Source organism: Nothoprocta perdicaria, unplaced genomic scaffold, assembly GCF_003342845.1.
Source record: "Nothoprocta perdicaria isolate Ctin4 unplaced genomic scaffold, notPer1 scaffold_30, whole genome shotgun sequence".
In the NCBI taxonomy this organism is placed as follows: Eukaryota; Metazoa; Chordata; class Aves; order Tinamiformes; family Tinamidae; genus Nothoprocta; species Nothoprocta perdicaria.
The window spans coordinates 1844644-1916732 of NW_020455533.1; the positions used below are offsets into that span (position 1 = coordinate 1844644).

Sequence of the window (72089 nt, forward strand, 5' to 3'; positions counted from 1 at the left end):
AGTCAATCAATGTCTGGTCAATAATTCAGAAGGGAAGAAGATAATGCAGTGCTTTCCAAATTTTGCATAATCAGCTCTTGGATTTATAACTTTCTGCAGTAGATAAATCCCTGAAATGGTTAGAAATTCTTTGTGATAACCAGCTGCATGTTTTCTTTTTTTCTCTTTTGATTAAAAATAAGAAAAGCATCAGCTAGACTTGAGAAAAAATAAATTAGAGGAAAAAAAGCTATGTAATTAACCAGAAAAGATGGCATAGATTCATTTAAATGCTTTTAGCTTTATATTTCAGTAATTATGCTCCTTACAAAATAACATTTCCAGACAGTGAAATAAAGCTTTCAAATTACTACATATAATTTCCCCAGGCATGTCATATTCATGAATCAGGTGAAAAGTCAAATAGAAGAGTGATCGAATTTAAAGTATTCCTTTAATAATGTTGCCAGATCAAATATTAAAAGAATAGGATAGAGAGAAAGGACCTGCTCTTTCTAAATGACACAAGTGTGATAAACACTGCTTCGATAAGCTGTCTGCACTTGTTCAGACTCAACTTTTAAAAAACAGCACAAGTTCCAGACTGATGCGTCACAGCATGTGTCTCAAAATCTCAGCTGTCAGACTCTGAAAGAACACGTGGAGTTACACTATTAGTGAGCATCACAAGGCCACAGTGTTTTCTTGCTAAAATAAGTCCAAGTATTGATTTACAATTCAGGCTTTCAACCTGTGGTTGGAAGAAACAAGAATGGTAGAGGGTGCATACGTTTGGACTATGGGTGTTCGTAGCCAGCCCTTGTCTGTGTTTATTTTAGAAGAGATCTATAGAAAATAGTTTGTAAAAAACTTATCCCAAGCCTGGGATACCATTTGAACGTAACATATTTCTGGAGAGAGACCTACAGAAGAAGGAAGGGGAATCTGTCTTTCTACTCCTCTTTTCCCTTAGCCCCTTTCAGTAATCTTTTCCTCTACCTCCTTTCTGCTAGCTTGAATGAGAACAGACCCAATTATACAGCTTCCCAGAAAGAGAGAAATCTATGACAGTGAAGCATGCAGCATCAACACAAATCAATAAATACTGCTTTACGCAGAGCAGCAGTAGATGGAATCTATAAAACTGCATCAGATCAGAGGTCACGAAACAGCATCATTAAACTGGAAACCCACAGAAAGCAGTTGAGCAAAACTCTAATACTGGCAACCTTAGGCAGCAGAGGAGAATCAAGCTGTGAACATCTAAATTCAGCATATTAAATGACTATGAGGCAAAGATTCAATCTGAATGTTCAGCAAACAGAGAAGATGCAAATTACTATTGCTATTTCAAGCATTAATGTCATCCAACTATCAAAATGTTGCTAATTCCAAAGTTTTGTTACAACATTTTATTACTTGTAAGTGATAAAAGCAATGAAAATATCACAAGAGAACCCGAACCTACAAAAAAACCCCACTAATTAACTGCAGAATTATAACCACAAAGATACCCACAGCCTGCTGATGGACAAGCATCCAAGGTGTGAATAGCAACTCACAAATCCTCTTAGACAAATTCCCCTACAAGCTGGGGAGCTCTATGCCACACCATGAACAGCAAATTCAAGAGCTCTGATGAAATGCCACACACAGGTTAAGTGCGGTTTCTGACACACATCAAGATCCTTGCGTCTATTTTGAAATACGGCCCAGGTTATTTTTTCCCCCACTATCCCATTTTTTTTCCCCCCACTGTGACACATCACTGGTTTCATAAAGGTTATTTCATTCACACAAGGGCATACACAGGAACACACCAACTTATTGAGTTTATTTTCTTCAGTCAGCTCCATGGGAACACATGTCAAACTTCAGGAGTTTGAGACATGCCTGTAAGGCATCGCTCTACTGACTGACCAGCAAGACTGCCCATCAAGGCTCTACCAGGCATCACAAGTGTCCCCTTCAAAGGTGGAAGGCACCAAACCTAAAGGGGCACTGAAGGAGGAAGGAAGAGGGTTAAACTCCTGCAAATAGAGAAATAATCCCCTGCTTAAGAAAGGGAGCATTTTGTTAAGTTAGTAACACAAGTTCTTAAAAATAAATAAATAAATAAAACTCCTCCAGAATTCTGGAGGATTCCTCTGCTTTGGACAACACTCTGGTGACCTATCGTTTGCATGCAAAGGCGCTGGTTCTGCTTAGAATACTACTAGTGAGGTTTTACTTTCTGCTCCAAGTAGCACCTGTTATATTAAAGAATGTCATGATGTCCCAATTAAAATGTGAAAGTGCAAGTAAGCATGGAAAATACATAACCTTCTCCTCTTTGAAGGGAGCTGGTGAGGCAAAATATCTTTGAGTTCAGCGGAGCACCAGGAACTCCAGCACCAGTGAAAAGCACGGAGAGGCTGCGGCTTCTCAGTGCTATTTACCCAATAAAGCATTTTACAGACAAGCAAGAGACCTTTACTGGCCTAAAGATTTCTATAAATGTCAGGGAAGCTGTTAAGAGGTGATAATTTAATGGGCAAATCCTTTGAGATTCATATACACATACACACCCTGGTGTGCATACACCCACATACAGACTTTATATATTTATATAAATATACAGATAAAATTATATTCCTGCAGATGCAACTGATAGGAACCTTGAGCTTTCCTGCACCTGCTCCAGTTTCTGTGATAAAGACACAGCTTTCTTTCTCCCGAGTTCTTAACTGAATCCAGCATGTCTACAACTTTTATAGTAAATTATAAAATTCGCCCACATGCAATTCCAAAGAATGTTCATCTCCACAAACATTTTGGAAACAGAAAATGTAGACACACATGAGCATAGCTTCTCACAGTGAAAATCCACAAAATATTGCCATCACTACTGACACCCCAAGTACATCTCCTTAAATACAGGATAACAAAAGCGTCCCTGGAGACTCAGATCCAAAGCAGAGTGAATCCTTCAGTCATTCATCCAAAGACCAAAAAGCAACTACACTTACAACACACATGCAATCTATAGGGACAGCAAAGAAGCTTACAAATCTCTTCTGAGCATCATGTTTGCTCAGTGATCTGTCACTAAGTATAGATCCTTTCTTTTATTAATACTGTGCCTTTTGCATCTTGCCTCCAAATTCAATAAGATGCCACAGGTAAAATCTCTACTGAGGACAACAAGATATTTCTCAAGTACCATTCACCTACAGAATAAAAATTAAGAATAAGTAAGGGGCAGTTTTTTTTTTAATCTGGAAATAAAAATGTAATCGCTTTACAATACAACAGCTCATCCTAGCGCAGTGCAGTCCTGGTCTCAGTGACCAAATGCTATATGACATTTACCAGAAAGTTAGATTGCAGGGCGTCCAGAAGCGCTGAAAAACTCTCTCACGATGGTAACCCAAGTCAGGTAGATTTCTGTCACTGCATCGTCTGCAAAGTTGAGACCAAATAACCTGGTAAAATTCAGACAATTGATATTTATCTATCTTAATAGCATCTCCCCAAGAAGTCCTTAGCTTTTACACTTAAACTTCAGTCCTTCTGATCTTCACATCATTCTTCCTTCCCTAGAAGCCCGCAGTGTGACCAACAGGGAAACCTCTGTGTCTGCCTTTGCAGTGCACGAGAAAGAGCCTTTGCAGGCACTGGCTGCTCTCCATCCTTCAGGCCCCTCGAAGGGTCGGGACGCACACTGAAGCTGCGGCTCTCCGGTGATGCAGAGCCTCTCTCCCAGTTTGTGTTGGGTAGTGAGTTTTATTCTCCTATAAGGGAGGAAGCTGGGGAAGCACCACATTTCCTTGTCCCTGAATCTGAATGCGAGGTGGTATAAAACACAAAGGTTCAGTGGAGGGAATAATTGCTGCCGAAGCATGGCCAGTGTGTCACCAAGAGGCACAGAAGGGATGAGCATTTTTTCGCTGAAGCACAAACTGTTAAATGGGGCCAACACAGGAGCTGGCACCTGATCTAACAGAGATGCTTGTCTCTCCAAGGAAGTGAAACAATGCCTGGTTTAATTAAGATAAAACATCATATTAAGTCCCACATAAGAAAAAAATATAGCTTTGTGAAGAAGTAATTTTGATCAAAAAGTTTGTTGAAAAAACTGAGGAATTCCAAATGACACTGCCTCTAGAGGCAAGTGTGTGCCAAGAAGAGACCCTTCTGTAACCGATGCAACTGAAGGCAAAAGCAAAGCTAAATTTCATCAGTCTGCATTTTATAAACATTAACCACCATGGTATTTTACTCTGTTTCCATTAAACTAAATATAAGCAAAAGGTGTTCTCCACAGCTGCAAATCATTGACCTGGGCACCGTGTCAGACCGCACATTCCCCAGCATCTCAAAAGACGGTGCCCTCATGGGAACCCCCAGAGCAGAGGAAGAGACCTGGTATCACACAGAAGAGGCAGAACGACCTTCCAGGGAACAGTTATCACCTCGAACACTCTTAGCAACAAACATGGAATGTAAGGAGCATGCCCAAACAGGGAGCAATACTGTAACAGCCACTTCTTGGCACTTATTTACCTTCCCCTGCAAACACAGAACCGTTTTCAGCAGTGTATTATTTATCTTGAGGCACGCTCTGGCCAGATCTGCTCCCAGACAGGTAATTATTTCATCTACTTTTCACCTTTCTTTCTAGCTTCTCACTAGAACTGCTATTTTGTTATCTTTCCAAGTTTTATTATTATTCTTGCCAAAACTGGGACCTTCCAAACACTAACAACGAAACAGCAATATCAGAGCCTCAACTTCCATTCGAAATAATTACATTGTTGGCTCCAAAGACCTAAGTGCGCGATCCCAATGAATCTATTCGCCTCAAAGAGCAGAAAAGTAGTAATGGGACTTCACTGGTTCTAAGCTCTTGGGCTTAGATTAATGGGACAGCACAAAATAATTGTATTGATTCAGTGAACACTTGCACTGAAATAATACTGAATATTAAGACATGGCAAAAATATTGAGAATACAGAATCAATTTGGATGCCTCGTTGCATGGATAGAGCTTCACTCTTGGAACGAGGATGCTGGTGCTGCAGTAACACAGTGCAGCCCCGCTGCACTTGCGCTCGTGTGTCAGGCACCCCGCGGCCTCCGCACAGTCGCAGCTACAAGAGCGCGTTGGGCTGTTGGGCGACTTGTTGTCTGGTGGTGCCCACGGCTCCTGCCTGGGACACTGGTGGAAACCTGGATTCAAAGACACTGAATTCAACAAGGAGCAGCCAGAGGTGAAGAGACATCAGCCAAATGAAAGGGAAAAAGCACCCAACTCTAGCTACCATGATCTGATAAGAGTGTCGAGCCAAGTATTACACAGCAATGAAGTCACCAGTGTGAGATTTACCTGGTTTCTTACTGAGAAAGTACGTATGTGACGCACACAATGAAACTGAAGTTGTTTCTCCCAGTTTGGCTGAAGCCAATATTCTTCGTATTGCTTTACTGATGCCAAAGAAACATAGCTTTACTGGGGGGGCGGAGGGGGAAGGTGGGAAGAAAATGCTCTAAAAACACCAGGTTGCTTTATACACCACAAAAACTCTATAAATATATTTTAAAAACAGCTGTAGGTCAACTTGGCCAACCTACTTCTCAGCGCATTGCATTCAAAAGAATAAGACATTCTGAAAGCCACGGTAACAGGCCAGGGGAAAGGCCCAGGTGGTGACATCTGTCACTGTGCCCCTCCGGTACCTTACAGAATGTAATCGCTAGCTCTTTTCATTCGGACACCTTTGAATTTCACCAGCCACAGTACATTAGTTAACTAAAAACCTAACAAAGCAATTGCAGAACTGAACTACACATAAAGAAATTTTCTACACATTTTTAGTAACATTCACTGTACTTAGATGGTGTTCATCCTGGTATTTTCTGTGAAATAACATTAAAACAGTTCAGTAATCAGATTTTTTTTTAATTAGCTATGGTAAGATGGAGTAGTATAACCAATTAAGATATTTGTTTTAAATATATTTTCTTCCAGTGTTTTTACACACCGACCTTAAAGTCAAAGCACCGGATGCTGACAGAGCTCCCTTCCTGGGATGTGAATGAAATTCCACCCTGGAATCATGACCACAAAAAACTGTTCTCCTGTTGTCAAACAATTTACATAAATCCTGAGCACAAATAAATGTTTGTGCAGAGATAAATGACTGGAAATGCTGCAACTGTAACTGAAACAAGGAGGGTGCTGGTGCTTAGCCCTCTAGGAAGACGACAATGAGGTCTCTTATACCTAACAGATAGGGGGATTTTTCATGTCCCAAAGCAGTAGCAAGTCACAGTTTGTTCTTATGTGCACAGAGTTTAAGCTCTGCTCATTTACTGGCGTAGCAAAGTCCTGCCTAGTTCTTGTTAGGATGTTGGCTTACAACCTTCATGCCATGACCTCCTGCAACCAGTACTGAGTTCAAATAAACGGTCATGACAGCAACACTGGATTGGGTTCCCACCCAGAAACACGAGCATCTGGAGACTGATTTGCTTTTATGAAGCCCACAGAGTTTCTTTTGTCTTAGGAGGACACCAAACAGCAAGACCCTAACCCGGGGGCTCACTGCACCAAGACATTAACCAGGACTATTATAAAGAGCTGCCTGGAAGCACGGGACAAGCAGTGACCTTACCCTAGGGGCCTCCTCAGCTGGGGACACTACCACTAAGTATAGAAACAACTAATTAACGATAGACTAATATGATAGCATTAAGGTCACATAATCAGTAACAGAATAGATTCCCTAGCTTACTTTAGTTTTATGCTCTTCTATGTCTGGGGTGGGTGTACCTTGTTAACATTTACAGTATTTCCATACATACCTACAATGGATGGAAAAATATATTCATTAACACAAGAATCTTTCAGATCTGTGACAGGGAATTTGAGAGTGGGAAGGAAAAAGCAGTTTGCATGCTAATGAGGTCAAATTAAAATATTTGCATAATTTTATAAAAGTAGCCTGAATCATATTAAGGTATTAATATGTACATATGTTCTTTATATTAATATATGCAGCAAATGCTGTGGCAATTATTTAATCATACAAGGTTTCTGTAGTCCATGAATTGCTATGCAATGTTCTACATGAAAGAAAAACACGTCTAATTTTACTCTGGGGATGAATGATTTGTCATGCAGAAATGTCCATTAGATTAAACCATTACTAAAAAACAGGGTAATAAATCATCATTTCGTATTAAATGAAGAAGCAGCACCTTTCTCAGTTTGGTTGTTCAGACATAATCATGATAAATGGACATTCTAGGACAGGTGAATTTTTACAGGCATCCCAACATACTTAATTAGATTCTGTTTTCTAAAAATGTTCTCCTTTACACTATGAATAGGAAAATAGAGTTTAAAGTAACATAGAATATACAAACACATAAAGTTTCATTTAAAAAAAAATACTAGTTCTTTCAAGGAATCCTACTAAAGCCAATGAGACTTTACAAAAGTGACTTTGGAGAACACAGTGGAATAATTACCACATCTTCCTTTATACTGGTACATCTCTGTCCATGGGCATCCAGGGAAAGAGAACTGAAGGGAACCACCACCAGTGCACAGCACATCATCAGCATAGTAAAACTGTAGCCTCAGCATGGTAAAACTGTAGTCAATAAGCAAATAAAAGTATTCTCAAAAGCAGCTGTCCTACCTTCCAACAGTGGCTTTCCTATATTAGCATCAGCCAGCTTATTGCATACCCAAACTTTTGGGAAGTTATTAAATCCTGAGTCTGTATATATTCTGCTTCCATGTATTTACCAGTGTCATCACAGAACGGGGGAAAGCAAGCTACGGGTGAAATTTCTTAGCATTAAATCCAATTTCTGGCCACAAAGGGAGAGGTTGGACATCAGCTCAAATCAATAAATAAATATCTATGAGTGAGCAAGTCTGCCTATTTGGCCAGGCTGGGTTTCCAGGAGCACAAAAATCAGCATGGTTGGCAACTTAATAAACACAAAGACAGGAAAGTCTGAACAAGTTTGAGGCAAAGGAAGAACAGCTACTGAACGGATATTTTATTTTAAATGCAATAATAAGCAACCATGATGATATCCCAAACGAGATATTCAGAGAAAAAAAGAAAAAAAAAGAAAACCCACCACACATACACACAAGACAACAAAAATCCTTAAAAAGTTACATCTGCCCAGCCTGGATACAATGCGGAAGGGGCCCAGCATCGATATGGGAACGAGCTGATTTGGTTTGTTCGGGCTGTGCTGAAGCAAATTGAAGCAAAGGAGCCCAACGCTCCTCTCTGCGCCCGTCGTCGTGTCAGCACGGGAAGGGCAGCGGCAACCGCTGGCCTTGTGGACAAAATGCTCTGTGTTACAGCAGCAAGGAAGTAAAAACTAATATCGCGCCAGCAAGCGCTCACGGGGCTCAGAAGAGACTATCTTGGAATACTAATTACCCAACAGAAGAACAGAGATTGTCCTATTAAATACAGTGCTATATGCTGAACAAACGTGAACGGAGCTAATTTAGGACTATGCCGAAGGAGCAGGCGAGCAAAAGCCCTCAGGCACTACTGAAGATTAACATGGTCGGCAGAGTCAGAAAATGTCCTGAAAGGAAATGAAATGGAGGAGAAGAAGAAACAGATAAGTTATTAAAGAGTGCTGATGAGGAACTCGCTGTCCCAGGCCATAAGGAAAACCCCAGTTAAGCTTCACTTGTAATGAACATGTGTTTAATCACTAGCACAGCGCAGATACATAATCACCTATTCCAGAACACTGGCCAAGAAAAGCAGGCTGGAAGCTGGCCAGATACTAAAGTTCCTGGAAAGTGCTAAATAGCTTTTATTACACACACAATATAAATATTAAATAAGGGAGAGAGCAAGTCAGACACCATTTACGGAACTTCTCTTTGAAATTCATTTCATACATGAATTACAAAGGCTTTATGAAAACTGCCATAATTTCACTGAGAATCCACATAATTAATATTCCTTAATTAATATTAAAGAAATATAAAAAAGAAAAAAGAAGAGAAAAAGGATTACTGTTGGAACTTCACTTTTGAAAAGGAGCCTGGGGGAACCCCACCTTCTATAGTCACACTGTTGACTAGTTTCAGCCTGAATCTTCGCACAGTTTCAGTCCGAAGCAGCAGGCTGCGCACGCATTTACCTCAGGCCAGGCCGGCGGCGCCGCCGAGCCCGAGCTCGGCTCGCACGAGCCCAACGCCCCATCACAAGAGGCTCAACACATTTTCCACCACTCACGCAACAGTTACTAACGGGAGATTCAGCTGGGCATATAGTCAAGTAGAAAACAAGTTACTGAAGAAACAGGAGTCCTTCCCATTAATAAAAACTTCTGTATTACTAAAATATGCAAACATTAGAATTCATACATGTTAATGACTGACTTGTATCAGAGATACTAATGCTTATCTGATCCATGAAGAACTAAAAAAGATTGGAAAAGCTGAGTTGGAAGATCTTTTTCTTCCTCTTTGGTTTATTTTTCCTAGTACCTATGTGGAAAATGAATTGGAAAAACCTCCAGCTCCAACCAACATTCAAGACCTCACAGTAAATGTAAAAAACCCAAACCAACAAAAAACCCACACCCCCTCCAGATTTGACACTCCTGATGCTAACACTGAACCAAAAAAATATTGTAACAAACCCAAGACAACCAAGAAGGAGATCTGATGTCTTCCCCACCCTCTCCTTTGGGCGGCTAGAGGAAAGGCAAGAGCCCCTGCAACTGCCCTTAACAAGGTTATAGCTCTAGTGCATAAAACCACACAATTCTCTCCTCGCGCAGTTCCAGGGTTCAGAGCTACATGTGCAAAAGTCATGAAAAGGAGAGTTACTCTCGGTACGGTCTAGCATGGCTCAGAAAACTCCCTGTACACAGGGCACTTCTTCCTCTCCTTCAGTTAGCATTACTTTAACAATAACCAATTATGAAAAGTTTGAAGCAAGATTATTAAATGAGAAAAGAGGCCTCACTTCCCCACAGTAGTGCTGCTTTGCTAATTAACAGTACAAATGGATTAGAGACTTCTTCTGAAGAGAATGCTGAGGAATTAGGCGCCTGCAGTTGTCATTATGGTGCTTAACACTATTCTTAACCAAGGACCTGCACATTCACTTTATCTATATTAATTATTAAGTTTATTAAAAAGAAAAAAAAAAACATCTGAAGGCTTATCTCATTTTCCTGTTGATTTAATTTAGTCACAATTCTGCCCCATATTCCTGCTAGTCTGAACCATAAATATGATGCTTACCCCAGCTAAAATATTTTATGGCACTCTTCTCACCTCAATTACCTAGAATTAGTTTGAAAAAAAAAACCCATCAGGATCAAGGTAGTTGGAGGAGGAGAATTAAGGAGGAGAAACTGTGAGAAATTTCAACTAATTATGAAGTGCTTAGGCTACATATTTACGGCAGAGATGTCTTGTAAAATACGGGCTAGACTTTTCACCTCTAACTCCCTCCCATCATAAGGAAAACCTTTTCACCTAAATTAATGATGCTTTAAATCCTGATAACAGCTCAATTGGAGCTTTCAAAAATCCATGGGGTATTTTCATGCAATTCTTTGACTTGCAAAGAGGATCAAGAATAAATATTTCTACCATAATATCCTTCAGAGCCCAGTGGACTGGATTTGCTCTGTAGTTAAGACAGAAAAATGTCCTGAAAATCAAAAATAATAATCTTAAAAATAAAAAAGAGTCTCAGAAGCTAAACACTGAGGGGTTTCCAAACATCTCACTCTTAGAAATAATAAGCAGAAAAGAGGAAAAAAATAATAAACACAGCATTCTCCATTGAAGAGTGCAGATGGATTTTCCTATAAAGCCCATTAGAACACTAACCCAAACTTTCTTTATGATGTGCTTCAAAATACAGTAAAATTTCATAGACTGTTATTTCCACTGAAGATACCAAGTACATTTTTTCCTCCAGACAATCTTTTCTTAAAAAAATAAAAATACATCAAAGCATACTTGTCATTCTACCTTCCTAAATAAAGCCCTCTTGATATTTCACCTTTGCATTTACAAAGTGATGCACACTTTAAAGGATCTGAAAGCCACCAAAAATCTACAGCTTCCAACATCCTAAAGCAAAACAAGCCTTCAAGATATCCCAGGAGATTAAAACTAAGAAAAGACAGCAACAAAACCTAAGAAATCTCATGGTCTTGTCAGTCGACACTGCACCAGACTTGTGCACTTATTCACACACCAGAGGTACACAGAAAGGGCTATTTGCTGATCCCAATCAAGCCACTGTAACCCTGACCATGTACTTGCTTATGACTTACGTTAATGCAAGCACTATCACGCAGGAATAAGGCAATTTGGATCAGGATGTTCACATCATTCAATTATCAGCTAAGAGAAGTACATATATTCATGAAGCTTCCATTATTAATGTTTTAGTATATTTTATACGAATTAGATTAAAAGCCTCTCCTTAAAACCTTCTCAGAATAAATGCCTTCTTTTTCTACGTGACAAGACAAAGTCTTGGATGGAAAAAAAGACCCAGAGTCCACGTTTGCAAGGACAAAGCCTCTCCCCACAGCATTCTGCTATTTGCACTGCAGCCCCTCATACATTCACTTCAGAGTGATTACTACCTAAATAAATCCAAGGGGAGAGGAAAAATAAATAAAAAAGAAACATTACACATTCACTGCAAAGATCAACATAGACGAGTCTTGTTTCACGCCACCATTACAGCTGGCAGCATTAACAATACTTTATGCTCATGTTCTGCTTTAGTGTCACATTGTTGTCCCCCCGCCACACACACACACACACACGCACTGGCAGTCCGCTTGTATTGGCAGTTCAACAACACATGCACAGGTTTCTATAATTGCTGAAGCCGCAAACTACAAACTAGAAACAAATTGATTACTTTGATCACAACAGGAGCATTTGCATGAATCCATTTTTGATCGTAGCATAACTGTTAAGTCAGGTTCCATGAAGCAAAGTAATGGATTAGTCACCACAGCTTCAATTAATGGTTTTGGTTCCCAGTGGCAAATCAATGTCCATCAGCTCTGACTTCCTTGTCAAAAGCAGGCAGGCAACAGCAGCAACTATAGCACTTAATTTACAGACCTTGTAAAATCCAGGAAGCAAGAATTGACAGAAGCATCTGATTTTACCTCAGGACAACATATAAATTATACTCTGCTCTTCTGCTCCATGTTGAGCAGTTTTGGCTAGAAGGGTAAAATAATTCAGTAGCGCTGAAGGCAGATATAAGTTCTGGTTTATCATTACCTTAAATCTTGTTTACTGGCTCTAAAATAACTACATCATCTCTCTCTGATTTCCACTAATGACTGCTAAACAATTTTAGCCCAGTAAAATCAGAACACACACGGACAAAACAATTTGAATGAGAGAAACTGAGGGTTGCAGAATCATTGGATATACTGCCTGCAGTGATTTTAAAGAGCTTCCCAAGCAAAGAGTGCCAGAGAACAAGAAATAAGATGCGATTTACAAGTTTGTGCCTTATTTCCACATTGAGAACAACAAAAATGTAACAAGAATTAGAAGGAGCTATGGGAAAAAAAAATGAATGCTAGACAGGGTGCCTGTCATATCATGAAACCGAGCCGCCTGTTCGATGGTAACAGTTCTTGGTGCGAGTCACTGTGCCAAAGCCTACTTCCACCTAACAGCTCAGGGTGAAGAGCCACAGACTGGCGCGTGAAACAGAATTACGAAGGACTGTTTCCTCACTGGCAGTTGCTTCAGTTTATTTCAAAAATATCCAAAAACCTCAGTACATTCAGTGGAAAGCAAGAGCAACAAAGTTCAATGTAAAAGTGGTGCCCTACAGTCAAGCTAAGGCAGAAACAGGAAGAACTACACAAACAAGGTCATTTTTTTTTTTTTCTTCTGAGTAACATGCAATTTCTTGTTGCATGCAAAAAACATTGCATTCAGTTGGATGCAAAAAATATTGGAAGCATTCTTTACCCAAAAGAAAGCTGGAAGTAATGCTACTAGGAATAAATAAATTTGCAAAGGCAAATAAGGGAAAATATGAGGTTCTCTTTGGTTCTGAAATAAGGCAACAGCAAAGTCAGAATATGCTTTCAGAAGGACTCACTCAATAACACAAATTTCATATTTAAAGCATTTCTACATATAATTTCTCACAAATCCTTGAAATGGCTGAGTTTACAACACAACCTGGAACACCACATCTGCAACAACAAAAACTAAAGTGCAGTCAATTGTTTTTAAGCTCTGCCAGAAAACTTCTAGCCCCAATACTGAAGTAATTTGTATCCCAGTGCTGTAAGACCAATGTCATTCGAGTTGCTCTGCTAGGGGATATGCCTTTTTTTGCCACATCAATACATTTCTCTATGTATGAAATTTCTACTGAACTCAATGTGATACGCACACAAACAATAAAGGGACATCAAAGTTTTCAGAGAGGTGGTCAAACCTGTCTTAGGAAGACTTTTTCATTCAATTCCCTATGTGTTAGCAGCAATTGTAACTGATCTCCTCTTCCATCTTTCCACTTCAGCCTTTAAAGTCCTCTTGGATCCTTCACACAAACAGCTTTTCTTCCTGTTCCCAAAACAACACTAGAATATGTGCCGTAGGCACAGAAACGCTGGAGCTGGCACCGGAGAACAGCAGCTCCAATGGGCTACGGGTGTGCGGGGCTCTCCGAGTCGGAAAAGTCTCCTTGAACTCTGCCCAGACAGACCTTGGCTCAGACACGAGCCTGCAGACGCAGGTGCCCATGGCAGAGGACACCATATTGGCTGCCAGGGTCACCAAAGCAGCAGGAGGACATTCTCCTGGTGCGCTCTTGCTCTAGTGGTTTGTGAGGGATGGAAGGAATGTCTTTTTTTTTTTTTTTTTTTTTTTAATTACTGAAGAGGCCCACACTTGGCAAGAGCACTGCACTGAGTGACACAACACAAAAACTGCTCTCTTCATTGAGCAGCCCTTCTCTTACACTTAGACTCTTAGAGCTCTGGAGTTAGATCACACTGGCACATGCATGCTTTAAGCCAAACAAACCCTATTCTATTTCTTTTGTTTTTTATTTGGCTTTGAAGACCCAAAAGACTCAGGAAGGATGAGAGAACTGTGCAAAGGGAATGAATTTACTGTTACATATAGAAGGGCCGATATTTCACCATGGCCAGTGACCATATCAATAATATGCACTGTATATAATAGTTTTAGAGAGCACATATAACCGTATGAGCTCTAGAATATGACTGCGTTTCTGTGCCATCACCAGACTTCTTATCTCCAGCACTGACACTGTTAATAAATCAAAACAAGTCAAGGTCAGACACGGTCCCCTTTGACCTTAACAAATAAACAAAGCTACAAACGTTTAGAACTGATCTGAGAGGAACTTGTGGTTCATCCAATCTGCTTCTCTTTCTGGAACATGCCAAAGCTGGCAGAGTAGCCTGTGTGGCCAGCACAGACGTGCCCGGGGCTGTCTCCTCATGAGGCAGCAGAGCAGCCTCCCGCAGGGCTCGGCAGCCCGCAGATGCAGCAGCCTGACAAGGGGAAGGCTGGCGGAGGCAGCGTGCCGGGACTCGTGAGCTCCATCCTCCCCAGGGGCAATCCCCCCGCTCTGATGAGATCCACATCCGCGCAGCAGCACCAAAGCTGCCTCTCCTGCAGTGTCCACCACAGTATTTGTGCTGGTATCTTCTTGCAGCCGCAGGAAGAGATCTGTCCCTATGTAAGTATTTATCATAGCAATTAGACACAGTAAATATTTACTAAATACAGTAAATAAAGTAAAAGTACGAGACTAAAATCAGTGGTAGGAAACACAAAAATGGCATGAAGATCTCAGCAAGTCACCCAGTGCAATAAGGTTCCAGCGCAATAAGGGAAGGGGCAGGGGAAGTTCCAGAACACTTAGGCAACCTGACAACTGCTTTTGTAAACTCCCACTAAAAAAAGACTCTCTTGGGGACCTTCTATCAAGCTGATGCTTTTACTTCCACATTATTTCTACAATGGAAAAATATTTTTCAGACATGCATTAAATATTCCTTCCTACAATTAAAGCTGATTAGTTCTTAACCTCCCCACAGAGGATTAAAAAAAATAAATAAGTTACCACAATCATCATCTTCATAGCATCCTTTCCAGATAAGGTATTTGTTTCTGTGGTCTCCGAAGGCTTTTTATTTTTTTATTTTTTAATTAATATCTAGAGTAAAAAAGCCTAATTTCCTCAAGCTTCCATTAGAGGTTGCATTTTCTGAAGCTCTTCTAATTTCTACTGCCTTCATTTCATCTCTCTCTCATTTGAGCACCTCTCTCTTCATCCCACATCCTAGGCGGCATCACCCAACCTTTTTCACCAAGAAAAAAAGAGAGCAGTGACTTCCCTCTATTCAAGTAGGAAGCACTGGTGAGGACACCCCAAACTGAAATTACCTTTTCTTTTTCACAACAGCATTGTACCACTGCCACATATCCTACACATTTGATTTGTGGTGTACTACAACCACTAGAGGTGGCTTTGCTGACCAGCTGCCAGGCCAGATATCCTCCATTATTTGTGGGTTACCATGAAGGTCTTTGCACTTACCCCTGTTCGATGCTTGAGCCCGCTTCTCCATTTCAAGATCGCTTTGGATTCTGACTTTAGCCTCCAAAGTTCTTGCAAAAGAGAATCCCATCCACAGCCCACCAGGAGCCTCTATTTTTAAGTCAACTCTCTATCAACGAAGTCCGAGCTGCAGTAACATAACAGCAAAGCTCAAGACAAACAGAGATAAGGCAGAGAGAGTATGAGCAGCAAGGGAGAACATCAAAAATTTTGCTATGCTTTCCCCCCCCTTTTCATAGAAAATCCTTATTTTTTGCCTTCAGAGTATGAAGCTAAGCCCTGCAGTTACCAGAGAAGCTGACTCCTCAACACTCACCTTTTCCTGCTTAGAGCAGCGGGGGCAGCCCGCAGGTGGTGGGAATTGAGTCCTCGTCAGCCGTGACGGGGGCCACCTGAGCGTCTGCCTCCCAGCGGCCACGAAACATTTTTACTCTCCCTTTCCAAAACACGTAAAAATTAAACCTCATCTCCAAAAAGCTCTCTTGGTTGGTTTCTTGTTAGTGCTCTTCACTCAGGAGAATTGCTGCTGCACAAATAAAGCAAGCTTTTCTGAGATGTACTGATTTCTGTGGGAGTTACATGTATAAGAACAAAGAGCAGCCAACTATGTACAGCTGCTAAATCAAGCAGTTGTGCTAGTGCAGCGTGTATTTTAAAAATGCATATATCACAAAACTTAACATTTTGGTGGCTGGTTATTGTCACGTTGGTTGCATCAGGATGACAGCTGGCTTCCGTGCAGTAATAGATACTGCCCTTGGCAGCTCACACACACTGAAGTTCACTTAAGCCACCAGAAGCCCTGGGGTGGCACCCCCGCGGCTGGATCCTGTTCACCTGCCCCAGGAATGCGCTGGAACCGGACACCCTGTCTCTCCTCACCAGAGGCTACTTCGATTCCCAGTGTCTCTCTCCCTCCTCTTCATTCTTGCGTCCTACGCGAAGGCCTTATGTGAAGAGGACAATACTCTTGGTTGTCTGCTTCTGGAGAGCCCAGCTGAACTTCTATCCCCTGCTTACATGTGCTGCCAATGACCCTTCTGATTTCACTCTTTTTTACAATAAAAAAAGGTCAAAAGATTGCTGATTTGCATGTAGAGCTGTACAGCTACCATCGACTCCCAAACTATCTGCTTATTCCACAGTCAGACAGTTCTTTTGCATAAAAAAGCTCTTTGCATGGGCAGGAAAAGAGACAATTAAGCACATGCAGGCCACAGAGGTATTTACCATGCAGATAATTAGGTTCATTTTGCATGATATAATGTACTTCACTGCTGATGGGCTTACAATACTGTCACGGCTCCTTTGCTTGGTCTCCTTTAGCCTTGGTATTTCTAGATCAAAAGAACCTAATTTCCTCAAGCTTCCCTCAAAAACTACATTTCCTCAAACTCTCCCTTTTATTTTTTTCCTTTCACATTTCTCCCATTCTGTGTATTTGAGTATCATGTATTTTTGTTTAATTCCTTCTCTTGTATGTGATATAAATTCATAGATGTTAGTAGTGAAGACCAACTTCATCATATTTTTTTTCCCAAACTGGAATAACCTACAAAACTCTACACAGCTACAGAAGGGAGACTGCTGGCACTATTAACCCCAAACATAATTAAGAGATTGTTTACCTAAGTATTGAACTACAGGAGTAATTTTACCTGCTAAGAGCTACAAATTTCTCCAACTTAATAGGAACACATTTATTGTATTTCATCTGTTATTCTAATTACCAGCCATATGGCTAAAGAAGAAGCACACTTGGTTAATGACAGAGCTGTAAACAGAAATTATCTATTTCCTACTCCAGAACTTAGATTCCCAGGCCATTCTTAGGGACAAGTGGGAAGCCAAGTATTGCCTGTATATCCCTGCATCCTACTGCTGAAAAGCATCTTGACCTATCATGGCAAACTTTTGATTAGCATGTAGCCCCACATACTACAAAATAATGTTAGTTATAAAAGCGACATTAGTTTTGAAACCAACGTTGCAAAACAGTTCTTGTGATAACACTTCCAATCAAGTTTTATTCTTTCATCAAATGAATTAAGTAAAATCAAATAAATCAAATAAAAATGGGATAGCAAAGAAACTACACTATGCTATACTCATTTAATAGTTCTACTGTGAAAGAAAAACTGGGGTAAAATGTTCATTGCTGTTCCTCACACATCAGATCCCATATTGATCGCATTTAGCAAAAATTCTATTCTCAGATACATGAGGAGAGAGAGAGTGCATGGCCTGAATGTATACCTCTATCAAAAAGAAAATTCAGAGGTTTCTTATTTTGTGCAACATGGGGAACAGCACTCCTATCAGTTATCATTAGAAGAAGAATGTACTTTTAAATATAGCTATTCTGTGCAGCAGCTGATATTAGGAATATCGTGATGAATACTTCAATGGATTTTTATAGAATGTTGTTTCAAAAACAATCTCTCAACAATCTATTTCCAAATTTTTAAAGCTACATAGAAAATTTTAAAAAATAATTATTTAAACAAAAACACATTCCTGAAAAGGAACTCCCAATGTTGACTTTTTTGCACTCCATTCTACCCCATTATTCTGGGCATCTGTTTCTTTCACCTGTTACTTAAGTGTAGCATTTAGTTATTATTGTTGATAATAATGAAACATTACTATTTCCTGATCTGATATACACCTACTGCCAAATGTGCTACACCAAAAAACAATGTCTAGTATGTATTTCATTTATTGTAGAAAGTATATCAAGTCACTTGCGAATATTTATGCATTACTGAACAGCTGGACCAAGACTGGTCAGTATTTTCACTGCAAGTTTTGCTGTTGCTTCGGTTTTCTTCCTCCTAGCAGGAAGGATCCTCTTCCTCCTGGCAGACACTGGCCTTTTCCCCAGTCCTGGTATCAAAATAAACTGAGAAATCATCAAGTGAAGGCTGAGGAGATACTGGTTCAATGTTAGTGTAATGACATAGACAAAACTACTGGTAACTAAAGGCAATTTCATAGCTTCTGTGCTTCTGGTTGGGGAGGATGATCCAGTAAAATGTCAGTGGAGAAAACAGCATTTGGAATGCTACTAATCCTACTGATGAAGGTGGCAATGTTATTGGAATGGAGGAGACAACAGGAGAAGGGCATCGTGAGCACATCTATTAGGAGGATGCAGATTACGAGGCAGAGGATATTAAACAAGCTTCTATTTGATGTATTGAGAGATTTATGGAGTCTCTCAATCCAGCTAACCAGTAAGGGCCCTATTTACAGAGCTCAACAAGAAGGACAAGGTTTTGTCAGGAAAAATGTCAGAACTGAACACAAATCCTCCTAAACAAAGGAGTGAGACGTTTGATCTAAGCAAAAACCACACAGTTGGATTATGTAGGTAGAAAAAATAAAAGGAATCAAAAGTGAAGGAGCCCTGGGAACTGAGCTAATGCACAGGAAAACAGTCCAACAACCACTTATACCTGCACAGAGGGTACAGGCAGTGTCAGCCAGAACTCTTCCCTCTGCAGCATGGAGGGAGTTTTGCACAGGTCAAAGCACTACCCAAGACAGGGGTTTTGCAGAATCAAGCCTATGGCAACCTCGAGGAGAGGCACCCTCGTTTGCTTTTGCCTTCACAAGCACGTTTACAATACGCTTGACAAAAAGACAACACTGTAAAATATACCTGCTCCCACATAAAGAACTCTTGTTAACAAAGGAAGGGGGAATCTCCATATTATTATTTAAGAACACTTTCCAAGCTGTCGAAGTACAGGCTCTTGACCTCTAATGTTTGCTGAGAAGTGCGTCACAGAACAGCACCAGTTCCCAGTAAACTGGCTTTTTATAGCAGTAATGCTGTAGTACAACTGGAGAAGAGAATATTGAAACAACTGAGGGCTCTTAAGGGCATTGCAACTGTTATGTAAAAGAAAAGCTGAAAATGGATTTCCTTGCTGCAGTACATGTTTAGTAGCAGAGATGTGTTCAAAGGCAGAAAACTATTTGTCTCTGACTCTGCAATCGTTCTGTATTATTTTTTGCTGTATGCCAGGGTGGTGACCTTTTGAGATACAGCCTTACAGAAAGCAGCTTTTCTAGAAGCAGACTATCGGTCTAGAAAAATCTTAAGTGTGTTTTACTCATATTATCAATCTCAACAAGGAAAAAAAATCATTCTTCAGAAAGATTGTAAAAACGCTCATTTATCAGACAGCATGTGTGCACAGATACATCTCAAGATTTTCACACACTGGCAAAAAATGTGTATACATATTTTGAATAAGACTTCAAATTTCTACATTTCAGCTTAATTTTCAGCTTAATTAATATTCACACTTTTATCTTCTGAGTAAATAAGCAAATGCTCTTTTGCACAAGAATTTACAAGAGGTGATTTGGAATATGAAGTGGTCAAAATCTTCACCATCTCTTTGAGTAACATTAGAATTTGCTTCCTTCTGCAGAATTGCGGCAATTTATTCTGCTAATCATCATTATGCTACAAGTCTTCATTAGGTCTTGGTAACTCTTGGTAACAAAGGAGTCTCTTAATTCTAAACTGGTTACTGTAAATGCATGTTAGTACACAATAGAATAGAACTTCATCTTAGATCTTCAAAACCACAGTCTTGAGGTTCCCGATGAATTTGTTGTCGCATATTATACCATCAATGCAATAAAATGTAGGAACTAAATGTCACCTTAAGTTACAGCCACTTTACTGTTTCCCACAATCCTGCTAGATACAGCAAGTCAGCAGGATGTAGGAAAGTCTGCACCTTTCAGAAAACCTTGGAAGAAATGTCTGCATCAGAAACACACTGCTCAGACACTGACTGTTTTAGGATTTCATTTTTGTCTCTGAGAGACCCAAGAGTGAACGCACTTCAGTTTCTTGTAGACACTGAGTGTATTAACTACACCAAGCACTTTCTTCGTAAGAGCTTGTCTAAATTAAGCACTTCCAACAGCAGAATGCTCTCCAGCAACACACAGGAGAACCTCTGAGTTCTGAGAACTGAGTGTGGTGTCCCTCCTCCTGCAGTACTTGGCATGTATTGTTATTATATCATGATCAAATTCTGTCCTTGCTACTTATGTTTTGATTGACAGACATTCTCTGCCCTGCTCCCTCACTGGGCAGCACTCTTTGCTTCCCATCTCATAGGACACTGCAATCTAGCTGTATTTCTAGCCAGTTCTTTTATTTCATTACAGAATTAGACAAGCTGAAAAGCCCCTAATGTACTGGGTAATACTCAAAGTAAAACTTGGAATTATGTGTGAAATATTTTGCTCTGCAGGACCCGACATTTGGAATCAGAGTGAGATAATACAGTCACACTGAGTAGCATATCATAGGATAAATAAGCCATAAGTTTAAACACAACAGAACAGGTATTGAATCTGCATAATCTGCATATATTTATATCTAAGCACAGGATATGCCAACTTTCTTTGGCCTACTGAAGATTTAAATACTCCCTGAAGGAGTAGACAACTTGACACTATAATTTGGTTATAGTGAAAAAATTAACTGGGGCAATCCCCTGCTGCTGATTATACCCAATTCACCAAAGCAGATGCAGATGCATAAAAGAGTGGGCTTCCAAATCTGGAAGTGCACTTACATAGAGCTCTCACCTTGGGAGGACAGGGCAAGGTCTGCCGGGCTTCTGAAGCTCCCAGAGCAGTCTGATGGCTAAAGCAGGTCAATCAGGTTGTAACTGGCTCAGAACTCCCTCATGCTGCTTCCTCTGCATCCAAATCAGCTTCAAAATGAGTGGGACAGTTTTCTTTCCTCCACATGGAAAACCACATCAAAAACCACTTCCAATCCGATGGCTGCAATAGAGAGAAAGAGAAAAGAAACATCCAGTTAGCACAGGCAAGGAAAAGCCCAACTCCCAACCATAAAGTTTCAGTCCAACGAGCACAGTGAGTGTGACTTTAGTTACAGGGATCTCTGCTGCCCATAGTGGCAGTGCCCCGGGGTGGTGGCTGCTTCTGAGGCCCCGCCAGGCAGGTTGACCCATCTAAGACAAAGGACTACTACGACAGACACCACACACGGGCAGCCCAGTGACAACTTGCCCCGCCTTTGTCCCCTTCATTGCTTGTCACTTGGCTCTGAGACCTCCCAAGCAGCTGCTGGCTGTTGGTTATGCCCAACTTGCTGAGTTTGGTGTAAATAAAGAGCTCAAGACTTCTACCATACAAAACCTTGTGACCAACAGAGTGCCTGCGCTGGCACCACTGGATACCAGTTTTTGTTCAGCCATTTCTCTATAATGATGTGATCAGGAAGCCAGAAAGCACCACTATTATTTAATCCTAATAATGAACAATAAAAAAAAAAATAGTGCTGAAAATTATGCTGCAGAAACTATAAAGAAGAAGCAATTTCAACATATTGTTTTGCTTCTTAACTTTGGATATGGAAGAGAGCCAAAGGAGAGTCATTACACCATTCTACTATGATACACTTTATACTTCCTTTACCAAGGCCGATTCTGCACAGTAAAACTTTAAAAGAACAGAGCAGTTAATTTTCCATCTTGATAGCGGCTAAGATAAACTTTCTGAACATAAGATGATTCTCCTGGCTGAGCTACTGCTTAGATACACCAGATACGTGAATTATCCTATTGATCTCAATAGGGAGTTAACCCTGGGTACTAATGGTGCCTTGCTAAGTGTCAGCCTCTTCTGGCTCACAGATGCATCCAGAAAATGTCTGTTCACCTCTCACCTGTCAGCTCCAGCCAGACTCCCTGTCTTGCAGGCTGGCAGTAGAGGTAGGAACACACCACTTCCCAGCACTGCGGGACCACTGCATCTCTGGCCTTCCAGGTCAGCAGGAATGCACGTGAACTGTGTTTGCAGCCTGTCCTGCAGCTCCTGATTGAAGTGTCATTCTGTCTTACCGCCCAGCGAGAGCACAAAGCACCCAGAGCAGCACAGGAAACTGCTTGGGCTCCTATGTTATAATTCCTGCAGTTTGAATTCCAAGAATGGGTATGTGCAAGGGAAAGCAATGAGAGGCAAATTTTATAGATGATGAGAAGGGAACAAACATCTGTCACTTACCTAATTAGCAACTGTATGCGACTGCTGTTCCAGAAATGTATGCCTGAAAAGCCCTTTTTATTAGCGTAAGAAATGTGTGTATGTGCATTAGAGAAAGCAGTTATATCATGAAAGATTCTGGAAGAATTGGCACTTTTCTCCTGAAACATCTGCACTGTAAGTAAAAGTATCATATATTTGTTTAACTAGCTGGGGAAGAAGGTAATAAATAACATCTTTAGGAAACTTAGCCATCCTTCGGAAACTCCCAACCATCCGTCCTTGCCAAAGAAAGTACTAATGTAAGACAAGGGCACCACCTCACCAACCACATTGCACATAGTGAAGAAAAGGCCTTTTTAAAAGGAAAATCCCTAGCAATTAAAAAAAATAACCCCAAATCAAACTCCTTATGGCAGGCCTGGGAAGCACTGGGAGGAGACAGAGATTCAAGTCACGAGGCAGATTTTTGCACCCCTGTTTCCTAGCGGCTAGGTGCCCGGGCTGCCCGGCCGCCTTGCAGCGGCTGCAGCAAGAGCTCCCTGCGGCAGGGCCAGTGCCGGGCCCGGCCCCAGGGCGTCTCGCACGTGAAGCTCCCGCAAACAACAGCCCCCAGCGGAGGGGACCGGCCAGCCCCGAGCTCCGGCCAAGGCTGCTCCGACGCTGCCCATCTCGGGCAGGTTTGCTCCGCTCCAGGGCCTGGAAACCCTCCCTGCCGTTTAGTGGAGCTGCTTCCCACTTCCTGTCAGCCTCCTCCTCCCACGCATAAATCCTGCTCGGACACTCTTTAAATCCAGCTTACCATCAGAGGCAGCCCACAAGTAATTGCTCAGAATTTCAATTTACTCTGTTTATTTACTAGGCCTGCTAAAACTGTGAGGAGGTGCAGGATTTGATCTGTCAGATTCCTTCTTCATCTGCTAACTGCTCAGCCACTTTAAAAATCTTCGTATCTGCAATATGCTTTACAGCTCCACATGAAAAGACTAATACAGAACTATGCATAGAATACACAAATTATTTCCTCTAATAGTTTCTTCAGATAATAATTGCAATCAAGAAAATATTTGCAAAATAAATAAGCATTTGACAGAGGAAAAACCTGTTTCTGAATCATTAATAAAAGGTAGAGGATATTATGAAGAAAGATTTGCTTTCAACCCTTCTAATTATGACTAAGCAAATGCCTCATATCCCTGAAATACTCTGGATTCATAGCAAGCCATGAGCACAATCACTCTGCCAAGTTATCTGCTGAAATCAGAGCAATAATTATGGTCAGTGAAACTCCTAATCTTGAAAGACCTTAGATTTAATTCTTTGTGCTATCAATATCCCTCTCTCTCTGGATTTCCTCCAGTTACATTCGCTGTGATTAACTGCAAGCGGGGAACAGGTCCTCACAATTACAGGCCATCTGCAGCGGGGCAGGGAGGGATCAGCCAGAGCCTCTCGTGTGAGACGTCTGCAGGGGCAGCCTTAACCTCCACACGCTGCCGAACGAGGCAGCGAGAGGGGCAGAAGTGCCTTCCAGGTGGCGCAAACCCAACAAAAAACACAACAAAACCTTAAGGGGCTCTTCTCCATGGAGCTCGAAGGGACGAAGTTGAGCAGCGCTGTGGAGAGGGCAGTGCACGGGGCAGCAGGGCTGCCGCTTCGGTCACGGGGCTGGGCTGGAGCTGCTGCCCACGGACACTGTTACTGCAGCTCCCCCGATTCTATATTTCACCTAATAAACACCACAGATTATTACATTTACTAACCAAAAGCATAAGCTTTCAAATCCCTTGCACGTTCTAACTGCTAGGGTAAAATACTGCACGGAGGTCTCAAATTCTATTCTGGCTGTAAAAAAATCCTCCGGTCTTTTCTACTATCTTCTTTTCCTGCGGGTCACAGAAGCTGCCACCTGCCAAGACCAAACTGATTTGCTATTGGCAAAGACTGAATTATGAAACCCTACAGGTAAAAAAGGCTTCAGCATAAATGTAATTTAGTAGCTGCTACAAGTGTGTGCCAGTATGAAAATATTCATTTTGGCAATCATGCAGGAAAATAATCAATATTTAATATTATTACTAAAAAAGTACTGGCAAGTTGTATTTTTTAGCCATTTTATGCATTCAGGTAATTCCTCTGTTTATATTTGATAAGGGAGACAAATTTTATAAATAAATCTATTACCTTCCAAATATCCATTTGAAGGAGTTTATATTGGAGATCAATACAGTGTAAACTTCCCCTCAAAGCATGAGCTCTTCAATACAATAGAAGGTTGATTATTTTGAATTCCACCCCGCCCCAAAAAAAGGCTCATCAGCATATGAAGACTATGAACATTACTCTGCACAAATATGTAGAAAGCCATTACATATGTCTGTACTTGTGCTGAAACTTTCCTACTTCAGTGCTTTGTGTCAATAAGTTTGGAGAGCAAGTATCTCCCTCTCTTACACCCCAAACTATCCTCTTTCCTCCCTTCTTCCTCCCTCTCCCCCTATTTGTCTATCTTGTGATGTTCTTTGTGTAAATCTTAGTGGATTTATTGACAAAAATGTTCTGGAGTGCTGGTGAACTCTGTTATTTGCCGCAAGATGACTATTTATTACTTTGCAGGCGCTTCAGGGCCGCGCTATTGTTTGGTGCAAAAGGGAGCAAATGGAAAGCAGAACGTTCATTAAAATGGACTGCACAACCAAGAGGCAAACTCTGCCTCACTCATGTGGATACTGATTTTTTCCATTTCTGCTACACTGAGCTTATCACAAACGAGGGAGGCAGCAGCTGCATCTATGATATTCAGATCCCCTACCAGAGCTGATGAAATGTCTCAGTAATTCTGCACTTGCTTTTTGCTTCCCAGTGACGAGAATAAAACGCATTGTCTGCACTCACTGCTTCTAACCACTAAAAGCTTATGTGCACAAAGAACAATTAATTTCTTCTCCTCTTCTAACCCCAAAAGACATATTTGCTGTGTTTTACCTTTATAATAAAATTAAATCAAACTTAGTAAGTTCTTATTAAATTTTGTTTACTTTCTCTATTAAAACACAGAACAAAAATCACTCATGCCTATTGATTCTTTGCTGTTTTGAAATAAACAGTATGAACTTTTTCTCTTTGGTTTCAATAAACAAGTCCAAGCAGGGGCTTTTGATAAAGCGTTAGTACATGTAAGTAATCTTATTGTAATTATTATTAGTAATCTTATTGATAAGAACTGTAATTATTTTAGCTCCTGCCTGTACAAATTTTAGGCGGTCTGTTCAGACTGTTCTGAAACAGAAGTCCCTGAACTCCTGAGTATCTCAGTCCAAGCTGAAGCTCAGTGCTGGGATAGCTGCTGGTGGCTCGTCAAGTCAGCCCAGTAAACGAGCGACATCCCTGACTTCAAGCAGAAATGCTGTATAGTCGCAAACAAGTTTCAAGTACAGAAACAAAGGAAGAATCCAACAGGAATAAAAGATGGGGCTTTCTCCGCAGAGAGGAGAGCGGACAAGAGAAGCCGGTGTCAGGCCACATTCCTTGAGCTTCATGCTTGCTAAAAAAGGCAGTTGAATCGTCTCGTTCCTATAATCCACCAGCAAAGCCGAAATCCAGTCTGGCAGCGAAGCCCAGCAGCGACCAGGACAGACTCTGCTCCCTGGTCTCCCCTCCCTGGGCCAGACAGACCCATCCCGTCCTTGCGCTGGCTCTGGTGGTCACAGGGACTGCATTCAGTGGGCCAGAAACAGCTGACTCGTTCCCTTTGCTGCTTCAGCCAGCAAAATCATTTCACAAACAAGCAGTTAATGTCCGAACAAATGCAAAGAAAGTAAGAGGAATGGGAGGACAGTTTTCTTCCTTCTAGTTTTGTTAAATACCATCTCAAACCCGTCATGTAACTTCAGCTTCTAATTGCAGGACCCCAGATATCCTTCAATGTTTTTCAAATGCTTCCAGACATTCTCCAAAATGCTTTTTTACGCTTCTGGAAGGCTCTTCATCAATGAATCCTGCTGGGCTCAGGCTTCTAAAGGCAGAAGAGCTGTTTCCAGTCATGGCTACACGACAACAGACACAAGCAGCACCCGAGCAAGCAGGACTATGCAGACTTGCAAACACACGCCCAGAAAAAAAAATAGCGCCTAAAGTACATTAGTACATATATTACATAAAGCACATACACTAACTCTGCTAGTTGCAAACACCTTGAGCTCTGGAGTCATTTGTGCTGCTACTTGCTACCTGAGGCAGGAGCATTTCCACATACTTCAGATCCTAAGGGCTGCAGTGAGAGGACTGCTCTTTTCCAAAACACTTCCACTCATTACCAGGCTTCAAGCCAGGCAGTTGGTACTAACTGCAAGTCATCACAGAGGGCACAAGCTCAAGAGCTGCATTTATGCTTCAGCTGGACACCTGAGAAGCGGGTCCAAGCCACTACCAAAAGAAAAGAAAACAAAAACAAACAAAAAACCAGCAAAACCTACTTGTTGTGTTCCTTAAGAGGTTAAGCTGTCCACACAGACACAGACAAGGGAACCACTGAGTCCCACCTTGGGAAAAAAGACAGCAGAGCACTAAAAGCAGACACGGAGGGGACAGTGGAGGAAGGACAAGCTCAGCTCCTAACAATGCTGTAGCCCATTAAAAAATTCAAGCCCTGTATCTAGTAACTGCATGTAAGAACATGGGGCACCTGATGGCTGCTGAATGACAAGGTGATTGCTGTGAAGATCATGACTGACAGCAAAAAGCAAGCACTGAAAGTGCTTGTCCCCTGAGGGGACCTCACATCTCGCTCCTGAGCAGGACTTTGCTGAGCTCAGCTGTACCACCCCACCCGGTACAGCTCAAGGGAAGCAGGTCACAGCCCTAGTAATATTTTTAGATCATATTTCTCTGTGGAGTTATTGAGCCCCACCTTTTAAATCACAGCACTGAGAGCATAAGGGATGATCATATTCATATTAATGGTGTACTTAGTGCTGCCACCAGCTCTTCTCTACTGAACAAGTGCCTCTAAACTCACAAGCCTCTTGCCATTCACCTGTTCGACTCTCAGTAAATAGCAAATTAAAAATTGCACCACTGAGTACCAAGGTACCAGAAACTCCCCTCTAGGAAGGCAGCCCATGACTCTGCTGAAAGGAACGGAACGGGCAGACAGGCAAGAGCTTCCGACTCCCCTTTGCACCCACCCCATGTGTGCACATCCTAGGTCCGGAGGAACGGAGCACACAGCAGCCAGGCCTCACAGGAGCAACTGCTCCTCAGCCCTAAGCTGCTCTCACAGCCACTTCGATGACGTTCTTGTTGGTAAAGCAGAATGATCAGCTGCCATTTGGAGCAGCCCTCAAAGTCCCAGACCACATTCCTGCCTGCTTATGGGCTCCTGGTGTCCCTGCAAAGGTGATCTGCTTTACTAACGTGCCACTGAGTGACATGCTGGCATCAGGTAAAACTTAGATTAATTTTTAGAATATTTAGCTCTTCCTTCACTACAAACAAAAGATCAATAACTAGTGCAAGCTTTACATAACCAGCAAATATAGATACATATATGTAAATATTTGTATAATCAGAAGTAAGGTTAAAATAGAAACTCCCACTTTTCTACAGATAACCTGGAGGAAGACAGGCACATGTGGCTAGCACCCAAATTCTGGAAGCCCCATCTTAGCCAGTCACCAACTCTGAAGCAAGTGCAACCACAGACCTAGATATAACGAAATCCAAAACAAGTGTGTCAAATTAGGACAGGCATCCTTTAAAATGATACTATATAAAGTATTCACTGCTGTTAATGGAACTGGACAGCAATATACATCACATATTGTATTTAAAAGACAAGGAGAATTGAGCTATCTGTCCACTTATCAGAAAAGTTCAAAAAGGTTATTATTTCATGACACATATTACAGTACAACAGGAATGAAATTGAACACTGCTACAGAAAAGCAAGGGACATGTTTTTAAATTATAAAATGTGATTGTTCATCTAGGAAGCCTTAAGTTTTGCATTTTCAAGTGTCAATTCAGATTTTACATTCTGCAATAAATCTAAGCCATTTGTTCAACTACACGGCCTCATGCACAGGTTTTAAAATGCCTTTTTTATGCAAGTGCCCAGCACACACACTCCAGCTAGCCTGAAAGACAGGAGTTAAGTGACACATATAATGAGGTCATGAACGTTTTATAATTCTTACAGTTACTCCTCCTTTGGATGAAACTCTTAATGGAATTATAAAAAAATTAAAATTTAAGCATTCAGCTCACCAGTTGCTGCAGTTGTCCAAATGACAGTTTAGTATTCATCTATCATACTTCACAGGTAGCATAAAAATCAGGAGGTTATATCAGACAGGGGTCTAGAAAACATGGGAAATAAAGTGTTTTAACAGCTCCAAGCCATTCCTGCATTGCTACGTTGCAGGAGTACTGTTGATAAAGAGAATGTCATATCAGTCTCTCAGCTGATAGGCTGAGATACCTGAACCAAATATAAAATAAATTTCTCAGCATTTGCCGGTTCTCTCAGCCACAGACGAGGATTAAAGTCTAATGGATCAACTGGCTGGATCACGCAGATGTAACATGAGCCCAGTTCAAGCGCCATTTGCTATAGGATATTTTACCAGAACTTCTAAAGCCCATTCTGGGCTTCAGTAAGCATTAGGAGTTGACATGAATTGCTATTGAGCACATCAAGTTCCTCACTCAGCAGTAAGACTTTATTGCTCCTACAAAATCCAACAACGTTGCACCTTTCTCAGCTCTATTAGTAGCCCTTTAAGACACTTGTTCCACATAGGTAATAAATAAATAAATAGAACCAAGTCCAAATCTCTTTCCAAATCAGAAGACAACTAAATCATCACATGCAGTGGCAGTCAATCAGACGTCTTTAATCCTGCTCAGTTCTGTTCCAGGAGTTAGTAACATAATTGTAATACAAATATTTGATGTATCTAAAATAGTGTACAGAATTACTTGGCTGATTATTTCTGTGAAATCTCTCAAGTCACAGACTGAGAGAATATCAGTGACAAAGCAGCGATAGAAAATGAGGAGCCTGTGGCGAATTAAATGGTTTCTTTGCCTCAGTCCTGATTATACAGATGTTCAGCATGTAACTCTCCCCAGTGGGTTCTTCCCAGCTAACAAAGATGACACTCTGTTCCGAGCAGGGCTGCAGAGCCCCTGATACACGGGTCTGCTGATTAACCTCAGCCACAATCAGGTAAAAGCAGCAGTGAGGACATGCAAAAAGGGAACTGATCCCTTCCGACTTGCACCAGGCTGCGGAAAATCTGGGGACACATTCTGCTCCTTCATCTGCATTTGATCCTTTGTTATCCCAGTTTTAGCTCTCCTATTATCTATGCTCGGGAACTGCCGTCAATACGTCCATGCCTTCGATTCACTCTGAAGAAAAACCTCCAAGGAAACAAAGGGCTGGGGAAGATAATATTACCAGGGGTATGGGAAACAGGTAGCTCAAGTAGAAAAGAGAGTCTTTTCACTGAAAACCAAATATAGATTAAGAGATAGTCTTTTTTCTTTTAAAAAAAGAATAAGCTTTCAATAGTATTGTGGAAAAAAAACATTGTTACAGAATTTCCTTTATCTTCTAAAATTATCACTTATCTCAGAAATGGAGCAATCATTCAAGTGTTAAATGGAAGTGACAATGGCAGTTAAACACAAAACTAACTTCTTTAGCAGGAACAAATCATATGAATCCTCGAGAGGAACTCAGAAAAGTGAAGAGTTAAAACAGTCCTGTAACAAAAGTCTGTGCTGCAGACCTGCCCTATGCACTGAGCAAGTTCACTCAATCAAGATAATTTCAGGTCATCTCAGAATCTGGAATCACTGAAAAAATGACACAGAAATAAGAGTGACAAATAGTTGCTATTTCAGAAAATCTAACTGGTTAAAGCCTATATGCATAGGAGATTTTTTATTAACCTAAGTTTTAGATCCTTCCCATAGCAATGTACCCAAGAGGGCTTCAAGATCCCAAGCTGCTGTAGGAGCCCCTATATGAGGACAAGACTATCACAGGATCTGTTAACGCAACCACGACCCTGAGCCCCTGGACGCAATGTTACCAAACATGGACTGAGCGAGACTCAGTCTGGAAGATTTTTACAATACAGTTGCTATTTGAAACTATTCTGCCAGCAAAATTACAGATGGATCCTGAGCTGGGGTTAAGAAAAGTTCATGTTCAAAAATGTCCTGAAAGAAAAAGATGTTTCAGTATTATAAAGGCTGTTAAACACCTTTAAAAGACTCATGAATGTATTAATCGAAAATATACTGATATGGAATAGCACTGTTTTTATTTCCATGAAAGAGAGCATTAGAGTAAAAGGTGATACTCACTCATGAAAGATAACTATCTTTTATAGATGTGAAAGGCCTACTATATAATTTAATACAATACAGGCATCTTTTATAGTAATGTTTGGTTTATATACCTATACAATGTCTTTATATATAAAAATTATATATAATCCTCTTTTTAGTTTATGCCACACCACTATAAACAAGGCACTTATGGCAAGTCCAGCAAACTCTCTTGAAGGATTAGTGTATTTCTCTATATTAAATAGTTAATGCAAAGATACTTAATTTGTACTCTTCCTTTATAAGCACAGATCTGCAGGTCGAGCACTAGACAAACCAATATATTATTGAAACAGATCTTTTTTTTAAGAAAAGGTCAAATATCAAGGGCATATTAAAAAAAGCTATTCCAATTTTCAAGAGGAAGAGAAGTCCTAAGAAAGTGACTTGTTCATCATCAGCACAGAAAACAAACTGGTAAAGATGTAGCAAAGCACAACAGTAATAAACTTTCCTCTTTGCCTAGTGATGCAATCTCCTACAGATTCACATTTTATTTCTGTACTTTTATGTTCCCCCAGAAGATATCAGTGAGACAGGTATTCTTAAAGAGGCCCTATGCAGAAGTGAGCAAATACACAGCAAGAATTTGAAGCGCTGCAGAATTCCTGTCTCTTTCTCCTAACAGCACCAGGCTGAGCCACAGCAAAGGGCACGTCCCCGTCAGGCCTCATCTCTCAAGGAAGCTGTTCACAGAGTGGGCTGCTGGGTTCCCGCTTCTCATGCGTGACAGAAATACATCATTTTCAGCATAGCAGACCTCATGCATGTAAGTAACAGCTTCCTACTTGTTTGGCCGTAGTAAATAATTCCTTTTTATATTTATCTGGCTTGTGTAAGGTCCCCAGAACAAAGGCTCAGGCACTGCCAAAGAATGTACTGGTACTGTATTTGTTATTCAGTCACAGCATATACTATATTCCAAAGTTGGATTTATTAGGGCAGTTTCCAGTGCACACCACTAGCAAGGACCACTAGATGTTAACCAACTTAGATCCAGAGCTCTCGCCTCCTCATCAAGCAGCTCCTACTCTAGGGCTAGAACAGTGCTGAGCTGTCCAGCCTAGGACAGGCCACTCTCCCCAATTTCAGTGTGATCATAACTACTATGTATCATTTTGACACTAAATCTGAGCAGGAAAATTGGGAAGTGTGGAATTCACACAGCTCCCTGCCTGCCACTTGGAAGGAAACTCCCTCACTGTAGTCAGAGACAAGAAAAATGACATCTCTGGCATTTAGCAAAAGTAATTTATGTTTTGAGAGGTAAGTTCATGTCTAGTATGTTTGTTTCTAAGGAGGATTACATTGGTTGAAAATGATCAAAATGAGACATTTTGATTTCCTCAAGCAAGACTCCCTCCCCCTCTCCCCAAATTATCTTTTCAAAACCATTATTAAAACTCTTGTCTTCCAGTGATTCCAGAAAAAGCAGGAGAGTGGAAAGGGCTCTATGCTGCCATCCCTAGATACCGCGGCCAGGCATCACGCTCAGCGCTACCACTCTGTGTGAAAGGTGGGTGAAGGTCTCGGCAGCTCCTGAGCAGCACCTCAGCACGACGCATCGTACTGGATTCGGCTGCACGGCAGCTCCCGCTACCCTTTACCATGGCGAGCAGAACATGACGTATATTCTGTGTGACAAGAAGGGAATGACTTTGCCTTTGCATAACTCTGCTGCTGCCCTGAAAGTACAATAGATCAAAGGGGTCTTAGATGGCTCATCTATTCAAACAGAGGTATTAAATAGATATATTACCAATCTGTTATTCCTTGTTCATGCTTCATAATTTGTTAGAACGTCTTTCTACTGACTGTATCCTCTTTTTTTTTTCCAAAGATATTAAGAGCAGAAGCACAGCAGGACTGCTCACGTGCATACCAAACACTGCATATACTTGGTATTTTCTTTTGCTCACTTGTCATATTCTCAGTGACTTCAAAATCTGCAAGGAGAAGTCCACTTGTGATGCTGGTGCCACAAAGAAATTCAAATGACTAAAACAAAACACGTGCTGTTAATTAAATTATAGGACAAGAAGTAAAACCGCTGAATCGCAGGTAACGATGCTCTTCTTCAGATAAGTGTATTAAGGTAGGACATAAAGCTTTCTCATTATTATAATAAAATGTACAGCATTGTGATTAGCCTACTGGATATAAGCTATGACAGGTTTAGACTATAAAAGGTAAAATTTACACTTTGGGGAAAGCTATTCAACTATAATAACAATACTTACAGAGATTTTGTAGAACTCCTCAAGTCCAAATGAGGACAATTTGACCAATAATGGTAATTCTGCTGTTTCTATAATTACTTTAACTACACTCATATACCTAATATCTGCAGGAGGTAGGCACAGCAGAACCTCAAAATGAAAATGCTCTTTAAAAGATTCAAAACTCAAGTTTCATTTTCAGTGCTCTCCAAATCAGTTTTTTTACTTAACTCTTCTTACAGAAACCTTTTGCCTTGCCAGTCTAAGAAACTTTTTTCCTTGGGTTGGTCTCAAATGTTGTTAAAGTTGTGCATCACTGAGATTAATAGTGATGGAAAGGGAGTTGTGAATTTTATTACAAGAATATCCCGGTATATTATCTAGGGGCAGCAATTAGGCCCTGGCAAGTACTTCTATGTCCTAATTTCTGGTAGCAAAAATTCAGAGAGCTTAAAAGTAGGACTGGGGTAGAATATAAAGCCTGATAGCTCACATTTATTTAACCTGAAAATCAAGAGATATGTAGATATCCCCAAGCTCATATACACACAAGGGGTCTCTATTCATAGGAGGGGGAAGTTATTCCTGTGCACTGGAGTCTTACCTGGAAGGGAGTCCTCCTGCCATTAACATCATTCTGCAGAATTCAGCACCAGACTTGAATTTTGAAAGCTCTTTTTTTTGCCATTTCATCTATTGCCCCCAAATTCTTTGCAAACTTCATGCAAAAGCAAATCTGCTGAAGGGATTTAAAGCTTACAAGAAAGCACCACAGCCACACACTTGCCTGCTATACCACGTGGCTTGCATGGGGCACAGCTACCCCTTCTCCCTCCATAGTAACCCCCTCCTCCTTCACTAATATTACAGCATTGCCAGGTGGGGGCAGAGGGGAATGAGGAATGCGCCTGCGTTAACTCCGTGGCTTGCGTGTTACACGTTACTCAGTGAATGAAGCATCAAGACTCATGCAAATGACGCTTGGGAAGGCTCCTAGACTTCTCTGTGGACACTGGTGTGATCACCACTGGTGTGATGTGCACAGTGCACTGAAGCCTTCCACTCCCCTGCCAGGCCCCCTGCACCCCACAAAAACCTGCTCCCAAGGGCTCCGCTTGTGCCACTGTAGTATTATTATATTAAAACAAAAGTGTATGTTTGCATTAAATTCACTCTAACGCCTTCTATAACAAGCTATAATCATGCTATGATACTAAAGCCTCCCTTACTACTAATATAATTGTTTCCCAAATCTAAGGTGCAACTGGCTGCTTATCAGACATGTCTGCAGTGCAGGGAACGGCTGCAAGGCATCTTGCAGGAGAGGAGATGAAGTGATGTGCTCCAGGGTTACGCGGGCAAATCATATCTCATGCTAGCACCGAGCCAGAGAAAATTGCTTCCTCTGAAAATTAAGTTATGGGCATCTTGTAATTTCTCTAACCTGGTGAGCTGGAGTTATGAACAAACACAGACCTTGCAAATACGTTACAGAGCCAGCACACCGCTCCATTTTAGTATGTCAAAGAACACAGTATTTCTGAGATTGAGGTAAGGCCTTTTCCACCTGCATCTGGGTATAGGGAGTAACTAAAGTAGGTTAATATAGAGCCATCTTCGAAAAAATCTCTAAAAACACTGACAAGAGAATGACTTTTGCCCAAGGCAAGTGTGTGGTTTGTGGCATCTCCCCAAGCACTTCTTCACCTGCCCATTTTCCCCCGTTAAAAGCATCTTCTTCATGGGCACAGCTGTATACAACAGGAGATCAGCTCAGAAATTCAAGGCACATCAAGCCAGAGCAACAATACAAAGCGAATTTGATGAGCACTGTTTTCACCAAGCAGGTCTGGGTCCAACTCAGGCTCCCAGCAACCTCCACAGGCTGAGAACCAGCCTGGAGTAGCACAAGGCAGAAGGTGCCTGGAAGGAAACAGCGACCAAGGAAAGCAGCAGGCAGCCCTGCCTGGACAGGACGGCAGGCTGTGAGCCAGCCCGCACCGGCTAAACGGCTTGCACAAAGGGAAGCCCTTGCCCCTTTCCTGGAGAACAAGGCTTTACTGCTCAGTCAAGAATAGGTCTACAGCAGAAGGGACATGCAGCAGCCGTGACCTCCTGCATTTCCCTGTCCAGTTAGGGAAATCATCTCCTGATTTTCATATTATCCAATTCAATTCTCACATCTTTTGGAAAACAACCCATCTAAGAAAGAAACAAATAGCCAAATTTACGGACCCACCAAACAATTTAATAACTAATAGTGTATGTGTGGGGAAAGAGAAAGCAGAGTATCCGACCAAATTTCAACCAAACTCTAGCACAAAGTACTATGTTATACCATAGATCATTGCCCTGCATTAAGTACAAATGGCAGAATCCAGATTCAATAACTCTACTTTGGAGCCTGCAACCACTATAAAATAAATAATTCAGCTAATCAAACATTTTTAGCAGACTTACTCAGCCAGGGATATTTGCACAGCTCTAAACTGCCTGGTGCTAGTCGAATGGGTTCAGACATCCAGAAAGTAATCTTCTACACTCAGTTTTTAGAAGTGTTTCTGAGAAGATATAATATTTAGTAAGCTATACCTAAGACTGTTATATAATGCTTTTACATTTTACAGCACCATTTTATTCTGCATACAAAAATTTCATCTTTTTTCCTCCTAAAGATGGCAATTGATATTACATGTTATTACAACAAATGAGATAATCATTTTTCTTTCACACAAACAGTATTTCCAAATATATTAAGAATTCTGACATTTTGTTATAGATTTCTCATTGCTAGTAGTATTCATTACTACTTAACTGTATGGAGAACAGAGAGAGAAGGAACCAATCCACCTTATTAAACGAACCCATAAATCTACTATATTAAAATTAAACTCAAGCTGTGAAACACAAATATATTTCACTTGAAGGAAAATAAAATGGAGGAGGAGGTGCAGACATAAAATCAAATTAAAAGAAATCATACAAGAAGGGAAGTGATAATGAAATGAATAAAGCCATAATAATAATAAGTGTACTGGCCTATACTCAGCATTGACACAGGAAATACCTTAAATCTACACAGAACTGCAAGGGGGGTGACAAAGTTCCCATCTTTGGGAATGGGAATGTGGAATTCAGAGAGCATGCAGAACAGCTACTAGGGGGATCTGAAGCTAGAGAAGGTAGTTAAGTTGCATAACTACCACATGAAAAAAAAAGGAGAAATTGGAGGTTGCTAAAAAAATTCCAAGTTTGTACCAGGCTCCTAAGAACTAAACAAGGATTAAATTAAACAAGGAAAGCTTTGCAGAGTAGAATTTTCCTCCTGACCTGCTCTAAGCTCACTGCATCCCTAAGCACACAGGCACCAGGAAAATGTTTAACTGTGTGTATCTCACGCAGTCAGCATTCTTGGTGTTACTGGTGTTAATTCACAGACAAGTTTTTCTGCTTATTTGATACGATGATTTCCAACAGAAACATAAGGAAATTTGGTTTATGAGGGACAATCTCACAACTGCTCCAGGATGGCTGCTTGGGCTGGAGGTAGGATTTTCATAGGATGAAGTTGAACCTGCACACGCATCATCCGCACTTCATCTCTCCACAACGTGTCCCCAGACTAACAGAGCTCCAGTTGTGAACTCTGACTCCAGATGCCTCTGCAGTTAGATTCATATGCAACTTTTTGTAAAACCTACCGAAACTGCCTATTTCGAAGCCCAGGTCAACACATCTTTAAAACAAGGCAGCCTACCAGTGGCGGCAAACTGCGGCGCACGGATGTTGGGCTGAAAGAAAACGGCCAGACCACATTAAGTTAATAACGTGCTGCTTTAATTGATTTACAAAGCAGCTCAATATATGATCACTGTGCTATGAGTACAGCTATAAGGTGGCCCATCAGCTCTAAGCTTCATTCCCAAGCCTATTAATTAGTTTGAGGCCTTCAGTGTCCACCGTTCAGATCTAAATCACTTGTTTCCCATTACACTGTAGCCCGAACACTGCAGGCCCATAAAACCAGGCATTAATGCTTCTATCAGTGGGGTTTCTGGAAATCAGCTGTGATTATTATAGATTAAATCTTCCTAATCCTTGCAAACAAAAAAGATTAGAATACACTGAAACTCAGTGAGAGTGTTAAATACCGGACTATGTTATAGTTAGAGATATAATGTTTATTCCTCTTGATAGGAATTAACATTTAAGATCAATATATGCCAGAAAATACGGCATAGCTTTTCAAGTAAATTCAGATATTGATGGATATCCAATACATTGATAGGTTTAAGAGCTTTCCAAGTTCCTTAATACTACATTTTTCATCATACACATTCTAGACTTAATCATTCATTTCACATGAAAAATAAACCAGACTATTTGCATGGTTGACTAAAACTGACGGCACTATTTGCTGAATTTGCCACATGCATATAATAATTTAACATAATTTAATTACTTTTACTAATTATCTATTCAAGCTGAATACTTCCCACATAGAATAATTACTACATTACTTAATGTTGCTCTTCAGTTACATTTCAGCATGGCTTTAGTTTACATTGCAAACCAAGACGTACAAATAACCAGTTTCAGCTGAACAAATAAAATAAAGCAAGCAGAATAGGATTAAACAAAAATAAGAGCAAAATAGTCACAAATCAAATGTCATTTACACTTCTACAGAATATAAACAGCATATTTCTGTTTATTTTTGAAATATGCCATGATTTAAATCTGCTTAACAACTTGACAAAGTAATTTTATTAGATTTTAAATTACGGCCTGCATATGAATCTGACAAGTAGTGAAAAAACAATGCTCTTGCTAACATTTCAAATCATGCTTGTTGTGCCACACAAACAACAAAAATTGGAATTTCAGTTTTAAGACTGAGATACGGCATCATCTGCAACTTGTAATACCTACAATATCAGAGAGCAGCAATCTCCTAAGCTCATGTCTAGCTCTGAGGTTCACATTACCCTCACTCAAATTCCATTCTCTGATACTTGGCTATTATTTTGTCTCTTTTTTTCTAAAGTGAGAATATCACCACAATAGCACACACCGCCTTTTCAGCAGCCATGCTAAATAAAAGATATTAAACAACACAAAATCTTATATCTTAAATACAACATAATCTGTTTAGGGGATGCAACTGCTTTTTGCTTTGATCTACCAAATCAGAATTTAGATTTAAAAGATTAAATACTGATGCTTTTATTACGGATTTTCCTTATTTTAAGAATTACACTTGATAATATATATCATCACACCTTTCCAGTGTTTTGCATTACAGCACAAGCCACCTAGCTGCCAGAGTGAAACTTAAACAATCCTGCGCTATCCCCACATTACTCCCCAAGTTACTGCGCACCTCGTCACCTTGGGAAGTAGCTGGGGATTCGGAGGAGGGATTTTGTACGTGAAGCACCACTGTTCTGACCCGCTCTCATCAGCACACTGCATGCAGCTGCAAGAGAAATGAAGTAATTTCATTTTATTACTTAAATGAAAACAGATTTTTTATCATCTAAATGAAAACTGGATTTCATCTGCAGTGAAATCAGAAATTCACTGGGTCAGCACTGTGCTAAGGACAAGTAAATCTTACAAGCAGGAGTGAGGATAAAGCTTATTGCAATATCTCTGAATTATACAGGATACATTACACCAACACAAACTGCTGAAAAGCATTTAAGAAAAGCTTAAAAGAGACAAACTGAAAGAGATAAAAATCCATAGGCTATTATAGGGTTTAATGCAGAATGCCCATGGATGGCAACAGGTAACTACCACAGTGTGCCAGATTTGGAGCCAGAACTGCTAGAAATGCTTTTAAAACTAGGTCAGTTTGGGAGGGTCCCAAAATTTAAAAACTCTGAAACAGAGATTATGATAAGGAATGTGGTTACACATAACAAACTCTGTGCAAACAAGTCTATCAAATTAATGCAGAGAAGAACCTCAATCTACTATTCCCATTAAAGTCTATGAAAAATTATCTACTGAGAAGAAGCTAGAGTCTATCAAGAGCTTCATTACACAAAGCACGGAGCAGGCACCATGAGCAGCCACACTGCAGGCACCGGCACCAAGCAGGTCTGTACAGGCAGGTGCAGGGCTGTCTTCTCCTGCTCACTGGGAGCTCCGAGAGGCTCCGGGACACTGGAAAGCCAGCGCTTCTGACAGTGTCCTGTCACAGCCCAAGCAAAGGGAAACCTCAGCGCTCCAGATGCCACTTCCCACTTCAGAAGTGCCCGGTACACTGTGTAGCTGCCTCACATGGGGACACTGATGAACAGTTACACTGAACACCCGTGCATTTATGGAGCTTCAGGCAAAGTCTCTAAATAAATGACAAGAGTTCCTCGCCCCTCCCGGCAGAACAGCACCCCTTGGTAAGCATTCACGGAGGGCATTCTGGATGCCCTATCTCTTTGTGGCGAACAGTCAAGGATACAGCATCACTGGTCATAGCAAGTAAGGTCTAGAGCAGGTTCCCTCCAGCTAATGTTCTCTTTCAGGAGGCTGTGTGGTTTCTGCTTTAGAGGCTTGAAGATAAATAGCCACAGAGCTTGAATTAGTTTGTACAATCATTTTGATGTTGCTGCAGTCTGCAACACTGGTAAGATGCTTCTCTTAAGATGTTCTCTTCTCAACCCCAAAACGTGTAGGGGCTTATACATGATTCCACGTGCTTTTTGTCACCACCTTCTGCAACATAATTTACTGTCTTTCACTCTAAGGATTTATTAATTTGATCAAGGGCAAAGGATGTGTAGCATGTTCCACCAGTTAATAAAGTTTATAAAGCACCAGGGGATTTATTTGGATGAGAATCATAGCAGCAATGCAAGACTTAATCAGCCCAAAACCAGCTGCTAATGCCAGAGAGATGTAAAACTCATTTACAAATGAGAAGGGGTGGCTGAGCAAGCAGACAAAATTGAAAAGTTGTATTATGAGACTTTTAACCTGAGAATGTCAAGATTTTTTAGGCTCAAGAGGTAAAAAGAAAGTACTTCAAAATGCATGGAGCTGAGTAGTTTAAAGGATACTCTGACGCTGAGGATGGGCTCTGCTGACCATAAGAATACATAAACAGTGAAAGGAAGGAATTCCAGCAGAGAAGGCTTTATGTAATGAAAAATATTTGAACACTGAATCTCAATCAATGTTGTCACCGGCAATTACGAAGAGGTTTATAAACGCAGCGTGCTATCAAACAACAGAAAGCGTTACGCCCAAGCCCACCGCAGCCCACGCACCCGCTACGACTGCGAGTCCAGAACAGTTCTAGAGCCCTGGGGCTGGCAGCAGATGGCAACTTATTAAGACCATACCCCTGTGTAAAACAGGATTGCCTTAATGCAGTAAAGCAGCAATATCTAAAAGGAGCAAACAAATAAAAACACTATGCAGTGCAGTGAACTTAGCAAGCCCATTGCTGTACGTTTCTGCTGGCTGGGGCGATGTAAGGAGTGCTATCACACTGCCACCTAGCGCGATGCCACGCGCCGAGGGGCTGTGTGCCCAGGCCAGGGCGCTAGGGAAGCCCCTGCTCCGTGCCGCAGGTGCAGCGGGCTCCGAGAGCGGCAGCTGCTCCTGCAGCTCTGAGCTGCAGCCTCGCGCTCTGCCATCACGCGCCCGCATCACCACGTGCCCCCCACAGCAAGCACAGGGTGCAGCTCCGCTGAGCGCTTCATGGGAACACAGCCTCCCAAGGCAGTACAGAGCAGTCTGAAAAACAAACTATTTTATTGTGGGGCTTTTTTGGTTCTTTTTTTTTTTGAAAAACAAACTAATTTGTTTGGAGTTGGGTCCCTGGAACTACCCTCTCTCGATCCAGGGAAGAAATCCAACATTTTCATTCTTACTCAGGTCCTTCCCAGACATACTGTATCACAGAGGTCGCACATAAATCCCAAGCCCCATTTTCCCATGCAAGGCTCCTTAGAGCAATATTACAATAGCTTTGATTAAAATACAAGCTAAGTGAGTAATTGTAGGCTTTTTAATTTTACAGTGTCAGTTTGTCATTGTAATGGATATGTTGGAACATGAGAGTTTTTTAATGAATTAAAGAAATGCATATTTAGAAAGACTTGAAGCTGTCCATCACCAGGTTGCTTGTGATGGACACACAAAAACAACAGAGGGAGAACAACTTGTCAGCAATCCAGACCCCCCATAAAGCTTTACTCTTCTGTACTTACTTTTGACAGGCCCTTTCATCCATACATGTCCATAATGCTGGAAAAAGAACGAGAACTGAGAACTAATTTTACCATAGAATTGAGTGGAAAGTAAAAAGGAGAATATTTAGTTAACATCATTTGTTCCCTGTAACCCACAGCACTTCATCTTAAAAGAAGCAATGCCTGAATTTCAGGAATGTTTGTTTACCCTTCTTCATCCTGTTTAATTGTATCACCATCTCTATGCATTTCAGAGCAGACACAGTGAGACGCACATTGCAGTGGGGGTGCTGCAATATTGTTTTTATTCTGCTAATGAGCAGATCTAATCATGTTTCAATTACCTCTCTGATATGCAGAACAAACCCAAGCATCACTCAAGAAACTGATGAATTGGAAGTATCTCCTCAATGACTCAATACTGTGATTCATGATGCATACTCCAAACAAGCAGGAAATCTATTTTGAACAGCGGAAATATATTGTTAAATATTTGTTGTTATTTAAAGAACAAACAGTAGAGCAAACTAATCATCAGGGACTTACACACATAAGCAGTATGTGGTTGGCAGGGGTTATGTCATAAGAATGAGGGACCCATTCCCATTGCATCTCTTCTACAGGTCTTTTGAAGCCACAACAGGGAACAGAACTCACGCGGCACTGCTGCAGCTATGCCAGAGTATTTAGGTGTTGCTGACATTACTAGTAGCAATTAAAATCAAATAACATGTACCAAATGCACTTAAACTGTGTCTTCTACCCATATTTGATATTCCAAATGTCACTTTTGTGCACCAGCCTTTTAAGAACGTGTTTCCCATTGCAGAGATCCATTTGACCTGCAGATTTCTTCCTGCTTTCCTCTGTCTAGATTTGGGAAAAAGAAATATACATCTTCTTTCCATAGGGCTCCTCCCACATAAACAAAGCATTCTGCAAACAATGCCATTCCTGTTGTTTTCTATCCCCATTGCAAACCTTGCCTTTCGGATTCACCATTCTTTATTAATAGCAGTTTCAACATCTCTCCACAGCAGCCTGCAAATTTTGTTTAAATTGCTATTTACTCACACTGATGACTGTTGAACAAGACTGCAATTCAGCAGGCACTTCTGCAGCCCCTTGATCTGAAGGACGCACAAGGCGTAACACTGGGATCAGGCAGGTGGAGCAAAGGTGACAAGGCCTAAGGCTAAACACAACGCAGGTTACTGGATACTGCCTTACAGTCACACTTACTGCTTTACTTGTCATGACTACCCAAGGTTTTGGACTGGCAAAATGTCCAAATCCACATTTGTCAGATCAAGTACTCTGAAGAAAACTGTTCTAAACAATGCCTGTTAAAAATTTCAGAACAATCCCCTCATAGTCACTGCTTTTGCAACTCTAAAATATGCAAAAATACAAAAAAATCTCATTTCTCCAATCATTTTTATTTGGCAAATCACTTATAATACATAATGGAAATAAATATAATTCAACAAATTTATCTCTGTTCACTTGCATATGGTTTTTCTGAAAGAAATCAGTCCTTTCCCCAAAAGCATTATGTGCTTGATAAACATAAATTGACTCTGCTTCCATTTTGTGGGAGAAGGATGTATATTAAGGAATAAAAATGCTGGCAATTGTTCCTCCTGCTTGCTATTCATTGCTCGAATACCGAAAGTCTCCTTATGAATAACATGAATTGATGTTCTTGTCAGTAGCAACAATATTTACAGAATGTATGTTATATTAAAGAGAAAATTGAAAGTAAAGATGTGATTCCACTAAAAGAGACATTGAAACATGCAGACTATCTCACCCAAGCAAAGTCTGTTCACCTTTTGTTGAGATTTGTTTTGCTTTGTATTCATAAACCTTTTGTATTTGATGTTCACAATTTAAAACAGTTATTATCTGTCAAAGTGGGTCTTTGCAGACAGTTGTGATATCAGAAAGAAACAAACAGAAAATGATTATTTTCAACAACAAAACAACAAAATGTGGCATTTTTCATAAGCAATATAAAGTTTCCACTACACAACTCTTAGGTCGTCTGCCATGAGAAACCCAGCGGAAAACGTCCTAAAACTGAAATACAGAAACAAACAGCTAGTCTGATTCACCGAAGTCTGTCAGTGTAGCTCAGACACTCCTCCAAGCCCCATCAGCGTAGCAGCTTCACGCCAAAAGGCATCGCTAAACTGACGCAGAGCTGACCACAGTGCAGACGCCAAAGCTCCCATCAACACCAAACATGGGGAGAAACCCCGTGTGAATAAATACACACCCAAGCTGGTGGAACTATGGCGCTTTATTCCTTCCCAATATCTTTTTATTAAAAAAAAATAATTTTCCTTAAAGCAACTTCTCAACTGACAAAAGGAGAAAAATGAAGCACTCTCTATGTAGCTCTTTAGACAGAAAGAGGTAGAAGGGATAAAATACATATTTTTTTATTTTACCCCACTAGTATATATATTTCACGCACACCCAACACACATAAGTTCTTACAAAAAATGCCACAAATGCAAAGAAATATCCTAGTGATGCTGAATATAGGCAGCAATGACCACGAAGGAACAGAAGGATGGTGCCTTTAAGGGATTTTTCTCGTATAGTTACATTGAAGACCGATGATTATGCAAATAAAACAGGAAAATCTGTAAAGGAAAATACTTTTTTCCTCACAGGAATGAAAACAGTATTAATAATACGGCTCTGGGGATTTTGATATTAAGCACCACTAGTGACAAAAGATAAAAAACAGCAATTCAAATGCTTTTCAACTGTCTTATGCATCCATTAATATTCTTTATCCTGGATTTTACATTTCTCATTTCTTTCCTGAATGAAGGAGGCAAATGGCTTAGGCAGAGGGAAGAGAAAGAGAAGGCAAAGAAAGCAAATCAAATGGAACAGGGATCTGCGACAGGTAAGAAAAAGTCATGCATCAAGCCAAGGCAGCTGCAGCAATTTGAATGTATTTATATTGTCACATAGCTAACGGACTAGGCCATGATTTTGGGATCATTTCTAGAACTAGCAGTCAGGGCTTCTAGAACTCATGGCAATCCTTGGAAAAATGGATGGATGTTTAAGACACTCCTCTGGGCAGTGTGTAAGATGCAGAAGATGAACAGCAGGGTAGATACAGTCAGTGCAAAATGAAGGTCACAGAAGAAACTCTTCTGGTTCGCAGCTCCTAAGGTTATACCATAAATTAGGAAATGTGTGTGTGGGTAAGTGTTTATGTGTTTTTTCTCCACTATTTATACAGCCATCCACATTTCATTTGCTGCTCTCTCTTATAGATAAATAAGCTACTTTCCCAACAGAAACAATACAATATGTCTTTCTTAAAACTTATCTAAAACACTGAACAATCAGAAACCCATATTGTAACAAATTATTTGGAAATGATATTTGCCAAGACTTTACATTTAAGTCTAAGTAAAAGTCTAAGTAAAGTCTAAGTAAAAACTGAACCCTGTTCAAGAACAGTTCCTGCAAGAGAGAACCCCAACTGCTAATTTAGCAATGTATTTCTGTTTTATCAAACCTAGTATCTGCTTTATGAAAATCTGATTCCCCTCCTACCATGCTTCTGACCAGTATGTTCTGTTTCTTTTCGGTGAAACTTAGTATCATGCTGTGGTTTCACGTTGAGATGAAAATTGGAAAATAGGTATACAGGTTTAGTTCAGAATCTCAACAATCTGTTTTTCCTTTGTGAAATCTTAATCCACTTTCCATACTTTCAATGTTAACAGTTTCTGACAAACCTTTCCTCCTCCTGAATATCCCATCTACGTAAATGACCTTACACTACGTCAATAGTATAGAGCAAGAATTTATTTCTTTTATTGCATTGTAAATAAAACAGAAGGTAATGATCCATTATTAAAAAGGGCTTTCCTCCCATGCTTTCTAAGACTCATCAGGAGTAACAATTTCTTTTTTCTTTTCTCATTTCATTCTGATCTACAGGTACAGTCCTATTATATCCCTTGTGATGCCTTGGAGCATCACAATATTTTAGCTCAAACACGCACACTCCTTCAGCCAATGAAAGTGATTTAAATTAGTACCTGCAGGCAGAATAAATTAAATAAAGCATATAATAATACTATACCTACTCCTCTTCTCTGGACAAAGGAAATTAATATTCTGTGCCTGACGCTCTAATAAACAATTTTATCTCACTAGAATAAAAATCCATACTTTTGCACATTTACTAAATATTAAGATATCTCAATGACAGCATTAAAACAGAATAGGTAATTATTTCTTGCAGAGAGAAGAAAGACACAGGGTTCTCTTTTTAAGAACTTCACTATTTATGAATAATGGTTTTCTAGCACTGGATACAGAATTTCTTTATCTATAGAACAACAATAATAATAACTTAAAAAAAAAAAAGCATCAAAACTGATCTACACTGTTTCACAAGTATGTCTCTATTACTGACTTCACATTTCCAGCAGCAAGAAAATATTCCTTAACGGATTTCTTGGCTTCTGCGTTAGAATTTGGATTTCTGAAAAAAAGAGCTACCCACCACAAGCAAAGAGAGCACAGGGATCTTCTGCTAAGCAACCCTGGCTGATGGAATTCCTGAGGCACCCACTGACAGGCCACGCTGGCCACAGGCTGCATGGTAGTGACCCTCCTGCCGCCAAAGGGGTGCCAAGGAAACAGTCTGGCCAGAATGAACTCAGTGGGCCCCGATGCTGTTTGCGGTGAGCGATTCTCTTAAATTTGGGGGGAGATCCTCTCTTCAAAGTAGTGTAGAATGCATCTCTGCTATTTCAGATTATGATTAAAAAAAATTTCTCCTTTAATTTTAATTAAAATTACCTACCCTCCAGTAGGTGGAAGGATACTGCCTGCGGGAGCCTTTCTTTTAGCTAAAAAATTGTTTTATACAATCAGCATGACAATTAGTGAGTTCTTTCCTATTAAAAGGAAATTATAATCGCGATGTATTTTGGTGATTGATCCATAATCATGATGCAATTAAAATGTAAAGAACAGTTTGAAAACCTCTTAGAATAAAAACTTCAGTAGGAATATTGAAGAAAGGTAATTCACAGTTGCCTTTGACTAAACTCCAATGTATAACTCCCTAACACTTCAAGTTCATCTATGTAGCACAGGAAAACAAAAATAATTACTCCAAGTCATGTGTTGTTCTTCACTACCTGTCAAATTTCTCTTTGCTGTTATTTAGACCAAGTAACAACTTACCTCAGAGTCTGTGACATTTTGCAGGTGGCCCTGCAATGAGGCAAACTAAATTACCAAGGTTTGAAAAAGAACTAAAGAAAGAAAACACCAATTTCCCTGCATGTCTCTACAAGTTGCAGTAATGGTAACTTTTTCCATGAGGGCATCTAATCTGCTTTTCATGTCCATGAAACCCTGTTAGTCATGTGGAATATACACTTCTGATAATCAACTGAAAATCACCTTTATTCAAAATTAGATTTGAAATTGTTACAGAACAAGTTACTTTCTATTTTTGATTCTACCAAGTTCCCATGCCTCAGAAACATAAATTATCCAGTAATTTCTACTCTTGAAATGAAAGCGAAAAGAAACACAGAAGGATGACAAGAGGGAGAGGACACGTCAACTGTTGGCAGGATTTCCCTTATTCATGGAAATCTCAAGTGAAATTCTGCCTAAGTTAACATAAAACTTGATGAGCTCGGAAGTGCCAGCATTTCAGTCCTGACCTGCTGCCCTGAACTCCATCTTCTGGTGCTTCAAATCAGCAGTTGTTCCCAGCTCAGGTGCCACTTTGTTCCCAAGCAAGTCACAGTCCTGAGGCTGACCTCATTCTTTCAAGTATAAAAAGAAATCCTTTCTCCTTTTGTCATGGCAATCCAATCTAGTATTTATAGGCTCCACTACAGTGCCAAATCATTTGACAGACCCAAATGATATCACTAGTCACTTAAATTGATACTCTTTTTGATAGATAACAAAAGGAGCAAGAGCTCAACCAAATTCACTGCCTTAGAAGAAAAAAGTAGGTTTCAGTAGTAGCAGTAAAATCATGGAGCATAATCGCATAGTAGTTACTACATGGAGGGGAGGTCACTGTCCTAAAGGATGTGAGCACAAACACACTACTCCTGTTGTACTTCTGTGTAAATCTGACAGGAACTTTTTGTGAGGTGACCTCCGTGATTTATTTTCAGCATTTTCATTTTATGTTCTCCTATCAGACACACATTTCTACCAGCATTATTATTATCAATATGCTGTTTCAGAGCAATTCCTTCAAGATAATATTAATTTCAAGACTTAAAAGTGTGTTTCCCTACCCTATTCCTTCCCATTTCCATTTTTGAAAAGGAAAAGGTTATGCTATTTCAGCCTTTTTGCTCTTCTTTTTTTTAAGTGCACGGAGTATTTTTAGGCTCCTCTTTTTTCCTTGCACAATGAAGAGTGCATGTATCATCCTTTTTTTTTTTTTTTTTTTAAGTTATTTATTCTCTGTTCCAAGCTGCGGAAACAACTCTTGCTGAATATTATTTTTATCTTTCTCAAAGATGAGTGATTTATTTTTAGTTGCTACTTTAGGCCAGGATGCTGCACACCAATGTCCCTTGCATTTATTGTGTTGATTAATTTAAGCTTTTTTAAAAAGTAGTACTGAAATATTTTTTTTTCTCCTGGAAAAGGAAGTCACAGGGGATAGAGAGATCAATTATTAATCAGCACTAACCCAAAACTAAAAATAGGAATAAAAAATAAAGTATCTTAGAGACTCGAGTGTTCAGTCCTGAATGAATTTATGTCAGATCATACTTATCCCATAAATCTCAGAGATCCTGCATTTACTGTATGATGTAAAGCACAAAATTAGCTTTTAATTATAGTAAAAACACTTTTTTTATTCTCTACTTATAAAAGAAAATTAAGATGTAATGTAACTATGACAATACAAAGGAACTTCGTAATTAAGAATCAAGTTAGTATACAGGTAAGAGTTCATTTCAATAAAAGTTTAAGAAAAAATAGTAAAACAAATCTTAATTGGAAAGCAAACTCTCTTAAAAGTTTAAATTATAACTTGGCCTGACAAATTTCCCAACCCAGACATGCTGAGCAGCATCAGCAATCTGACTGGAGCAGCAGCGGCCCTGCTGCCCATGCAACTTTCCACAACATTATTTTTAAACTAGATGCTCCAGACGGTAGCACAGATCTACAGCACTGCTACTGAAGCTGCAAGAATAACATGCGTTGTAAATAAGCTATTATTTATTTCAGAATCAAGTCTTATCATTCATTTTAGCCACCCAGATAAGAAAGGATTACATTTAAAGATGTCTGCATGCCATTGTAATGGGCATGAAGAAACAGGAAAGATATGAAACGTAAATGTTTTCATTGCATTAGCTATTAACACTATGATTCCCAGTTGCCAGCTACTCTGAGCATTAAAAGAAAGAAAAAGCTCTTACTTTGCTATTATCAGCCTTGCAGTGGTTTTAACCGCGTTAGAAGTCAAGCCCCACTTGCAGGGCGTTTCAACTTTTAGCTGGAGGCAGTCACTGACTTGAAAATATTTTGGTTTTGCTTCCATCTGCAGAGATGATAAAAAGTAAAACACATTTAGTTGCAATACCAGCTATAAATCAAATACACACAGGTGCACTGTCTTTTGAGAGAAAAGGGGGGGAAAAAAAAAGCGTCAGGGGCTTTTCAGACCATAGAAAGGGAAAACGTATGAGAAAAGGAGAGAGCATTTTCCCCTTAAATTGATGTTTCTACTGGCTGTGCTTGATGATTCTCCAGGCAATTCATTTAGCCCTCGGCTCTGCCTAGCTGAGCAGCCTCTGGCTCCTGCTTGATTGGACACCTTTGGTTGCCATTTCTGATTTGTGTAATCAAGTCTTATCAATTTCGCACATACCCGACTCTTTCTAGCCATCTAGAAAATTATGTAAACCTTCCACATTATCTTTTTATTCATGCTGAATTCCCTTTAATGATTTCATTGTCTCTCCTCTCGAAGGTAGATGTTCAAACCCTGCTCCTCCGGCGCGCCTCTCCAGCCGCAGTGCTTGGGCAACGTCTCGCACATGGATGTCCAAGGGCTTCCCGGCCTGCCCCCGCCCCGCCTCAGCCCGGTGTGAAACACCTCCTCTCGCAGCACCATGAAGCAGGGCATTGCCAGCCCTCTACTGAGGCTTCACAAGATGCTTAAGCTTTACTTGGACAACCTTATTCAGGTGAAAACATAAAGAACTTCAATGCACAAACAAAGAACAAATGTAACCTTGCGGTCTCGAGTTCAGTAGCACTCATCTTTCAGAACATAAAAATAACACAAGGTGCCCTAGACCTCAAGGGAACGCTGCCTGCTGGCAACCCCGCCTGCCACAGGTTCTTTTGATCTTCAGGAAGGCAACTTTGTTCTTTGTACGCAACCAAAACTGATTTAAAGATGACCTGAAATTTCTCCCGTAACGGAAAAACAAGCACACGTGGCTCCTTGGGGCGCCGCGGCTCGTGTTCAATGGTACCTCCCTTCCCTCATGGCGCCTCCCTCCCCTCACGGCGCCTCGCGCGGGTGCCTCGCCCCGGCGCGACGTGGGTGACGTCGCTGCGTACCGCGTCACGCGGGGCGTGGCGCCGGCGGGAAGGTCGCCGCGGTGACCGGCGGGGAGCGGGCGGCGCCGCCATGTTGTCCGTGGCCGCGCGCTCCGGGCCCTTCGCGCCCTACCTGTCGGCCGCGGCGCACGCCGTGCCCGGCCCGCTCAAGCCGCTCGCGCCGGCCGTAGCGCCGCGGGCCGCCAGGGTGTCGCTGGAGCCGAAGCGGCCGCTGCTCTGCCGGGAGTCCTTGAACGGCCGCGCGGCCCGCGGCGGCCTCGTCGCCAGCGCCAGCCTCAACGGTGCGGGCCCGGGACGCGGGGGAGGCCGCGGGGGCGGTTCGGGCCGGCGCGGCGTGCGGGGCCGGGACGCCGGTTACGGGCCCCGCTCTCACCTTCGCCGTAACGCGGGGGCGGCCGCGGAGCTGCGAGCAGGGGGAAGGCGGCGGCGCCTTCAGCCGTCCTGGGGGTCGGTGCGCGGCGGCCGCGGCGGGACGGTGCCAGAAGGCACCGTGCCCCCCACTGAACTGGCCTGAAGGGGCCCCGCAGGAGCCAGCAGGAGCGGGAGGCAAGAGCAATTTAAACGAAGCAAAGGGAAGTTTTGTAATGGGAAGCAAGGGAGGGGTTAGACTGGCACAGAGCAAGTAGTTGTGATCATGACTCCGGCTGTACCTAAAGCTTTGCTGTGCTGGGAGCACCGTAGTTCTCGGGTTCATGCAGTGTTTTGGAAAAGCAAAAGTCAGGTGAAGTTATTCAAGGTAGTATTCAATGATGGTTATTCTTGGATTTGCAGAACCTAATTTCCAGCCAAAGAAGGGCAGCTGATCTCCATAAAATGCAAATGCTGTTTGTACGGATGGCATTTTGGCAGTCAGAAATTACATCTTTTCCCTTGCTCATACAACAGGGTAACAAGTACTCACTAACGGCTGTGATAAGGGCTTGAACAAAGACCAGTTACTGACAGACCTCAAGACTCTGCTGCCTAACACTAGTTGTACCTTCTCTGGTAAGGGATATAATATTGCCCTTGTAAATGAAAAGAGCGGCTTGTCAGAACCAAGGCTGAATTTCTGTGGCTTGTTATAGGACATCAAATGTGACCCCGCTCAGCCTAAGCAAGGCAATACATACCAGGCCAGAAAATAAACTCTTCATGAGAGCAAGAGATCTGCATTTGCAATAGACTTTATATGAGATACCAGAAATACTCCATGAGGACTACCTGACTGCCCAAAATTACGAATCTTCCGTGCCTATTAATATAAATTTTAATGTGGTACTTTCATTCAAGCCTAATAGAAGGAGATAGGACAGTTTTTTTGTTTTAAGTATGATTCAGCAGTGGCCCTTGCAAATTTTTAAAAGGCTAATAAGAAAACTATTTTCTGTAATAATTGCCTGATATTCTTTTGCTTGCAGCACCTGCCAGTGTTCGTTGCATCCATAACGATGTCGCAGTACCCGACTTCTCTGCCTACCGTCGTCAAGAGGTGTTAGATGCCAACAAACCTTCTCAAAGCAGCAGTGAAAGCAGAAAAGGGTTTTCCTACCTGGTGACTGCAACAACATGCGTGGCTTCTGCATATGCTGCTAAGAATGTTGTCACTGAGTTTATTTCCAGCCTCAGTGCTTCTGCTGATGTGCTAGCACTGTCAAAGATCGAGATCAAGTTATCTGACATTCCAGAAGGCAAGAACGTGGCTTTTAAGTGGAGAGGGAAGCCCCTTTTTGTGCGGCACAGAACCCAGGCAGAGATTAGTCAGGAAGCTGATGTTGATTTGTCTAAACTGAGGGATCCGCAGCATGATTTAGACCGAGTAAAGAAACCAGAATGGGTTATATTAGTAGGTGTCTGCACTCATCTTGGTTGTGTACCCATTGCTAACTCGGGTGATTTTGGTGGTTATTACTGCCCTTGCCATGGGTCACATTATGATGCCTCCGGCAGAATCAGGAAGGGCCCTGCTCCATATAACCTTGAGGTTCCGGTTTACCAGTTTGTTGGTGATGATTTAGTGGTTGTTGGCTGAATAACAAGGTGCCTGCTCACTTTTGTGTTTCCATGAATGTACTCTGCAAGGAAGTCACTGAGATTCTGGAATGCTGTGAAAGCAGATGGCTCTAAAAGCATGTTAGGTGGCCAGATTCTCAAAAATGTTTAAATATTTGCTTCTGTTAAGTTTTAATAAAACTTGAAGTAAGTGAACAGTTGTTTCTGACTTTTGATGGACTGCATTTGTGTGCTGATTTCTAATGAAAGTGTCTGGTCCTGAGAAAGCCTATAGCATCCCAAAAGTGTGTCCACAGGGCCCTCTTGAAGGGATGCTAATCCAAGACACATCCAGAAGTAAAATAACATTTTTCATAGAATATGTTTCCATTTTTTTTAAACACTTTCTGCACTACAGCAAGAAACATCTTTTAGAAAATGTTGCTGAGAGCTTCTAGCAGTCGTTGGAGTCAGTTAGTTTAGATTCCTATTAGATATAGTCCTTTTTCTTCTAGTCTTGTTATATTTCAAAACAGTGAAGAGAATCATAAATGAAAATCTCGGAAAAGAAGATTCTTCTATGTTGTTCAAAGGCAGCTTTTCATTGTTTAGCTGTCAGATTGGCAGTGTAATTTTATGATGATATGAACAAAGAACAAACGTGTCAATTACAAAATAATTCTTTTGGTAAGGCTTGATCTTGTATCTGCGTAAATCATTAATTCATATTCTTAGGATATCGTGGAAATCTTGTGACACTTTTCCACAAGAAAAGCCAGGAAGGGGATAAAAAGGAAAGTTCACAGTTTGCACAGCGTGGAAAGATGCACTCAGTCCGAACTGATCTGTAATGTTAAGTGTAGCAAAGCTTAAGATGCCATATGACAGAGTTTAAGACTCAACCACTTGTGTGAAAATGATTATTTCCCCTTGCCTACAGACTAAGCTTAGTCAAGGCCCAAACTCCTATAAGTCAAAAAAAGTTAAACACATAAATGAAAAAGAGCAAGAGTTCTTAAGTTCTCTAATTGGGATGTCTTTTGTTCTTCCTCTTTCAAATCTTCAGAAGAGGAAAATGAAGACTGAATGTGATTCAGTCCTCTCAAAATTTAGACAACATAGTCTTACAGACAACATAGATTTAAAAATAAAAACATTTCAGTAAATTTCAAAACCATTGAAATTTATCACACGAAGTAGAAAAATATAAGACTTTAACATGTTTTCTTTTAATAATATGACAGTACTAATGGCTGCAGTCACTGCAGCAGCACAGTGCAGCAGCACAGTGACTTTGTCCTCCTCCTGCCAGAGGAAAACTGGCTTCCTACAGATAGGCTACAAGGGGGAGCAGATGCTCACATGTAGCACTGCTACTTCCTTTGCTATTTGAAAAATATCATGGCCAAGGCAGTTTGACATCCCACCCGCAGAACACATCATCCCCACACACCAAGAACCACCTCCTTATATACACAAAGATATATCAGACTTAAAATGCTTTCATTTCACATTCCCTGGGGTATTTTCAGCAGTGGCTTTTGGTAAGCTGGACATTTGTCCTATGCAATTTTTCAGGCTGCAATCACAGTGCCACTTGTCCTGCTCACTTCTCTTACTTAACCTACTGGAAGAGTTATTCTTGATGATTTCATTTGACAAAGCTCTCGCCTTGTGTCAATCATATTTCAGAAACATTTGTTTCTCAAGACAGGTTCATTTTTTGACAAATAATCTATCCTTACTTATAATTCATATCCATAGATATAGGCAATTCTGACACAGAGTCTTAAATCATCAACCTGCTCCTGCCTGAATTTCTTGTAATAACCAGATCACTCCACTGAGGTCACTAAAGGCTGCCATTGCCAGTGCTATTTATCTTTCAAATCTGTTCTCTACCTGTTCATTCCATTTTATTTCCCAGGCAAATACACTTGCCCTTATTGCAGCAGGTTATCTGCTCTGCGGCAGGTCCCAAATCCATTCACCTTTCCCGTGGCCAGGAACACCGCACGTGCTCTGCGCAGGGAGGGCACTAATCAGATGTGGGCCCCGCGCTTTGGTTGTGCTCAAAATCCTAGTGCAAACCCTATGGATTACTCAACGGTGAAGATCTCAATGTATAGAAGATGAGGGGTAGCAATCACAGCACGTGAGCAGGTGTCATCCTGCAGGGACAAGGGTGCTCATTTTTGCACTACATTTGGGGTGTCTTGGCACTCCAGCCTAAGTAGCAAAACGAAGGCACCAAGAGCACTAACAAACTGCAGTTCCATCAACGCCAGAACCCCGCCCAAGGACAACACGGCCAAAATCACAGCCCCTCGTCCTTCACTAGGAAGCATTTAGCGATCTGAAGGAAAACCTCTCAAATCGCGATTGCGCCTTGTCCCCATTGTGTTCATGACGCTTTAGCCATTTTTCCTTCCCTTTCTCTTCCACAAAGCTCTGCCACAAGAGAAACTGCTGGACACTGTGGTTTTTAGCTGCCTTTCACTCAACCGCAATCTATCTGCAGGGTGTTTCTCCCAGGTGAGATATAATCTATTAACAATTTTGGCAGCTTCTTATGTGCTTTTTGCAGTCTTTTCCTGAGGGAACTTTAAAAAAATTCTTTTAGCTGATTTGTATTTGTTTGGACAAAACACTTTTCTCCATTTCCTCCTATAATTTGTTTTATCGATATCAATTTCATCTCTGAGAAAAGGATATCTGAACACTTAAATTATTTGGTCTCTATATTACAATCTTTAGACTTAGTTGCAAAGCCATTCTGGTTTCCTGGACAGCTTTTGGAAACATCCACATTTATCTGTTTATGTTTCTATTTGGAAATAAATCACAACAATAAATTAAGACCAACATGCTTGCCTAGAATTATCTTTATCCTCTCAATTAACTAATGTTCATAAAAATACTTTCATCTAAGGATCTTCAACGCCGCTCTTACTGTTATCTTCTCAGTCGCATCCCAGTTGCATGGCAGGGCACACTCCTCTATGACAGACTGCTTTGAAGTCAGGAAACTGCCCCAGAAAGTCACGGCCTAGGGATGTTTGTGACAACTAATTGTTGATTTTGTTAAAGCTCTAAATCACTCTGGGAGAGCCCAAGTGTTTCAAATATGCTTGGTTCAGAGCTGATCTAGGGCAAGATGAGCTCCTCACTCACGCGTCTCCACTCTCCAACCCCGATGCTCTTGTCCTCAGCATGACCACAGAAACCTCTCCACAAGCTGAGAAACTTATTTCTCACTCATTTATGTACTAATCTTTCCAGGCTCACCTTGCTGCAAACATATCCAACCCACCCTTACACTTGGACATCATATAGACAGATTTGCAACTACCTCCCAATTCCCCCAGTACATTTGATTAGTGACAGACCAGAATTATTTAAAACAGTAGAAAAGAAATACTTGTTTACCCCATGTACCCTTCTCTCAAAATGTGTGCAAGGCAGAGACTTAACAGGCAGTTTGAGGGGGGGTTAGGAGGTTCATAGCTCCTATCCATCATGCCTTAGTTGACCCTCCTCAAACTGATTCTTCTTAAAAGAGGCTGTTTCAGCTCCAGCTGCCCTGCAAAGGGGCTAGAACTCACGGCGGCCGTGGGGCCCCGCGGCCTCTGCTTGGGTCACTTGTGCGGGACCCTTTCAGTGCAGAGGCAGCCGAGCTTGGCCTGTGTGATATAATTTGCTTTGAAAGTAACCGGATAAGCTCTAGGACAGTCCTGACAAATAGCACAACTCCAGAGGCAGTGGGAGCAAGACCACGTCTGGGAACACAAATTTGCAGGGCCTGTTTTGAAAGTAGCTTTCTTCAATCGTTCATTAATTAATCCATTTACCAATGGAATTTATCCAATCTATTTACCTTAGCACGATTACCTACTTATTTACATCTTGTGAATACAGTTTTTCTACAATTTTTCAATCAATTGTGAAAAAGTAGATAAGCTATCTAGTTCCTGTAAATAACATATTAATTTTTCTTCATACAAAACAATTAATTCTGAACAGTGACACCACATTATAAAACAATTCCTAATAAAACACGCTCTAATTATGAATCCAAAGCTGCCATTGTTTTTGAAATTTGTTGGCTTTCGGATAGATTAGAATAAAGCAAATCACTGCACATTTCAATAATGCAGTTGTCAAATAAAGCCATAATGCCCAGCTGAAGACTAACCACAATATATAATTCCACATAAGAGCTAATTGACAATTGATTTTTTTTTTTCTTTTTAAGCACCAAAAGAATTCATCATTATTAACACTATTACAGTGAAAGCCAAAGGAATTAAAATGGATTTATCACTAATTGAAGGGTTCTGCAAATATTAGCCCTACTGCAGGGAGCAAAAAGGCAGGCGGGCGGCAGCCTGCTCCTCTTATCCTGCTCCGAGCAAACAGTGCCCGGGGACAGGCCTGAGGATGGTCAAATCGTCACACCTCAGGAAAAGGTTGGGAGCTTCTTGGGCGGCCCGAGGCCACCCAGTCCTGCCCAGCTCCACAGAGGAGCCGCCTTTGCTGTACGCATGACCAAAGAGCATTGGTCCTTGCATATGTTTTTGCACCTATTTGCTACTACATCTGAGGCGAAGGATCCCTAATTTGAAGCTAGGATTTATGATGAACAGTATAAACGCTTATAAAGCCAAACAAAAGCAAAACAATGCAATGCAATATGGATTTAACCATCAAATCGGTAGGGAAGGCAGCAGCTCATCAAGTTTAAAGAAAGTCAAATACTTGAGTAAAGCTTCCATCCATGTAGCATCATCTTGGACGTTTAACACCATCAATGACCTTGATGGTGTACTTGCAGGGATAAACATCTACAAAAGGGAACTGGGAGAACAGGAGTGTTCTTTATTTGGTGAAAGAAAAAAGTTCCAGTGAGTAAGCATAATGTGTCCTACAAGGGGCACAGGTGCTTGGGGGCCCCTGTAGCTACAGCGCGAGTGGGGCTGTGATCACACTGCCCTCCTGCCCGGGAGCGATGGGGACGCAATTTCCAGCCTGAGGATACGGGTCCGTATCTTTCCGGGAGGAATTCCTGCCTCCCGGGAGCCCAGAGCAGCTGTGTACCAGCAGCAATCGTGCATGTGTCTCTGCACTCACATGGACACATTCACATTTTGTTTTTATTGTTTCCTATAGCTTTTTTTTTCTGGCTGTAATTAGAGTTAATCACATTTCAAAGCACCAAGATAATTATCTCCATGTCAAATTAGCTATTTTCAAATGAAGGACCATTGCTGCTTAATTTTTTCCATCTTGAAAGCAAAGCAGTGATCCCCACATCTTTTATATTATTTCTTTGTGAATATCAGGTTGCGATAAGCTGCTTTCTGAACCACTGTTTGAATGCAATTTATTTTACATAGCTTTGCATAATAAAATGGCATTTTAGATAGCATATTCAAAGGGCAGATAGTAATTCTCTGAAGACTTCATTAAATCACCCTTTTCATGTTGAATTAATGTACTAAGTTAATTTTGGAATAAACAAACCAAGATATAAATTTGTTTTATGATAAATACGCACTGCTTAATTTCATCATGTAGCTTTATATTTTAAATCTCCATATGTGTCTGTATGTCTCTAGAGTGCTGTACAAGTATATATACTTAGCATGACCTCGCAATGAGATATATTTCATACATCAATACATCCCTAAGCACACCAGAGACATCTTTCTCTTTACATTAACATTCAGTTTGTATCTTTGTATCTTCTTCTGAAGTCAGCTCTAAACAAATCAATGGGGAGACCTGAAAGAGACTCTGAATCCGCTGTCACAAGCGGGAACTGAAAAACACAACTGTGCAACAGCAAAAGAGATGATCCCAGATCTCCCTGACACAGGGTCGCTCCTGCTCTTCCTACTCCTGAGGGTTGGAAGCTCCAAAGGCAGCTCCAAAGGACGCTCCAAAGCTGCCTCACCTAAAACACACTAGGATGGAAAACATCCTAACTTTGGAACCTGAGTTTCCCCATGTGGTCAGCTCTAAGTGCACAAGGTCAACCCGGGCGTATCACCAGCCCCAGCTCCTCGTTTCAAGAGTCCCAAGACACTGGGAGTTTATCCCATAATAAATACGCACTGCAGAACAGCAATTAATGCAGCGACTTTAATCAGTGGGAAATTTCAATGGTCTTTACATGTTAAAACAAGTGAACAGTCCATCAATGATTATTTGCTAAGACACTTGGCAAGAAGAAAGATTTGAGAAGCACCCGGTCCCTCTGATAGCCATCAGAGTTACTATTACTGTAACAGGATGGATAGATGCATTTTACTTCATTCCTTGGTAATAATATTTCATATTAAAGATACACAAAACGCATTAAAAGACTAGTATTTCATGCCAATTTATGCACGAGAATGTTGGAATTAGTGCTCTTTGATGTTTTCTTCTGATAGGGTTGTAAAACATTCTTGGGGCTTATTTCTACCTTTTTATCTTCTTCTAGAAAAACAGACTCCTACTAGGCTAGAATAAATTATTTCTTCAGTTTCTCAGCATGCAGTACAATATAGAGGAAGAAAATCTAGGCTGAACTCTGATGTGGATAGTCATGTGTTTAACTAGAAAATGAATTATTTCATAGCTTTGTAGCTGAAAAGTTTCTAGCGACCCCTCTACAGCAAGCAAGAGTGATAATTCCCTAAACTTACAGAATTGATTTTCTGACTCTGGAACGAAGTGCTGAATTGGGTCTTTGTAGATACAGAGCCTAGGAAGGTTTCCCTCGCTTGCAGCTCTACAGCCCGTCAGCAGAGCCCAGCACAGCTCCCTCGGCGAGCACCAGCTGGGGACACAAGGATGCCACGCGCCTCAGCAAGGGAGGTGAGCCAGAATCGGATCCTTTAAACTTACCTATTCCTTATTTTCCTTCTGCTTAAAACATGGGAATTGCACAAAATAGCAAAACTAGCTTGTTTGCCATCCTGCACGTACTGAAGCAGGTGGATGAGTACACCTAGGGGAGGGCAGTTTATTCAGATAAAGCCCAAAAGGGTCAGCCCCCTTCATTAAAATCCATTTCAGTGGATTACAGTCATCTCCTCTTGATTATAATAGGTCATTATTTATCTGAATGAAGAGGAAGGAAGGGCAGATAGTCAAAGCCAGGGCTGGAAAGCATTTATCCTCAGAACGAAACAGTCCCATTGGTTCTCCAAGGGATGGAAACTTGAGGATAGGTTGCATGTGCAATTGAGCAACACAAATAACTTATTCTAAGCTGTACCAAGGGCCTATGCTGCACTCTGAACATTTTTTTTTTTTTGAAAACACAATTTTGAGGGTCATTGCCCATGAATTGCTGAAAACGCGCTCTCTGAATCTAGACTTATTTGTTTGGCCATGAGTTTCTATCTCACAGTGCAAGATAAGGCCTATTGGCTGCGATTGCCCATCACAGTGTAATCAGCCACCGTTATTATCATCATCAGTTTATTCAGTCTTGTGTATCGCTCTGCGCTGGGCTCAAGCTCAAGCAGAAGAGATTTATTCTGGCCTGGTCTGCTGATGCGCTGCCTTGCCCCCTGGGCAGCACACACCTGGGCAGGAGCTACACCACCGACCACTTCCTAATCCTGAACTACAGCAGTTTCTAGAAGCGCCCTTGAGCTAAACTGCAGCTACGGGGCCCAGTTCTCCTTTTTTGCTGGGTCAGATCCATTTCCAACAACTCCTGCCTCTCCAGCAAGTGCTTCTGTGCAGGGGAAGGCCGGGGGCATCACGGCGCTGCCGGCCCTCAGACACCTGGACTACGGCTGGGGGTCTCGCGGAGACCCGGGCGGCAGCTCCTGGCCCGAGCGCAGCCCCACGACAGCCTGGCCAAGCAGGCTGCGCCTTCAGGGTACCAGAATTTTCTGCTGTATTTTAGTCTTAAAAAACTACAAACCTTCCTTCCGATATTTAGAGCTAGCAGGGCACTCTTGGTTATTCCCAGAAGCACCTCGTGGGTTGCTAATTCCTTGGGAGCACCTTTCCGATAAGCCAGCGTAAATAGCTACAGCAATAAATCAATAAGCATTATGCTACTGTGTGATCTGAAAGCGGATCATTTCATTATGCTGATAAAAAAAAATAAAATCAATGCACATTAAAATACTATATGAAAGTGCATTGCTCTGTGCAGAAGAATCTGAGGTACATTATCCCATGCTAGGAAAGGGAAATAACTACAGTATGTGCTGCTCACCAAAAGCAATCAGTTTTTCATGACAATCAGCAAGATAGGCTTATTACAACGAGCTGCACTAGGTGACAATATCCATGGTGAGGATGGTGGAAGCTTTAGCAAAGCAGAGCGGAGGTGCATTACACAGCAACAAGCTAATGCTTCCTGGCCAAACATGTTACTTTTAACAGAGCTTTAATTATTTTATTTCCTTGTCCAAGTACACAAGAAAGCATCCTCTTCAACAGGTCCAAGATGTTTAAATGACATCTTTCCTATCTAGTTCATTTGGTAGCTCCAATTTAATACTCTATTGCCACTATGAAAATAAAAATTAATCACATTATTTAGTAGAAATTTAAAAACAAAGCATCTATAATGAAATGAAAAACTTGCTTGAAAAGTTGGATGAAAGTGCCAATAGAAGTCCTACTTCTATTTATTTGCTACACTTGCTCAATATAAATCAGCCTCTTCCTTTAATTAAACATACTTTATACTTGTATTGCCATTGCACCCAGTCCAAGAGAGACAACAGGGACTGCACTAAGCAGCCACAGCAGCCTCCCTGGCAGGCCGAGAGCACCGAATTTCACCTCCAGGCTCTCCATGCTCTACAGAAAGTGCCTTTGCTCTCAAGGATGCTGCAGCTGCTTCCCTGTCCTGCCAGGTCAGACCCCGCACCAGCACCGGGCGTCCTTCACCCACCGAAGTCACAGAGATGCTCCAAGAAGTCCTTCAGCATGAGCTTGAGCATGTGCATCAGCACCGGGCAGCGCTACTGGCCCACAGGGCTTCATCTCAACACGGTAACTTCCTTATTTTCACTGCCTGAAACTCAGGGCTTGCAAGACCTTCCCTTCCCTGCACGCTACCAAGATTGATCTCTGCACCATTCTCTCCCTTTGGGATGGTTTAACCAAACGTTTCTTACAGAACCTTCCTGCCTTCCTCTAGACTCTGCGTCTTCCTTGGCTGGGACACAACAGCACAAGCAAGTTTTCTCCTACCCTCCTTAAGCTGCCCCGTGTCTCTGCTCGTTTCAGAGGCCCGCGGAGCCAGCGAGCGCAGCGCAGCCCACACCGCCCTGCAGCCCTCGCACCGATGGGCTGGCTGCCGGCACGCGCCAGAGCTGCGTTTGCCCAGTCGCAACCCCTGCGAATGGGCTGACTGGGAGGCACGAGAGGAGCAGAGAAGACAAAAAAATATTCAGCCAAATTGCTAGGATATGGTGATATGGTTTTGGTTGAAAAGAAGAAAAATCTCTGAAAACATCCGTATCAATTATAATTTAATCCCCACTCCGATCACTTAAAATTCCATCCAATTAAACCTTTTTTTTTTTTTTTTTTTTTGGCGATATGCCTGAAAAAGCTTCCTATGTACATAATTTTCCTCTTCTTATGTTCTCTGGTTCTAAATGCTGCTCTCTATTGATTACTATAATTCAGCTGTAATTGGACTTTCACCAAAGCCCAGAGAGCAGATTACAGCGGGGCTTGCAGGAAGCCGAGCATACATTATTAATGCAACAGGCCGGCCTCTACTGTGGCCCCATTATTTATCTTGGGGAGTTCAGGAACCTGCTGAATAATGCTCATTCTTGTAAATTAATCACCACAAAATATTTGTTTCCATTAAGAAAACCAACCAGACTAATAAAATATACTCCCAACAAATGCAGATCAGCCGCCAAGTGCCTGTAGTGACACAAGGAAACCTGCAACCCTTCCTCGGGAGGAGGCACAACTGGTTATATCAGAAGCCTCGGCATCTTCTGTTGCCTCTTTGCTCTAAGAGCATCCAGCAATCAGCATTTGCATTAACCACGGTTAGTCCTCACTCAGTTTGTACTCCAGCCCTGGGCTGGGGCCTACAATCAGTGTCACCCCTTTCCTATCCCCAGTGCAGCTGCCTGCCTGGTTTGGCAGCCACGTTGCAAACGTGCACGAGAACAACCAAGAATTTCAGCTTTGGAGTGAATTTTAGAACCATCCATAGCAGAGCACGTTGCCTACAATGTCCCCTCAGCATTTAACTGCTCTTTGAGGGTGGCTTGCAGACACAGAGCCTGTGTACTTGCTCTGTAAGCAAAGAACTTCCCTCTATAGACACCACTGGGCACTGAAACCCTTGTTTCCGAAATAAGAACATTCACCAGAGCCAATTCTGTAAATTTCCACTGTCTCATAATCCACAACTCACTGTACAATAATTAATTAGAGAGCCATTTGCAGCCCAGGCCAAAGGCATTCATCATCTTTCCAAAGGCCCTCATCCCACCATCTGTAACATCCTCCCAGGGTTTTGGCTCTGAAATGAGATAATACATTGAACACGCTGGCAGCCAGAGGTTGGCCAATTTGTCTCAGAACCGTCAGACGCGAGTTCTGCTGCGCTGCCCCTTCCAGGATGCAACCCCAGCATTTGTCACTACGCACAGTGTCATCAGAAACCCTGGAGGGAGTCCACCAAAATCTGTGCACGACATTCAACTGCTACACAGCTGCAGAGCAGCAGCTCAGCTCTCTGCTCTACCTGACCAGAGGAAACCAACTCGTTCCACCCATTCAGCCCTTTCACCTGCTGCAGTATATGTGTTTCAACATCATCCTTCTCTGGAAATAGTACTGGTATATTAGAAATTTAGTAACTATGCACCTGTGCTAAAAACTTACGACTAAATCCTACCCAAGAAAGCAAGGTGTTTCCTATACTTTGATTTACCCAGGAACTGATTAGAAAACCCTCCGAGCAGCACAAGTTTTGGATATGAGGCATCTAACCAAGGAGAAGCCTGGGGCGAGCGAGCTCAAACTTGGATCACATCCCTGCTCCGGGCTTGCTGGCTGCCTCCACGCCATCCCGCTCCCTCGCGGCAGGCAGGAAAGCTGGGACGGAGCCCCCCAGAGCTTCACGGAGACGGAATGTGCCACGCACGCCCCTTGGAGCTGAGCACAGCCCGACCCCACACTGGGGTCACCGCTCTGCAGGACACGAGCCCTCTTGTGCAGATCCAAACCGCACCACCTGATCCCACGTTGCGGTTCTGGGTTTGACCATGCTAAAGCCAAATGGAAGTAGCCTTGCCAAAGAGCTACAGCAGTAAGCACAGTATCCTCCGCCACACAGGTATTGATCTGGGATTATCTGCAAACTTTAACAGGGTGATTTTATATTTAATTCTAGATTATCTGCAAAACCGCTGAATGACCTTAGATTCAGTAAAACTCCCACTCATTGATTCATCATTGACAAGTACCTGTCACAATTTATCACACAACCTTGGCCAGGTTCTCTCCCTCCCCCTCAATCCCCTTGCTGCTCTACTCCCTTTCCACACATGAGACATCATTGACTTGATCTGGACATGAACTCTCAACACATTTTTCCTTCTTTTCCAGAATTCTTCTCCATAAGCCTTAAGGTATTAGATAAATGTAGAAATACATCTGTGCAGAAATAACTTCCTTTTATTGTCAAGAAACAGATAAAATCCATTCAGATAAGAGAAAAAACATGATATACTTTTGGTCTTAGCTCAAAGAAGAGACAAAAGAATAACTGTGGCACACTCATGATTAAAAACAAAAAGACAGATATGGCTTTGGTTGGTGTTATGGAAAATGTACTGTACAAACAGAATCTTTAAAGACAGCTATAAATATTCACTTCCTTGCAGGATGGAAAACACCTTCATTGCAAGACACAAGTAGCAGCCTGTTACAGCTTGAATAGATATAATGCTATTAATGGCAAATTTCTTTTCCCCAATGAAGTCCTCTCATGAATATTTATCTATATTCAAATAGAAATGTTTCTCATCTTAGAAAAAACATGAACTTTAATAGCAACTTCAGACAATTTGATAGGTTTGTGTTTTCTCAGGTAAACAGCTTCTCATTAGCATACGAATGTTTCTATCCGTAACTTTGCCAGACACTTACTGACCACTTTATTGCATTTTTAATAGCTTACTCATGAGTTTTTTCATTAAACATTTTTGATCTAGTGTTAGCTTTGATGTCAGCTTGAAAAAGAATCTTTTCTGTTTCCATATTAGTGAGCCAAAAGTTACCTTAAAAAAACTATATCCTTTCTAAATTATAAAGAAGGCCTTATACAGCTAGTCTTACTTTTCCATTGCAATACAGATTATAGCACCTGAGGAAAACATGTGAAGTACCATGAAGATATTAGAATGCATCCTGCACACAGTTGGACTTGCAAATACCTGGGAGGGCAAGAGAGGCCTTTTCTTTTTTGCTAGGCTGCATTCAGTTATACACATTCTGAAATTATGGGTCTTAACTTTAAAACCCATGTAAGATGAGTCTTTAAAATGGCAGTCACAGCTGCAGCATCTAATCCTAAATTTTCAGCAGTGCTGACATACAGAAAATATGAAGTTTTCTTGTGAAAAAGTGTCCCAGCCTTAGAATAGATCCAGAGATTCAGTTTCGCCTGCAGATCCCAAAGGATATACATTGCTTTTTTCTAATTACTTTAACACATCAGGATGTGGTGAGCATTAGACTGAATTAATTTCTTCAGAAAGTAAAACAAGTATAAAAAATGTGGAATCTGTCACTGCCTACTTCACCAGGAAAAGAAAATCCTTCTCTTGTGCAAATGACTTACTATTATATGCAAACTTCACCTATGATTTGTTAACATTCAGGCACCTGGGATGTGCCCCGCATTACTTGTGGTTTATTCCAAGACCACTAGTATTATGTGTTGATTGGAAAGAATGTAGAATTATTCTTCTCCAGAGTGTGTCTGTTCAGCTCTTATTCACCACCATCAACACCATCAACTTGCAGCTCTCTCCACAAACACTCTCTGGCAAGGGCAGCTTAAACCATATTTGGAGAAAACAAATCTTCACCTCTCACAGTGGGCCTCGCCCAGGAGCTCTGATTTATGGCTTTGGCAAACACGCGACCAGAGCACAACACTCTGCACACAGCAGTGCTGGTCTGTAACTTTACCTGAATGTAAATCATGAGGTTGCTTATGGAGATTCAGACAACAATGTACATCTGCTCTAGTCTTCAGCCCAGAAGCTGTTTCAGAGAAATATCAGAACAACAGCTGTTCTACAAACAACCCCAACATCACCAGGCCCCCAGACACAGGAGGGAAAGCCAGCCCAACCCAAGGGACCTGCACCAACACCATTCCCTTTCCTCAGGAACCTTTACCTTCTACTCGCAGGCCGCCGGGCAGCAGGGGGGGATCGGAAAGGGCTCTTCCCCTGCTGCAGTTCTGGCCTGCTCAGCTCTGAGGGGCCCTGCTCACAGACTGGTGGCTCCAGAGCCCTCTGCAAGCAGCCCCAGGCAGTGCCGGCTCCTGCGGCCCATGCAGGGAGCCCCGTGAGCCACCTCCAGGCTTCACACAAGTCCCCAGGGGCCGCCTGCCTTTGGCGGGTTGTGCTCCCTCCCCTGCCTCACGTGCGCTCCACTCCCAGCGCCCTGGCAAGCCCCGCTGAGGGAAAGTCACCAGCACCAATCATGTCTCATAACACTTTCCAGCACGGCATAAATACTTGGAAAAATACAGAGGAAGAATTTACAGTAGTGACATATCGTAAGAGATTTATAAACTTATTAAAAATCATTAGGCTTTACTTTTTCAGCAACAAAGCTGCTTTCCCAAAGTGCTCTTGACAACTTTATATCCCAAGCCTGCAGGATGTTTATTTTCACATTTTCAAAAGGTTGTATTTCTTTCACCATTAAATTTATTTTTTTAATTGTTTAAAACAGCAGCTCCCTAATTCTAGTGACCTGGAAATTCAGTTTAAAAATATGTACATTACCCTGGGAACTCTTGAGAAAGGATAGCATGACTGCTGGGACTGCTGAAAGCAACGCTGAAAAACCCTGTCAAGTGTTCAATAAAACTTTGTCAAGTGTTTGGATAATAAAAATACCCATATCGCAGACTAAAGCACAGAACTTGGACACTGATTCCAGTTTCAGCTGCTGATGGGGTCAGAGCGGCCTTGCAGAGCTTGCTCGTGATGGGAATTCTTTGCCTCCAAAGGTGGCAAATGGAGGTGAGACCAAGACAGTGCTGGACCATCCTGACACCTTTAATGCTCCCTCTCACCCTCCCACTGCTTCCTATGGCATCACAACCTTGGATTTTGCTTTAGTTGATTAAACTAATAAAAGCACCTGCAAGCAATTTACTTGCACCGCGGTGTTTGTGCTTTGTTTTGCAATACAACAGGGCTGGTGGCTGCTCTGATGCATGAACCACACGCGACCTGCCTGGCTGAAGGAGTTTCACAATTTCCTTAGAATTTGCTTTAAGTCAAAAGGAGCAGGAATGAAATCAAAATTTTCAGAGGATTTTGGACTGAAGTGATAGACTTCAGCTCACTCTCCAAGTTTCATGCACATGTGCCTGTGAATAAATCAGATCAGAATTTCTCAGTATGGGTACACCCTTGGACTGGGCCTTTTGCTGCTGACAGAGATGGACTTGTGCAAAAGAGCCTTTTTAGTGTAACTTTGCTTATTGTTTAAAACAAGCTAAATTTAACTGAAATCTATGACTTGTTTCTGAAATTGATAATAAATTACAACAGAGTTGTCAAGAAAAGGGTTGCTTCTATTCCTAAGGAGGAAGCTAAAGTTCAGTGCTTATGGCGCAAGGCACAACTCTGAGCACATGTAAAGACCTCTGAACATCATGTCCACGATGACAGACACAATGAACATCAGTCTTTAGTGCTGGATAGACTCTCTAGGGCACGGCCAGCAGTTAAACCCTGCTGTGCTAATGGATTAAACATGAGGTTCAACAGCAGCATATCATAATGCACATGAAATGACAGACAAAATATCTCTGTTAAGTCAAAATGTGAAAAATTGTTTATTTGGGTTAATCCTAGCTAAACCAGATAATTTTTTTCAACATATCCCAGTGGTCTTTTTCTTACATATAGTTTTTTTTTCTTCCTTTGTCTCCAAAAATAAGATGAATGTGACCTGAATAGGAGAATGCTGATGTTAAGCTTAGTCAAAAATCATTCACAAGAAGAGGTAGCAAAATGCAAAGCCAGCAGGCAAAAGGCAAAATGATTTCAAGCTCTCCCTCAGACTTTGATCTCCACAATGCCCCCACTGTGCAATCCAACCTGCTGAGACTATTTGGCAATGCCAGCAAATCATCACTGCCCACAGAAGTGATGACAACTCCGTGCTACTCCCAGCATCACCTGTGCAAAGAGCCGCTGCAGAGGGAAATGCTGCAGTGCAGGGAAGCACTGGAGTCTGGAGGGAGAACAGCAGGGATGTGCAAGACACTGCTGGGAAACAGCTGGTATGACCAAGACATAGCTTTTATGGAGCTCAAAGCACCTCAGGCTGAATGAAGCGGGGGATCATTCTTTACTGCAACATATAGTTTCCAGCTTGACCCCCTCCTGAAAAAACTATCAGACTGAGATTATACAGTGTGTGTCCAGCTTTATGAGGCAAGTTCTGTTTTTCCTCTAAATGTAAAGGAAAAAGCCATTTCTGGAGAGGTTCTTCTGTGTGCAGGGAAAATAAGAGTAAACTCTTCTTAAGTAGCTGATCTGGAATGATTTAGCATCAATGAAGAAAATGAGGTGACTGACAGGAGCAATGAGCTTTACAGGCATGAACACTATGCAGTCAGGTATGGAGTCCTAAGGCCACTGATAATTAACCCCAGTAAAAATACTGAGATACTTTATCTGGAGATAAACCAGATACATTAAAGCAAATGACAAACAAGAGAAAGTTAAAGCAAAAATGTGAAAAGCAGCAAGAATGAGTGCAGAACCTCAAGAGACACCAGCGGACTGATTAAGGGACTAACATTAATCCTCTGGGATCAAGATTTGGTTCCTTCTCCATTACCCAAAAGCATAGTTTTGCTAACACCAGCACCACAAAAACTATCAGAACTAAAGTTAAAACCACTGGATTTGGCAAATTATAATTCAGAGAAATTAACTGGGGAAAAAAAACAAAAAAAACAAAAGTCCACTGGGTAGTGATGACTAGAGGCACAGAATAATACAGTGAGGTGTGCAGAAATACAATGGAAACCTGGGGGAATACTGTGAGAAAGCTGCAGGAATACAACGGGAGCTGTGACAGCTGGGCCAGCCTCTCCATTGCATGCAGCACTTGATTGGCAAAGTTATTCAGGTCGCATATGAATGAAAAACTAACCCAACCCACCCAACAGCTTCTGCAAGGCCCTTCCCATCAACAGCGACCCAAGAACAAGCCCAGGCAGAGGGAGCAGCGCCCAGCAGATGAGCAGGTTCATGACTTGCAAGGGAAAAAGGGGTTCTGGTAAAGGGACTTCCACCAGTGCTTAGCAGCCACTCATCCCACACCTTCTATTCTGCAGCAGACAAGCTATCACACAGTTAATCTTGCTTCCCCGATCTCCTCATTACTTCAGCATTACCCAATTAGTGCATCACACTCATCATCTCTTAGAAAAAAAATAAATAAGGAAAACTCTCCCTTTCCAATTCTCTTCAAGGGAACTCCCATGCTCTCTTGCAGGCAGCTGTGCAGAAATATTTATCCTAATTAAAGGACCAGGCAAAGAACACAAGCACTTCCCTATTTGCACATAACTGCCGGGTTGTGTGAATGCTCGTGCAGCAAACACATAGGCTCTGCACCTCTGTGGCACATTTTCAGACCCTAATCCCCATATTTATTTTGCTGGACGCTCACAGCAGCTGCTTGGGCTGAAGCCGGTGTTCCCGCTCACGGACCTTGCTCAAGGCAAGGGGAAAATCTGCGCTGCAGCCTCTCTCCTATTGATTTATCTATTTAAAGCAACATCAGGATTTTATCATTAATATTTGATGGATGTTTTTACACCCTTACAAGAATTGTGCAGACCATAAAGACAGGTTACAGTAAAATACCGAAGCAGAAGGACGCTAGCACAAGCCGCAAGGGACGGCAGCCGGCACTGCTGCATCTCACAGCTCTTGCAAGGTGCTAAGATGCTGTGACAGCATTGCCAGGATTTGACTTCTCAGTGCATATGCTATAAAAATGAGATTAAATAAGAAAAAGCTACAAGAGGCAGAACAAAACTAAAATTAAATCTAGAATTACAGCTGTTCACTCAGCAACAGGACACATGATGTGTATTCGTTAGTCAAAATAAATTTAACACAGTTTATGTTGATGATTTACAGGTTATAGTTGCTTGGAGACAAATGGAGGCAAAAGATAATATCCAGACGAATGAACAATGGATTTAAGAAAAATCAAATATATTTGGGGAATCATAAGACCTGAGAAATCTCAGATATTATTGAACTATATTTTATCAAAGATTCAGAAGGTGCATTAGAGATGTTATTAAGACTATTACCATCAACTGGGTGTTGCAAGCTGGTGAAGAGGAGGATGTCCAGGGAACACCTGGGAAGATGTCATTATTTAAATGTTAAGACTTGTTATAGCGAAACACGTGCACACAAAATACGTATTGTTAGAAAGGAAAAGCTCGACGCTGATGTCTTCAGATTCAAAGAAAACCACAATGGACTATGAGGCACTTTAAAAGGTGACAGTGTCCCAGGTGTAGTTAATATTCTGCAAACATAACTTGGCAACAATAGGAATCACACTTTCAGAATCAAGATGATGATCTTTAAGGAAATCTCATCAGGGAATTTATGCAAGACCTTACACACAAGCACAATTAAAATGCATTGATTCTTCAGAAGGCAAAAAAATAAGTTAAAAATGGTGTCAGGAGAATGCAGCAGCCCAGAAAGCCTATTAGCAATCCATCCACACTAATGACCTGAAGGCAAATCCAACTTAACTGCCCAAAAACTCTGCAAAAGTGCCAGATAACTTTCATGGGGAAGCATGTGCCCGGGTTAGCATCTGAAGCTTTTGATGGTCATCCCAGAATGATTATTTTGATTTCTTTTTATCCAATTTCTCATACAAAAAGATTATTGTGCTCTTTAAAAGCAAGGGATAAACATTATTTCCCCATTCATTTCAGTAATGCAAAATACTACAGAAAATGTTCTGTTTACCTAACAGAAGAAAAGGATGTTGCTATTTTCTCTGACATTCTTGCAGTGATGTGCCCTAAAACCTCAGCAGCACAGAGAAGAGGAAATTGTGCCTGGAACATTAAAATGGCAACAAAATTAGAAAGAAAATAATTATTTTACCTTTAACATGTGGTGAAATACTAATAAAAACCTCTTGTAAGTGTTCTCTAGTGAACCTCTATTCGCACAAAGTCACAGAAAATCCAAACATAGAGAGGGATAGAAAATATAAGCAGAAAGAAAATAAGACACCCACTTGAATACCAACAACAAGCAAGAAGCATCATGGCCAGGCTTGTACAACGAAGCAGCTGCCCTTCTCTGCCAAATCCTAGCTCTGCAGCAGCGACCTTCTCTGTTCAAGGCTCTCCTGGCTGGTTCCCAGAAAGCCAGGACTGGTTTGATGCCTACCTTGTTAATGTTGTACAAGCCTGGCAAGCTAATTTCTAAGTTATGAAAATCTAATACAGAAACAAAATACTGTATTAAAAACTGTGTTATCACTACAGATTAGTGCAGGGCTACAGGAATTTAAGAGAAACTAACTGAGTGCCAACTAGATCACGCTGCAAGTACTCCCCAGATATGCAGCAGATCCTGCACCCTGAATTACAAATGAAGGTTGGCAGCAGGACTGGAATCTCTTGCCAAGTTTAGAAATTCTGGTCTCTCACTGAGGCTACAAAGCACACAGTCCCAAAGGACAAGCTGCATATCCCTGGGTGCGATAAAATTCCCAATAAAAGAGAAAGGGAGTTGAGGGAGTTTGAATCGCTGCTTTAGTTCAGTGTCAAACCGTCCCCCCGGATACTCACTGCACGTACAATGTAAAAGGAACTTGCATACACAGCCTGGAGCAGAAACTGAGCTTTAAGCTATGTTTAAAAAAATCCTTTCTGTTATCATACAGCCTGAGTCTGCTGTTACATCCTTAGCATAAATCCGAATATACTCCTTATGAGTCAAGGGAATCCAAACTGCAAACACTAAACTAGCCAAGAATGGAATTATGTTCTCCACTCCTATTTCCCCACTGTGCAGGCAGAAGCAAAGAAATGGCAGAAGAAAAACATATTTATATCTATGTTTATATATAGACACACATATATATAAGTTGTCAGATTTCAGAATTATACAGATTCATGAATAGCTTCATGACAATCTATTCAACAGAGAAAGGAAGGAAGACACATTTATGCTCCTGCGTTTCCCCACAGCCAGCAAGATGTGACAGAACCAAGTGGCAATGACTCTCTGTAGCTCATGTGAAAGGCAGCATCTGCCAGAGAAAACGCCGCCCGGCAGCCCGCAGCAGAAGTGCCTTTTGACAATCTGATCAAGAAGGGCTCTCATTAGTATTCACGATGGCCACAATCATAAGTTACATGAATAATTTCTGTTCTTTGTCAGGACTTGGATAGTATCTGCCTACAATACATCTGTATCAGTGCGTGCCAAGTTACTAAGGGACAGATTGAACAGCACAAAACTTTTCTATGTGTTTTTTATGCTTAAAAAGAAATAACTTCATGCAATTTGGGGCACCCTCACAGAGGCAAACACTCCACAAACACAAATCTGCTCCTCCACAGGCGGCCCATGGCAGCTACAGGGGACAGGGCTTGGTAGCAGGAGCCACCAGGGCTACACGGGCAGGGCAGC

The 72089-nt window shown here is 41.4% G+C and overlaps 1 protein-coding gene and 2 long non-coding RNA genes across 3 annotated transcripts in view; 1 reads left to right on the forward strand and 2 right to left on the reverse strand.

Moving 5' to 3' along the window:
* Positions 1-15926, reverse strand: part of LOC112949867 — a 111172-nt gene extending 95246 nt beyond the window's left edge. Inside the window, exon 1 of the long non-coding RNA XR_003249896.1 lies at positions 15624-15926. This is a non-coding gene — a long non-coding RNA (uncharacterized LOC112949867). The remainder of the gene's footprint in view (positions 1-15623) is intronic.
* A 5373-nt stretch (positions 15927-21299) lies between these two features.
* On the reverse strand, positions 21300-49866 carry LOC112949868. Its single transcript, XR_003249897.1, has 3 exons — positions 49817-49866; positions 48999-49120; positions 21300-21470 (listed from the first exon to the last, which is right to left on the reverse strand). It is a non-coding gene; the product is annotated as an uncharacterized LOC112949868 (long non-coding RNA).
* A 296-nt stretch (positions 49867-50162) lies between these two features.
* LOC112949866 (cytochrome b-c1 complex subunit Rieske, mitochondrial) lies at positions 50163-52326 on the forward strand. The gene is made up of 2 exons (XM_026042321.1): positions 50163-50432; positions 51552-52326. The coding sequence occupies exons 1-2, from the start codon at positions 50222-50224 to the stop codon at positions 52160-52162; spliced, it is 822 nt and encodes a 273-aa protein (XP_025898106.1). The 5' UTR covers positions 50163-50221; the 3' UTR covers positions 52163-52326.
* The last annotated feature ends 19763 nt before the right edge of the window (positions 52327-72089 follow it).

Bases quoted from the DNA above. Each gene is read 5' to 3' on its own strand.
- LOC112949866 (XM_026042321.1), top strand. From the start codon at position 50,222: ATGTTGTCCGTGGCCGCGCGCTCCGGGCCCTTCGCGCCCTACCTGTCG. The intron at 50,433-51,551 runs GTGCGGGCCCGG...TTTTGCTTGCAG, and splicing joins CGCCAGCGCCAGCCTCAACG to CACCTGCCAGTGTTCGTTGC.